The following is a 70975-nucleotide window of genomic DNA, read 5'->3' as shown; positions in this document are numbered from 1 at the left end:
CCTAATACTTTCAAGCTAACCTATACGAAGTTGACTCTAGTACATAATCAAGCGACTATTAACATGAGTTTTGATTCACTAATATATGACAACCAAACTTGACATACCAACGCTTGGTGGGTTCAACCGAGCAATGCTCTAACAATCTCCCCCTTTTTCAATTTTAGTGACAAAACTCTTACATCATAGGGATAAACAAATTACAAGAATTCATTACAATCCGCTTGATTTCCGATTCAACAACACAGTAAAACTGCTTACATTCAATCCTTGAAAATACCTCTGTTGACATTATAATAACAAAGCTAATACTCCCCCTAAGGAAGATAGGTAGATATTAAATCCGCACGTCTTTGTTATACCAATTTATATGACATGTTACTCCCCCTTAGTCTGTGCTTTAACTCTTTCGTTAGATGAAACATTCAAGTACCAATGTTCTTTTCCCTAGCGATGCCAATCAATATAAAATCAATGCCAGCATCACTTGTTTACTCCATATATTTCTCCCCCCTTTTGTCACAAAAATGACAAAGAAACGAAAAAAATAAAGGACAACACGAAAAGAATCTTAGAAATCTCATAATAGACTTGCAAACCTGTAGAGTTATGAACGAGGGTTCCACACATCACGTTCTGATAACCAATATCAAACCGAAACTACAAGTAGTCTTATTTTGATATGTTACCAAGGAAACAATTGTCCGAAACAATTTTTCCAATTTAGTTTAGCAAACCTAAAACAACTAAGCACATTAGTCCCTTTGCTAAACCGATTGTTCAAAAACAACCGCTTAATTCGATAAGACCAAAATAAAGATAAGCTCCATTTTTTCTCATCAGGTTCTAATTATCCATAAACTTAGACCTTTCAATTTTAAACAAGACAAGTACTAGGTTAGTTAACTAGCATTCCTTTTCTAGACATTCGATTAGACTTGAATAACCGAAACCTTACTTTGATAAGACAAACTAAGATCAGAATTAACTAAGTTTATTATCCGGAATTGAATTGGACTAAACAACTCATCCCGTACACAAATTATTTCGTTAAGCCATAAATAATTCATACAAACCAAAATAAATCAACTTGCATAATTATTCACCTTAACTGGAAGCAATTGAAACAACAATTGCACCGTTATTTTGTAAGCCTAAACAATTGATACCATACAAAAGCAAGATAACAATAGTTTTTCTTAAGAGGAACCAATTGAATTACACACACATCAATTGTACCAAAATTTTGTAAGCCTAAACAATTGATATCACACAATAAAGAAAGATGACAATAGTTTTTCTTAACCGAAACCAATTGAAACACACATCCACACACACATCATGGAATAAATATCAATTGAACCAAAATTTCGTTAAGAAAATGCAACAAATATATATAATATAAACTCAGGCTTTTCTTAAACAGGAAAACAATTAACTAATAAGATTGTTACCTCAAATTTCGCATCCACTTCTCCAATATGATAGCATCTTCGTCCAGGTTGATATCGAAATATCACCACGTTGTCATCCTTATGCATAAACAAAATAATAACAACACACCTCAACCTTTACCAGAGAAAGGTTGAAAACCGGTTTTAACAGTTGCAAGCAAAAGTTGAAAATCGTCGAAACACATATGCTTTTATGCTAAACCAAAACCGATTCAACATATTGTGACTTTTTCACATATTGTTTCTATGAGAACCCCTCATGATACTTTGATAAAGCCTACCTACTAGGGCTAGAACTTAATCTTGCTAAATCAAAAAGTCACCCAAACCATAAGGGTTCACAATATATGAAATCGAATATTAAGGTAGTAAAGCCGAAATCAAACATCCCATAAACATACATAGCAATAAGATAAAAGCAATTAAGCACAGGCTACGTAAACCGAAAACTATCACAAGAAAAATTATTAATCAAATAATTTTATTAATAATAGACCAATACAATCAATGAAAGAAATCAAAAATTGATGTCTATTATTCTAGATTAAGTATTACAACAAATCACTTAATCTCTAATAACCTTCTGACAGGAGTTTTTCAAACGTCATCCTCAATTTCCTCAAATTTTTCAGGATCTTCATCAACAATATCTCGGATTCTGCACACAGTACCTTGGTTATGTTCACAGGCTAAAGCATTAACCTTTCGATTAATATTCCTAGCATACTCCCTATTACCGATTCCAAGTTTAATCAGCTTCCTTTGGTTACGGATAACAGTTCTTAGTAATGCTGCCTGTCTATGATGATTTTCGATGGTACTGAGGAGGACTTGTCGAAGATTGATAATATCAACCTTACCATCCAAACTGTTTTGGACAAGAAGTTGAGTCATATCATCTTTTTCATTATCGATGTTTTCACAACCAGATTTTTTGAAGGCATTATCAAGATGTAAATTTTCCTTAGAAGTCATTCCACTCAAGGCTTTCAAAATATGTGCTTGAGATCTGGTTTGAGAGTACATCCTGTTGAATAAGTTCTCTGACACTTTGAGTACTAATACAAGGAATACCTTTAACACATTCCAAACATAGATATCATCCTTAAATAAATAATTCTGACAAGATTTGAAAAAATATTTTCGTATCTAATGTGTTACAGCAACACAATATTTTTCAAAGAGATTATCTCCAAAATCGGTATCAATAGATACTATCTTATCCTTTTTACACAAGTTGTTGTAAGACAACCTTTCTATATATAAAGATGAATAACAAATCCTTAAGGTAGATTGTGTAATCTCTCTATGTTGAATAAGAGATATTAGTTGGATACCAATTGCCCGGGTATGTGTGCTTCCTTACATCCGAGGATTGGGCAAGGTAAGGATGCATACTCCAATGCGGTTAAGCACTGGGATGAGGATAATCCTCATCATACACTTCAGGAGGAGATCTTTCTCTCTTTTGAACACAATCATGTTCTTCTTCGTGGGTTCTGAACCCATCCTTTTTGTTAAGGGAATTGCGAGATACAATATCCTTAATTACATCTTGTGCCCAGGATGGTATGTTCCTTGAACTTGAACCCGTTCTGTCTAGATCTGCCAGTTGACAGTTTGCTAACTCCCTTGTTCAAGACGTTCTATATGTCCTCTTAAGGTTTTCATACCTTGTTGGAAATGTTTTTCTAAACGCTTGTTCAGATAAACCTCTTGACATGTTTCATTAAGAAGTTTCTCAATAAGGACCTTATTCCTTATCTGCGAGTGTTCCAGCGAATGAGTAAGATTTTCACACTCTATAGTCTGTTGATGAACTACATTGCATAAAGCCAATTTTTGTTCCTCATAATCTATCATATTATTTTGAAGACTAAGTGTTACTCGATTTTCTTCACATATTCTTACATTCATTTGAACAATAAGTTCTAGGACATCATCTAGACTGTCAATGGATTTACCATTTTCTGAAATTTTTTCAATATGTTTGAAAAAGTTTTCCATCATTTTAGCAAATTCAGAACTCGGGCTAACAAGTGAATTGAATCTCTTTTCAGAAGATTTCTCACAATGAATTGGAGATGAGTCCAAACCATGTTTCTTAAGTTTCGAACTCACCTCTTTTTGATCAGGAACCTGATTCATAATCAAATTATTAGTCATAGACTTTTTTTTTGATTTTCGAAAAGACTTTCAAGACCAATTTCCATTAGTTTTCCTTGAGATCTTACTCTCATTATCTTGACTTAAGTTAACTGAATTATCCTTTGGATTCATTCTTATAGGTTGGATCGCACCAAACATAGATTGTTAGATCTTTTCGTGTTTGCCCGCTCTGATACCAATTGAAAAGGCGAGGGTACCCAAATATACCTCAAGCTAAAACTTTTCCTACCTATAAGTCTTTTATCCGAAAGTGATTGTCTATGGACTGAGTCGAGACAATACAACTAATCGGTTCACACTTCGTGTGATCGTCTATGGATACGAGATCGAGATAATACAACAACGAAGTATGTTTACTTGATACAAAGGTTCGGACTTAACCAAACACAATAGGATTGCTTATCAAGTAAATATGAATTAACGTTTATGTAATTTACTTTAATTATAATAAAACAATTATAATGCGGAATATAAAAGTAAATGACACTTCAAGATTTTGTTAACGAGGAAACCGCAAACACATAAAAATCCCGGGACCTAGTCCAGAATTGAATACTCTCAGGATTAAGCCGCTACACAAAATTACACTAACTTCGTATAGTTGAGACCAAGTAACTAACCCTATAGTTCACCTAGTTCCTTTTGTATTCCCATGCCTCCAACTTATAAATAAGTCACGTGCTTGGAACAATTCTTTTGGTTCGTATTCCAAACAGTAAAGGAACAACAAATCTGTTTGGTATCAACTCTGTTCAACCAAGTGATATGAGTCGGACAAAGGCTCTTCCGTTTATCTCAACATAAACTCCTTCGTCAGGTCCTTAGATCTATCTTATATTCAATCACCCAAAGGTAATCGTTTAAGATTAAGCCAACAACACCTTTAATATGAAGAATCGTTGATGCCGATCTACTCAATTAATCAATCCAATCTACCACAAGGATAAACCGATTATTAATTGGATCCTCTTTTGCCGAAACAAGTATTGTGCACACCAAAGATTATAAAACCCAAGTCAGATCTTCAATATCTTCTTTGTCTTCAAATCTTCTTAAATATTCAATAAAAACCTGCACACAATCACTTGAATCTCTTGTGATCAATCACGCACATAACGAAGTCTGTTAACAATGGATTATCACAAGATCGTCTTTAGAACTAACAACAGTCTAAAGATCCCTGTCGAAACTCTGAAATAGTTTGAGTGAATTTTATATCAGAAGAGAAGATTCTCAAGAATAAACAAACTAGGTGTATTCAGATTTCAACCACCGTTAGTCAATCAAATCAATCGAATACAAAAGATAAACCACAATTATCTAGTTTCCCACCAATGTTACACGCTAGATCTTCTCAATCCCAAAGACGACTTTAAACTGAGCGGCCGTAAGATATTTCGCCTAATTAGGTTACTCCCTTCTCCCAATAGGCGGCTACACACCAGTAACAACAACAAAAGAGTAAATTTGTCGTTACGAAGGATTAATTTGCTAGAAATTCAAACTTCAAGTATTTATAGACAAGGAAGTTTGGACACCAAGGAATTTCCAAAACCGAAATTATCTCAAGATATTCATTAAAGCACAAATTCGGTTTTCATAATTCCTGGAAATGCTCTGTCCAAAAATAACGATCGAAATCTCTCGAAAAATCTAATCAGTAAATGCACATTACTAATTCTGTAATTTTCCTACAAAATGAAATTAATAACCTTGACTAAAAGATTCTTAACTTACTTATGTTTCGATCTTGGGATTCTCTTCCCTCAGCAGTTAAGGAATATCTTTGAACAATTAAAGAAGTAAACATTCACAACACGTGTTCAAAGTTTGTCGACATCTTTACTTTGTAAGTTCTCTTTCACACTTACAACCTTGAAACCGATTTGCCACACTTCCAAAAAAGTATAGAATTGGTTCATCTGACTTTCAAGAACTATGTGATTGATCAAAACAACATTCAATCACAATCATGGGTTTACGGTTCTACCAAAACAAGTTTCGGTTCTACCTCCATGTGAGTATTGTGCATAGTCACACTAGCTTTCTAAAAATTCGGTTGACTAGGTACTAGGATCGGTTCCCCACATATATATGGTATATAACTTATATGTGTTGCACATGTCCATAGGATCGGTTCCTCTTTTTCTAAAAACGTGTTGCACATATCCATAGGATCGGTTCCCCTTTCTGCTATAAACCTTGTTGCACCCCATACAAGGATCGGTTCCCTTTGATGTACTGCACCCCTTATAAGGATCGGTTCCCTTTCCTTTTAATTGGTCAGACATATAAAATCCGATCATACCACAGGTGATTACTTAAGATCGGTTTTACTAATAAAAGTTATACCAATACATAAGTCAGGCCTTTGTGAATAGTTCTACCAAGAACACAACAAGTTGTGAGCGGTTATACTCTATCACACATATTGGTTGTTCATAAGATATGCAATGAGTAACAAAACCAATATCACCTGGAAATTTCCTTTTCGGTCCACAAACAAGTTTATGAACTTACTTCCTTAGAACACATGTAAACATTGTTCCCTATGATGAGATCCTCACCTCATACCCATACATAATCACAATAGCATTTAAATGATTATGAGGATGTCTTATCTGCAAAGTTTAATGGTTAAGCAATAAACCTCGTATTGTATTCCTTAATACTATGTCTATCCAGAGCTCAAATATGCTTCGCAGTTATGTTTTCAATATGCACGACTTGAAAGATACGTTAGGGAATGAAACAGTTCAAGTCAAATATCACTAACCTCAAGTGGAAGGATGATTGTTGTCGTTGTAGGTCCTTGCTTCTTCACATCTTCAAGACTTCGCAATACTTGTAATGTCTCATATCCTAATACTTTCAAGATAACCTATATGAAGTTGACTCTAGTACATAATCAAGCGACTCTTAACATGAGTTTTGATTCACTAAAATATGACAACCAAACTTGACATAACAACGCTTGGTGGGTTCAACCGAGCAATGCTATAACAATCTCCCCCTTTTTCAATTTTAGTGACAAAACTCTTACATCATATGGATAAAAAAATTACAAGAATTCATTATAATCCGCTTGATTCCAGATTCAACAACACAGTAAAACTGCTTACATTCAATCCTTGAAAATGTCGTTGTTGATATTATAATAACAAAGCCAATACTCCCCCTAAGGAAGATAGGTATATATTCAATCTGCACGTCTTTGTTATACTAATTTATATGACATGTTACTCTCCCTTAGTCTGTGCTTTCACTCTTTTGTTAGATAAAACATTCAAGTACCAATGTTCTTTCCCTAGCGCTGCCAATCAATATAAAATCAATGCCAGCATCACCTGTTTACTCCATATATTTCTCCCCCCTTTTGTCACAAAAATGACAAAGAAACGAAAAAATAAAGGACAACACGAAAAGAATCTTAGAAATCTCAGAATAGACTTGCAAACCTGTAGAGTTAGGCACGAGGGTTCCACACATCACGTTAATTCCTATTTACTTTATAAGCAATCCTATTGTGTTTGGTTAAGTACGAACCTTTGTATCAAGTAAACATACTTCATTGTTGTATTGTCTCGATCTCGTATCCATAGAAGATCACACGAAGTGTGAACCGATTAGTTGTATTGTATCGACTCAGTCCATAGACAATCACTTTCGGAGAAAGGAGTTATAGGTGGAAAAGTTTTAGATTTAGGTATATTTGGGTACCCTCGTCTTTTCAGTCTCAACTATACGAAGTTGGTTTAGATTTTATATAGCGGCTTAATTCTGAGAGTATTCAATTCTAGACAAGGTCCCGGGGGTTTTCTGCATTTGCGGTTACCTCGTTAATAAAATCTTGTTGTGTCTTTTACTTTTCTATTTCCGCAATTATAATTGTTTTTATTATAATTAGAAGTAAAATACACAAACTTTAATTCCTAATTACTTGATATAAATCCTATTGTGTTTGGTTAAGTCTGAACATATTATCAAGTAATCATACTTCATTGTTCTATTGTCTCGATCTCGTATCCACAGTCAATCACACAAGTTATCTTATTGTCGTATTGTCTCGATCTCGTATTCATAGACGATCACACAAAGTGTGAACCGATTAGTTGTATTGTATCGACTCAGTCCATAGACAATCACTTTCGGAGAAAGGACTTATAGGTGAAAAAGTTTTAGATTGAGGTATATTTGGGTACTCTCGTCTTTTCAGTATCAACTATACGAAGTTGGTTTAGATTTTATATAGCGGCTTAATTCTGAGAGTATTCAATTCTGGACAAGTTCCCGGGGGTTTTCTGCATTTGCGGTTTCCTCGTTAACAAAATCTTGATATGTCTTTTACTTTTCTATTTCCGCAATTAAAATTGTTTTTATTATAATTAGAAGTAAAATACACAAATGTTAGTTCCTAATTACTTGATAGCAATCCTATAGTGTTTGGTTAAGTCCGAACCTATTATCAAGTAATCATACTTCATTGTTGTATTGTCTCGATCTTGTATCCATAGTCAATCACACAAGTTATCTTGTTGTCATATTGTCTCGATCTCGTATCCATAGACGATCACACGAAGTGTGAATCAATTAGTTGTATTGTCTAGACTCAGTCCATAGACAATCACTTTCGGAGAAAGGAATTATAGGTAGAAAATTTTTAGATTAAGGTATATTTGGGTACCCTCGTCTTTTCATAAACGGTTAGCCGAAACTAGCCGATTGAACTATAAACTTAATCATTTTCATAAATACTTGAGACTTTAAGTTTGAGTCACAACCATAGGTTATAATGTGATCAATCATGTCTCTATAATGTTCTTAGAGATTTTTTCGAATGCTAATTATCTCACAGAAATAATTTTATGTGCATCCGAAAATATTCAACAGGGTAAGTACGTGTACCAGGTACGTATACTTCAACCTTGTTCGTGACTATATTTATAACCTTAAGACAAATATAAGTTCCAGAACATACCAAAAATTTCGGTTTGCGTACCCGGTATGGATACCACACCGGTTACAGAACCAACATTTCTTTTTCGGTATGCATACTAGGTATGTGTACCATTCCAGGTTCACGAGTTCACAGACTTTTTGTGGTATGGATACCGGGTATGCGCAAGTCGGTGCCGAACTATAGCTATGCCGGTACATGTACTGGGTACATGTACTATGGTTCCGCACCTATAACAGTTTTCCAATTTTTAAATGTCCTGTTTCCAGATTTTCAGTAGTTCTATATTTCTCTCTAGGTCAATTTGAAACACTCCCAAATAACATAAATGACACCTATCACTGTTCCATGCTATTTTCTAATGATAATCTTGAATCACAATTTAGATGAACAATAAACCGCCCTTAACCGAAATTCATCAAGTATGAACAAATGTTCATTAAGCTTAGTCATATATATTTCGAGAACTAATTACCAAGATAAACTTGACTCGAAATTCTTGATATGTTTATTACGGTCTAATCAGTTATGCGACCACATCTCATAGATAGAAAGATGAATATATCTTGATAAATAGGTGGTTCAGTCTTCACTTACCTTTTGTTGAAGAAGTTCTCCAAAAGATTCGGTTGATCTTCAACTTCAAATGGTAGAACGCAGTGATGTCCGATTCTCAAATACATCTTCTATCCTAATTCGAGACTTAACTAATCGTAGACTAGAAATCAAGATATAGTTTTGACAACTAAATTTGACAACAAGCTTGAGATAGCAAAATTTGTGAGTTCGACGGAGCAATGCTCTAACAATTAAGATATATGAGCAAATCATAAGGAATTTTTTGTGATCTGGTGACAGTAAGGTGAGGAAGTATAAAACTTTAGCATGGAAGAAATTTTATGGTCCATTTTGTGAAGGGGGTCTGGGTATCATAGGATTAGAAACTGTGAATAAGGCTTTGCTTAAGAATTTTTTTGAAATATAATAAATTGTAAAGAAGAATGGGCTATGTTTTTTTTAGCAAAGTTTACAGGTAAGAATGGTCAATAGAACACAAATTAGAAGCAATCTACTGTGTGATCTAGTCTCAAATAAGCTTGGAATTCATTACAGAATGATATTAGGTGGTGTATTGGAGATGTTTCAAAAATTTCAGTTTGGTTTGACATATAGATTGGGGAGTCTCCAATGAGAAGTAATATTGGACTCACTGATTTTGTTAAAGATAACATTAACATGAAAATTAAGGATTTATTGCAGGGGAATATTTGGTGCATTCCTGATGAGCTTCAAAATTATTTTGCTTCTACAACTTTGCCTGAAGTTAGTGGGGAAGAAGATATAATGGTGTGGAGTGGTGACTTAAAAGGTAAATTCTCAACTTCTGCAACATTTTAAAATATTAGGTTAAGGAACCAAAAATAACTTGGCCTTTTGTTATTTGGAAACCATTTCTTCATCATAGCATTGCAAGCAATATATGGAAAATTCAACATAAGTTGTATGTTGATGATGAAGTAATGAAAGAAAATGGTATCTACATGTTGTATATCTGTGGCAGGAGTCAGAACAAGACTGTATGGAACATATTGTGTGGGCAGTGTAATTTCATCTTAGAAATATGGTCTTGGCTATGTTGGATTTTGGGTTCTAAGATACCAACTTCCTTTGATGATGTGTGTAAAGTAGCTCGGCAGAAAAGTCAATTAATAAAAGAAATTTGATAACAGCTGCATGTGCAACAATGCAAGAAATATAGTTTCAAAAGAACAAACAAATCTTTGATGAAAAATTTCCTCATCTCAATGAATTCAAAAGCGGGATCTGTTAGATAGTGCATGAAGGGGGTTACAGAATGTAGGAAACAAAATGGGGACAAAACTATGATCATAGCATAATTTATTTTTTTCAAGTAGACATTAGACACACTAATATAGCTGTATCAAGGAATTAATGATCTTGGTCTCTTCCAGATTATGGATATGTACTATTCTGTTGTGATGACTCAATTGGTAACCCGGGTGCAACTTGTTTTGGTATAATTGTCAGAGACCATATATGTCAAGTAATTGGTATAATGTCAGGTGGAATTGGTATTGCGAAATTTCATTGCAGAATTGTTTGTTGTCATGTGTGCAATTGAATGGGATGTTGTATTGGGTGCAAAGAGCATAATAAACAGGTGATATTCTAAATCAGTCATTAATGATTTTTGCAGAGGTATAATTCCATGGTTCATAAAAATAGGGTGGCTAAAAACAAGACAAAAACTGGAATGTGCTAGATTTGAGCATTGTTTCAGGGAAATAAATTTTTTTGCAGATTCTTTAGCCAAGTAAGGTGCAGAATTAACAGCTGGAGAAAGAACAATGCACAATGGAAGGCAGGAATTTTTGAAGCGTATTGAAATGCAAGAAATTTCCTACTTTAGATGTTGTAGTTGATAGTTTTCAGTGTTTAGCTCTGTAATGTTTTTACTTTTATTCTTTTTGGGGTGTATCGTATAATAAATAATCATTAAGGACCGGACTATAATTTATATAAAATATAAGGGCAGAATTTTATGGGATTAATTAGGAGTTAGGACTTGAATAGTTTTCTACTTTCTTATCATACCCCATCCGCCCTAATTTGCTTGCACCTTTTGTTTGTATTCTTCCGTTTTTATTTACATACTGTAATTATCGTATTATCACTGAACCAAATTTTTTATATAACAGAAATCCTTGATTAATGTTAATTTTTAAATGGTTGATTGATTTTAAGGAATCAAAAATTTAATTATTAGACAATTTACTATTTCTTTGGTTTGTATACATGATATTTTGGTTGACTTTTTTAATTTAGGTAATAAATATATATTTTTTTCTCACAATTAGTTAGCCTTTTGTCCAGGATAAGATTACCAAATAGTATGCAATAGCCTGTTTGGATTGCACATCAGAAGTAGCTTTTCGACTTCTAGAAGTCGAAAAGTTCGAAGTCTGTTTGGTTGTCAAATTTCAAAACGAAGTCAAAAAATTAATTTTTTGTGAAGTAAAATAGTTTTGCTTCTGACTTCGACTTCTGGAAAAACAGAAGTCAGAAATAGATTTTTTGCATCCAAACGCGCAAAAAAATATAGTTTTGCTTATAACTAATACTTGACGTCAAATTAGGTACCAACCTTATATAGGTACCAACCTTATATACATAAATGTATTCCTAGTAAACTAAAGTACTAACTTCCTCCATTTAGAAAAATACTTATTCTGAATCTCTTAAAAAAATGTGATAATGACAATATGTCAGTGTATCAGAGTGGCAAATGATATAAATGCAATAAAGTTTATGCTTAATTGTTTTTAGCGGGACAAAAATAAAAAATTTATTTGTTTCGGGGTAAAAAGTTCTCGGGAACTACCCTGCCCTTCCGTTGGTTATAATATAACCATAATCAAAGAAAACAAGCATGTTTGACCATCTGAACCACATATGTTGTTCAGCTTGCAGTATGGTTGGTATTAGTCTTGTTACTTGTGTAGGTAAAGGTTACAAACTTATTACACCATTCTGGCCACTCAGTATGTTTGATATGACTCAACTGATTCAAAAGAATGTGAGTCAGTGGTTTGATCCCGTGAATCAGGCGTATTTTATTACCTGACTCAAACGGGTCCGAGTCAGGGGTTAGGTCTGAGTCAGAGGTCGAATCAAATCTGACTCAAAATTGAAAACAAACGATCTGACATCTGACTCGCGACGAGTCAGGAATTGACTCAGATTCAGATCGGGGGTTAGATGCAAACAAACATGGTCTTACTTGTCTTTATAGTTTATGTTACAGTGGGTTTTGAAAGAAAACTGAGGTACCTTGGTGCTGTACATCATTCTATTCCTGTGTCAGTGGGTGTTCTCTTCCTTGGGGTGTGCCTTGTTTGGGCGCTCGTTCCGTCTTGCTTCGGCAATCAGCGCCAGTACGCCATGACCATTTTCTTTCTATTTAGTTCCTAAAATATAATTCCTCAAGGCAACCAACAAATGTCTTCGGATCGCTTCGGCCATATCTCCATTTAAAGTTTAGCTCCCAAAATGGCTGTCGATTTTTCCATAATGCAGCATCTCCACGATTGATAATTTCCTAGTGCAGCAAACGATGTCCATGTCTGGAGCGTGAAATTTGAATCATGCAAAGCTAAAATTAGAAACAAGGACAAATCACACTTTCAAATTTGTGCTAGCTTTTCCAATATTCCCTTTTGACTCTTTGTGTTTTGTTTTTGCTGAATTCCTCTGAGTTCTGACTGGATACCTCATTGTGTGGCATTCTTAGTCGTCTTCTTAAATATATAATCACACCAATTAGTAACCACTTTGCTAATTATTTGATTAATTGTAATATATTTTAAGAAAGATTTTCACTGCTTACTCATCACAACATTCCAAAACAAAAAACAATTTGATGCAATACTAAAATTTAGGCCAAGTTTTAACTTCTAATTAGTGTGATTAACATGTACCACAACTTTTACCATGATCCATCACTTGGTATGCGGATGGATTGATTTAAATCCGTGTAGTCCGTTGATCATGATGTTTACAGCCTAAATATAACCACGTTTCTGAAAGAATTTGATGAAAATTTATGGAGTTTCCGACAAAATTTTTGTGCGTTTCGAAGAAACATACCATTCGGATCTTAACAACGACTTAGGTTGATCCGTAACGTAACGCTCCACGTGTACAAGAAATGCTGCACTAAGACAGTACAATTAAAGCAGTATTTGTGATTATAATAAGACTAATTAAAAAAAGTTAATGGAAGTTGTAATTGGATTAAGCATAGGTTAAATGGTTCAAACGGATACACTATACACTATTACACGTTGTCAAAAAGTTCAAATTATCTTGATACTTTAAATGTTTCCTAACGGCTTCTTTTAATTTAGTAGGAGACGAATCTGAATTCTGAATGAATCTCTGTCAATGCAAAGGGCTTTACACTTAATTAGATTATTATATTATGAGTCATCAATATTCCTGTCTCAAGTTTTACCACAATAAACATATGATATTCTTTGATGTGGACAGCTACAACACACAATAACCATGTCCAAACCATAACCTAGCTCTTAACCGTTAGATGTATTTGATAATCTGATTGATGCAACAAGTTATTGTTTTGACTGCAGGAATTAATGACTGGTGGATTTGCACGTAAAGTGTGGTTACACACAATATTCTTTTGAGGGTAGTCTAGTCTTTCTAGCATAAACCTTGAATTTACTTTGTGAACCCACTTTTAATGGGGGTTAGTAAACTGATTACAAGATTGGTGAGAAACTTGCCGTGGTAATGCACCATCATAGACTGCAAAAATGCACGTTGCCATGATGATTGAAAATTTTCAAAGTGGGGACCCTATAGAAACAGAAATTCTGTTTGAATGGAGAATTTGGACCATGGGAAAACCCACTCACAGCGGGTGGGTCCCAATATCAGCACCCGTGTTGTTTCCAGTTCAGGGACCTATCCACTGTGAGTGGTCCGTTTTTCCATGGTTTAATTTCTCGGTTCATTTAGAACTGCTACTATAGAAATCCAAAATTTGTTTGAACAATGGCATATGACATGAAAAATGCCAATATCTCTTTTTTAAAGCATAAAACTGTCGATATCTAACGTTCAAAACTTATCAACACATAATTTTTATTAAGCAATTAAAAAAATAATAATCAGATATAAACAGAATCGAATACATTTAAAGGCTCCAGCAACAAATGTTTGGTACTATTTATTATGAACACTAGCTTTATCTGTGTTCGAGTTGGCCGGCCAGCAACCTCCGGACACTTTAAACAGCTAGGTTACCACCAATGGGTCTTTTGTTGTCTCACGTTAATGTGAGCGTACGAAATCCAAAAGTTAAAAGAGAAAGGGACTCATGGGAAAGCAAGGAAGAAAGTAGCTGAGTGGTGAAGAGCGCACCCTAGTAGTAGTGGTATACAAAGAAAACAATGCCCTTAACTCAAAATTTGAAACAAGTAACCGTTAAGAAGCAAAAACCCAAAGCAACGCGACTTTTCATCGTTTTGAAAGATCTAACGGCTATAGTAAACTAGCCGTTGTATTGAAAAGAGAGAGTCATGTGTGTGCAGACATATACCCGTTATTTTCGTCTTAATTTTTCCGAAACTCATATATGTTTTTTATCCTCACCGAGTCTTTATTTTTTCTTGAATAAAACCAGTGAGAGAGAAAAACTCAAGAGAAGAAGAGACAGACACAGAGAGAGAAGCAAGAGATACAATTTTTCATTGCTACTTGCAATGAAATCATCATCTGCCTAATCTCTCTATTAAAAATCAATCATCTTCTTTTATGTTTGAAGATTTGGGTCTCTCGTCGTCGTCTGGATTGAAAAAAATTTGAAATCTTGAGATTTAAGAAAAAAAAATCTAGGTTAGAAATCATAATAACCCCTTTGTTTTGATTTGTGAACGATAAATAATCATCTGTTATTCTCGATATAACCTAATCTGGGTTATTTCTTAATTTTCTTTTTTCGATGATAAAATTTGAATTTTGAATCCAGTCTTGATGAATCTGATTTTTTTTTTCTTAGATAAGAAAAATGCCGAGATCGGATGAGAACAGTGTTCCTGGTGTCATTGGACCAATTAATAATAATGCCCAAGGTAAATCCAATAATTTCTTATCAAATATTTTTGAATTTTCTTTTGAGCGGCATTTATTTAAATCCCCAAATTTTAAAAAGTTTTGAATTTTAGGATTATAAGTGAAAATCCATTACTGATTTTGAACGATATTCTTATTTTTGTTGATGTTGGAATTAAAAAAAATTAGGACATCAAAGAGGCGTGGTTGGGAAGACGGTATCAGAGACAGGACATCAAAGGAAAGCGCTGAGCGCAGTTAACCGAAATATAATCGGAGGACCTCCTTATCCTCAAGCTAGCAAAAAACCAGCATTATCCGAGTAAGAAAATTTCTGTAGAACCCCAATCTTCATAATGCAGTTTTTTTCCTTCTGTTTTCATGTATTCTCTTATCTAAACCTCAAACCCTTTATTCAGAAACAATGGAATTTGTCACAATAAGCCCCCGCATCGACCCATTACAAGGTCAGAACAAAACCCTTTGTTTCAAATTGAATAAGACGAATTTTGATTTGGATTGTGTTTTGGTTTTCCCCAAATGTCAGACCTAGTTTTGTTTATTTGTTTTCCTTGTGTTTGTTTGTGATTTAGGAAATTTGCGGCACAGTTGAAGACCACCAACAACCAATTGCCACCAACCTACCCGCAAATTAAGCCTGAGGAAGCCAGGAAACAAGTTCCTTTGGTTGTTCTCGAAGAAGATCCAGATGATTGCACAATTATTGATGTCGATGAGGATAAATCATGTGATGAAAACTTTGTGCCGATGTATGTTAAGCATACTGAAGCTATGTTGGATGAGATCGATCAAATGGTATGTTTCTTAAACCTATACTGTCAAGTACATGATTAGTAATGAACTAATGCTGTTTATGAGAATGCGGATGAGTGTTTTATTGTGCCTAATGGAAGCATAACTTGATTTTATTAGGACGATGAAGAGGTCGAAATGGAAGATATAGCAGAAGAGGAAGTCATGGATATTGATAGCAGCGACAAAAAGAACCCCCTTGCTGTTGTTGAGTACATTGAAGATATATATGCGCACCACAGGAATACTGAGGTTTGCCCAATTTTCAACTTAAGGGTTTCTATGATGTTAGTAATTAATAATTCAGAATGATATGCTTCTACACTAGTATTGTGAACCTTTCTCATTACAGTTTGCCCAATTTTCAATTTAATAACTTCTATGGTGTTAGTGCTTTTGGAGAAATGCTAGTGACTCGGAATGATATGTCTTTAGTCTAGTTTGTGAACCTTCACAGTTAACAATGTGAGGTAAATTTTAACTCCAACTCAAAATCATTGCAGGGTTCTAGCTGTGTTTCACCAACTTATATGGCACAACAATTTGATATCAATGAAAAGATGAGAGGCATTCTTATTGACTGGCTAATTGAAGTCCACTACAAATTCGAGCTCATGGATGAGACTTTATACCTTACAGTCAATCTCATTGATCGATTCTTAGAGCGTCAAACTGTTTTAAGAAAGAAGCTTCAGTTGGTTGGAGTGACAGCTATGCTACTTGCTTGCAAATATGAAGAAGTTTCTGTACCAGTTGTAGAGGATCTAATTTTGATATCTGATAAGGCCTACACAAGGAAGGAAGTCCTTGACATGGTAATTTGCTTAGTTCTCATGTTCATCTGAATCATCTCCCTTGTACAAATTTCTTGTGTCAGCTTCAGTTTTTCAATGTAGGGTATAATTGGTCTAACTCTGCTATATTTACAGGAAAAATCCATGGTAAACACATTGCAGTTCAACATGTCAGTACCAACCCCATACACATTTATGAGGAGGTTTCTCAAGGCCGCCGAATCTGACAAGAAGGTTTGTTACAGCATTTTTGATTCTCAATTATATCTGTGTAAAATACCATATTGAGTAAATCTGATTCGGAGTTTGATTTGAATCCACAGCTGGAGCTTCTTTCCTTCTTCATGATTGAGCTGTGCTTAGTCGAGTACGAAATGCTCAAATACTCGCCCTCTCTATTAGCTGCATCTGCAATATACACAGCTCAGTGTACTATTAGTAGGTCTAAGCATTGGACCAAGACTAGTGAGTGGCACACCAAGTACTGCGAAGATGAACTCAAGTAAGTTGTAATTTTTAATCCCGCTTTCCATTATAGTTTTGTGGTCGATTCATCAGATTAGTTAGATAGCATTAATAAATTGTGTTTGATCTCTTGTTTTGTTGTACACAGGGAATGCTCAAGATTGATGGTTACTTTCCATCAAAAAGCAGGATCTGGAAAAGTCACAGGAGTCCACAGAAAATACAGTACCTTTAAATTTGGGTGTGCAGCGAAGTCAGAGCCAGCTCTATTTCTCTTAGAGACTGAACTCTAGCAGGATGCAAATGCTATACGTTTACTGAAGGAGTGGAGTGTTCAGTGTTGGGTGAGAGTTTGTGAGGAAGGGTGAGGGCGCTATTGTGCAACAGAAGTTGCCCCTGGGGGATGAAGTCTTTATCGGTCCTAAGAACCTATGATTCTCAGATAGGTTTCTTTTGTTGCTCTAGTTTTTCTTTTACTTGTCTCCTTTTGTCTTGTGGATTTTTGGACCCTGTTTGGTAGTCATAAAGAATTTGGATCCTGTTTATCGATAATAAAATTGGATCACTTCTGTTGTTGATATGTTCGTTCTGCTCTCCGGAATTCATTTGTTCCCTCTTTTTCTTATCAGTATATTTCCTAAAATGCTAATAATCTTTTATTCGTTTGGGACTGAAATTGTATAACCTACCATAGTTTTCTCTGAGCTTTCGTTCAATTGCGACTGACATCTGAAAATATGTAAGAGTTTGGTTTGCTTGCAGGTATTTGTAATATTACCATGGTTTCTGACAACATTTTCGCTCCAGGTGAACTCCAGATATTTGACACAACTGCATTCACTACCAGGTGAGGTCCAGATATTTGAACAGAAAAGAAACCTTAGTATCTATCTGGCTTTGCATATGCGGATGTCAGTCTGAAGAAATGGAACCTCTGGATCACCAAGTACGAAGAATAGAAACCTTGGAATAGTATGTATATGGCTTTTCATATGCACATGTCAGTCTGAAGAAATGAAACCTTTTGATAAGTGAGGCAAAGATTGTTAAGAGTAACTTGTAATGTCTATAGGCAAAATGTTAAGAACAATCTCTATGTGGAAAGATTGGATAAGCGGGTAACTGATTTGATTGGTAGGGAGTAATTCAGAAGGTTAAAAGGCAGTATAACAACCTATGAAGAACCAGCTGTATGGAAAATGTCATATCTCACTCATATCATGCTGTACAGTACCATCGATTCTTCATAAAAGGGTAGTCTTCCCGGTCCACAAGCCAAAAAAGAAAGAAATTCTGCTCGACCAAGGCCTCTAGCCCGGGCCTTAAAAGGAAAAATTCCTTCCTGGATCCATCCATTGTGCACGAAACATTGGGCATTAAGATTGAACTGAATTGTATCCGTTGAACTGGCTCATGGGGTTCAAGAGCATAGCTCAGTGGTATCCCATCAACTCCGGGTTAAAGGGTAGTCTTCCCGGTTCACAAGCCAAAAAGAAAAAAGTTCTGCTCGACCAAGGCCTCTAGCCCGGGCCTTAAAAGGAATTTATCCTTCCTGCATCCGTCCATTGTGCACGAAACATTAGGCATTAAGATTGAACTGAATTGTATCCGTTGAACTGGCTCATGGGGTCCAAGAGCATAGCTCAGTGTTATCCCATCAACTCCGGAGTTCAATCCCCGCCGCCGTAAAGGTTTGTAATAGATTAGTTGTACAATGGGTTTTAGTGGTGTTGGGTCTGGCTGTGGGGCCAGTCCAACTGACTGGTTCATGTAGGGGTCTGGATCCAGCTTTCGCGTAAATAAAAAAAAAAAAAAAAAAAAAAAACTGGCTCATGATCTAAGCTAAATAATTACATTTATAAGGATGAAATTGCAAATAGCCAAGGTCAGATTTACTCCTAAAAACCAACTAAAAATCCCAAGTAAAACTTTTATCGCACACTTGAGGACCAGTTGTTCCCTGTTCAGCTTAGACCAGAGTCACCAGACCACTGACTAGTGACCACAACGGCACAAACGATTTACTTTCTTGGTGTGGGTCCTACTATTTATCAGTTACCTAACTATTTAAGCAAGGTTATCATTTATCATTTTAATTGATGAAGAGAAAGGAGCTTAGAAGTTTGTTGACTGAGGAAATAAAAGACGTGATTACTGATTAGATATGGAAAATATAGCAAATTTGAGAGAATGGTTTGGAGTTGTGGATTCAAACCACACAGGAAACATCACTGCTCCTCAATTGCAGGTTCTTAACAAAAACCCCTACTTCCCTTATTCTTTTGGGTTTTTTTTTCTTTGTTTCCCTGATTTATGATTGGGTTTGTGCAAATTCAGAGAGCTTTTTCTATTGGGAATTTGGAATTCTCTATCTCAATTGTTCAGCAGATGATTAGGTTTTTATTTTCCTATTTTTTTCATTCCTTAGATTGCTTTTAATTAGGATTGGTATTGCTTGAGCTGAGATTTGATTGGTTTGGATGTTTTCAGAATGTATGATTTTGATAAGAATGGAACTATGAGCTTTGAAGGTAAGGAATACTTGATCATTTTCTGGAATTTAGCCGGATATTGCTGAAAGTATCTAACTTGGATTTCGGCCTTTTCATTTTCTCAGAATTCGTTGCCCTCAACAAATTTCTTCTTAAGGTAAGAGTTAACCTAGCTTTGATATAGAGATGTAAATTGGTTTATGGGAAGTTCTTTTTGATGCCCGAGATACCTTTGGCGTTCTTCACCGAAAGTTTTCTAAAAGAGTTGCTCCATAAAGCATAGTGTTTTCGCAAATATGTTTTTGATTTAGTGTATATGGTTGTGTAGGTACAACAAGCCTTCGCAGACCTAGAGAGGTAATTTATACTGCTTCTTAGTTGTTGCATGTGGTTGAATTTTTTGGGTTGTTGCAAAGTTTGTGTTACTATCTAAGTTGATTGTTGTTGCAGAGGTCGTGGATATCTTGGTACTGATGATGCTTATGAGGTACAGTATTTCTACGAGGCAATAAACAAAATACTGCTTTTAATTTGCTCCAATTAACTTCATACCATAAAAATAGTGGAAAAAATAGGGTGAAGTAACTACCATATCTCCTGGCTCTTTTGTCCACTTCAAATCAAATAGTACAAATCCATCGCAGTGCACATAACAGACAAGGCTTTTGGAGTATGTGGTTGGTAGGTTTCAAGACGTTTAATTATTCGAAGTAGGTCCCCTTTGTGTACTTTGTGAACTTAAGTGTTACTTCAATGATTGGAATGTTCCAGTTGATTTCTTGAAGTGTTGCTCACAGTTCTTTCTTCATACTGTACAATGTAATAGACATGCGTGAAGAACAAATCGAGTTTTCTCATCATTTCCCTTAAATATTTTCTGTTTGAAATGATGCCTTCAGAGGTGATCCTTGCGTTGTGATCTCTCTTGGCATGTAAATGGACAACCGACCAAGTATGTGATTGACCTTGTAAACAAGCATAACTTGGTGATGCATACTGTTCTGGTGTATAACTTCAATTGTATTTCCTTTGCTCTTATTCCCTGTCTACTGCTTCTAGTTTTTCTAGATATCACGAGGCTAATACCCAAGATATGTCAATTTTGTTTCCATTTTGTTATCTTACCGTAGGCATTGATTAAAGTTGGTTTCTCCCTGGACTCACCTGCTTTCTACACAGTCTGTGAGGTAAAGCTTTAATCTAGTGTCTACCCTCCATAGCAGCTTTTAACTTATCATTTCATCGGTCAGTCGGCCTAAGAAAAAATCTAAGGCATCTGTAGGTCTTCATGAACTGCTTAGGAGTGATTGTGTAACCCAGCATTAAATAGGATATGAACCACTGTTTTAATAACCTCTTGAAGTTGCTGCTTTTTGACCATTTCAGAGCTTTGATAAAAACAAAAGTGGGAAATTTCGTCTGGATGACTTCATATCACTTTCTATATTCTTGCAATCTGCTCGGTATGTTCTCTAAAACTCGGTAGATGGTACATATAGAACTGGGAATGTGTTCACTGCTTCATTGGAATATCGATGTTGTATGTGTTTCACAGATGCAGCCTAATTTGATCTAACCTACATTTTTGTTGGACATTATATTTTGAGTGTAACTAGATGGATACCTTGCTTGTAAGATATGAGAACTTTTATACTGCAATACTACATCTTACAAGAATCTAGAAATCATCTCAGTTTCTTGGTATATGACTTCCTTTTTATTTTACAGGAATCTTTTTAACTCTTTCGATACAGCTAAACAAGGCCGCGTTACGCTGGATCTCAACCAGTTTGTTTTCTGTGGTGAGTGATTTTTCTAAGCTGATGTCTGTATTATCAAAGCTCTTTCTTCCATGATGCATTATTCTTCAAACTCGTGTATTAACAAGTTAAAAATAACTATTATCTTGAACAGCTGCGAATTGTAGAATATGAAATCATAGAATCTGCGTTTCCAGAAACATCACAACTGCTGCCTCCTGGTTGTTGTACTTGCCTTCCTAGCAGAGAAAAACATTATAATTTTGGTGTGTGTGAATAATTGTCAAATTCTATAACAAAAGCATTTAGGAGTTTCAGAGAAACGCCAATGATCGAGATTTGAGCCGTCCCAGCATGTAAATTGGTAATACAGGGTGAACAAAGTCTTTGAAGGGTGTCCCATCCAAGCATTGCCTTGAAGATTGAAGGGTAGAACCGAAGTAAAGCACTTGTCGTTCTGTTGCAATATTGAATTCATTAATCAGGTTCCAGCCCAGTGCTAGATGGATTCAAGTTTGCTCTTAGTGTTGCTTGATTGTGTTATGGTTCACAGAATTAAACTTACTGAAATTTAAGGAAAATTTAAGATAGATGAGTTCTTGGAGGGACTCAAAACCTCCATCGAACACTTGTGTTTCAATATAAATTCATTATAGGATGCTTCATACATTCAACTCCACACTTACAAGGTAACAAAAAAACTCTGCACTTCCGGGTGCACCACCACTAACACGTTCCGAATTTATTTTTGTGCACACCACTGCTAATAAACAAGACTTGTTCAAACTACAACCAAGGAAAACACTATTCAAATTTAATGTGATCATATCATGACGGTAACAGATTGACCATGCAACTACTACGGCAATTTCCAGATTTCATGATAAATAGTTTCTGTACTATTTCCAGAATCCAAACACAAATTTTATTCTACTCCCAGTTGCACACATACTGTATATTGCAATTAAAAATAATAGAATACACATCTCCGCTGCTATCTCTGCCCAGCCCTGGCATTTGAAGCTTTAAGAAATTGGAGTTAAGGTAAGGCCAAACCAGATTATATTAGTCAAATATAAACCTTATCAGGAGATATGCGCTCAATTTCATTTTCTTTTAGAGTATTGACACGCAGCATTGCACACCCACGAAGCAATATTAACAATAAAATAAAAAAGAAAACGAATCATATTCTTGTCTCACTATCACCACACTTTATCAGGATAATGAAGGTCCTTTTTTCAGAAACCTTTTAGGTGGTAGGAAGTCTCAGTGGGACTTCCTCCTTGTTGGCCTTGATACAGTCTCTACTCTAGTCCCTACCGAACAAGTGGAACTAAAAAAAAGGGCAACCCGGTCATCTTACTGTATTGAAACAGTATAAATTGCAGAGAGTCATAGACAACCATAGGTTTGAACTTCCACACAGCCCTCTCCCTAAACAACCAATTATCTCTTCTTCTTCTGATAATGTTGTCAAAGGATAAGTAAATGAATTTCTAGGGTTTTGATTTTGATTTTTTCAATTCTATATCTTGTTGGGGTTTTGATTGATTTCCTGGAGTGAATGGCTTGTTTAAGAGAGGAAAGAAGTGGTTGTTTATCTGAGAGTGTTGTTGTTGTTGATAAAGAAGAGATAAAAGAAGAGAAAGAGAAGATGATGATAAAAACAAGGCCTATAGTTCATTCTGCTTCAAAATATAGGGAATATCGATTAGAGAAAGTTTTTCCTGTTTATGCTATGGGAAATTTGAAGTTAGATGATACTAATTTCTTGACTGAGAATATTACTGTAACTGATCCTATTTGGGATGCTGTCAAATCAGAGGCAAAGATTGAGGTAATTTTTTGCTAATTTAATTTATTTTTCATTTGGATTTTGCATGGAATATACGGAGAATGAATTATTGATGGAGTTGAAATTAGTATTTGGATTTTGCATGGAATATATGGAGAATGAATTATTGATGGAGTTGAAATTAGTGTTTTTTTATGTGTGCTGATTAAGTTAACAAAGGTTAGAAGTGAATTTTAATCATAACTAAAAGTTAACAAATGGTATCATAGTCGTAAACCTGGACCACATACATCAAGGGATCAATGGTAGGCCAATAGTACCCCCACGTTAAAGTTTTCATGTCTGATGCTCAAGGTAGCGCCGCACGTGAAGAGGACTTTTAAGAATGAGAATGTCTCGCGAATGGCGTAGTGTTCATGTAACTATTCAGTTCATTGCTATTTGGTTTTGAGCTGGATGACCACAAATTTTAACTGAAATGAAAATTACTTTTTCTTAGTAGTTGCTCTAGTTTGTTTGTTACTTTAATTTTCAACAGTATTATGAAATTTTAATGTCAGGATGGAGAAAATAGTGATATACTACTGTTGATAAATTTTCAGGCAGACAAGGAGCCAATTTTAAGTAGTTTTCTGTATGCAAGTGTTTTATCTCACGATTGTTTGGAGAAAGCTTTGGGGTTTGTTCTGGCTAATCGACTACAGGATAACATACTCTTAGCAACGCAATTGTTGGACATATTTTACGATGTTATGTTGCATGATAGAGGTATTCAACGCTCAATTCGCCAAGATGTGCAGGTGATTTCATTGCCATCCGAAAGGCATCTGATTTTCACCCGTGCTTTTTCCATGAAATTCTGGTTAATGCTCTTAAGGTTGTTTGTTTTAGTGTTTCTTTTTTTATTCATAAGGAGATTTGTTGTTTCAGGCTTTCAAAGATAGGGATCCGTCGTGTATGTCGTATTGCTGGGTCTTGTTATATCTAAAAGTAAGTCTTTCATTCTTTCAACAGCAGGGAAAGCATATACTTTACAGCAGTTACTTGCATGCATTTTGTCCCGTGCTTACCTGCAAAAGGATCATCTTTTGTCCTTTTTCATTTTTTTCAGGGTTACCATTCTTTACAGTCATACCGAGTAGCTCATGCTTTATGGAACAAGGGACGTAAAATTTTGGCCTTAGCTTTACAAAGCCGAATAAGTGAGGTATTCTTTGGCCTAAATTCCCTGGATGACCAAATACCAATTGTGTTAATTGCACGCAATTGTATCTTCTTGCTTTTAATTTATCGTGTTTTCATTTGTTTGGTGTGTAGGTTTTTGGAGTTGACATACACCCAGGTATAATTTATCTCTCTCTCTCTTTTTCTCCTGGACCCATGTACAGAATTTGCGTGCCTAGAGTCATACAGTTAGTTTGTCAATCTTTTCAAAAGCATCAGGTTTTGATGACCGGATCAGAATTATGTGACTTCTCTTTATTCAGTGGTCTATGGAGATTTGGAATTTCTCCATTACTAGCTTTCAGTTTCTGACGTTATCTGATGTGATTTTATCAGCTGCAAAAATAGGGAATGGCGTATTATTGGATCATGCGACTGGTGTAGTTATTGGTGAAACAGCTGTTGTAGGAAATAGAGTTTCATTGATGCAGGCAAGTAGAAACCTTTTTGCCCATCATCGTTCTATGAAATTGCAGTAAAATTCTCTACTTGCAGTGTGACCGGTATTGCACGTTGACTTTTTGAAAGTTTTAATCAGATTCTTAATCACGACAACTTTTTGAAAGTTTTAATCAGATTCTTAATTACGACATGAAACAGAATGTGATGGTGTGTTTTAGTTCACACTGTTGGTTTGGGAAATATTTTGATGGTCATGACTTCTGTGCAGGGTGTAACATTAGGTGGAACAGGGAAAGAAATTGGGGATCGTCATCCAAAAATAGGCCAAGGTGCACTAATTGGAGCTAGTGCAACTATACTTGGTAATATTAAAATAGGTGAAGGTGCTATGATAGCTGCTGGTTCGCTTGTGCTAAAGGATATTCCAGCACATAGGTATGAAGAATAACATATTCCGTATTTATTAACTATCATGTTTGTTAGCGAACTCTGTTTTAAGTTACAATTACTGTTGAATATCATTGAGGATCACTTGTTTGCGTTGGTAAGCATAGAAAATGGTTCATGGTTGTAAAGTGCGTCTATCGGAATCAATCTGACTTCTTTGATCTGTTTTGGGCTCTTAGCATGGTTGCAGGAATACCTGCACAGGTGGTTGGATATGTAGAAGAACAAGACCCATCTTTGACTATGAAGCACGGTATATTTATGATATTTGAGTGTTATTGCAGTATTAGCATATGTAGCATTGGCCAAAACTTGACTTGATTGATTGTTCATGTGACAACACAGATGCTACGAAAGAATTTTTCCAGCATGTAGCTGCTGCAAATTCAGTTGATGGAAGGTCTAGTTGTGGTGGTTAGTTCTCTGTAATACTTCATTCCTCTCTATTTGAACTTGAAGTTCAAAATCCCCATACATGATACACTGTTTTTATTTTTGCGGTATTTGTTGTTTGGATCATATCGCACACATTACACATCTGGACTCTCACAAAGACCAACTTCTCTGCTTGCAGGCAATTCGAAATGGGGAGAAAGAACAGTATGACGAGGCCAGATCGAAGATAACTAGTATATTATACGTGTCTCCCTTCAAAAGTGAGATCATTGCGCGGTGTATTTGAAGCTAGAACTCAACAATAAGTTAGCAAACAGATTGCATGTTGTCTGTGATCCTTTTTCTATGTGACTAGATGTAAAACCATGATCCAGTTATAATAATCCAATCCGAAGTTTCTTTCAGTTTCTCTGTTTCCTCTTTTGTCTTGGGTCAGATGACTCAATAAATTAAACCAAAACCGGGACTTGAACCCGACCTCAAATGACTCGTTAAATTAAACCAAAAAAATAAATTCCGGTGCCGGGACTTGAACCCGACCTCAAATGACTCGTTAAATTAAACAAAAAAATAAATTCCGTTGCCGGGACTTGAACCCGACCTCAAATGACTCGTTAAATTAAACAAAAAAAATAAATTCCGTTGCCGGGTCTCTCGTGTGAGAGCCGAGTATCCTGACCACCTAGACTACAACGGAGTGATATCTAGTTAGCACTTCTACTTTATTTTGGAAGGGTGCTAAGGTGCTATAGTACCTATCATAACTCTTATGGACTCACAAATCTATCGATAGCTGATCCTGTTCCCACTCCGGTGGCCTATGCTAGCCTGAAGGGTCAATGGTAACTCCATGGAATGTGAAACCATCGTCTCTTTTGTTTGTGGCAATAGCAAGAAACCTGAGAGAATCAAACTAGATCACCTAGTTGTAGTTTACACGATTTTTAAGGTAAGGAAGAGAGAGGAGAATTTTTTAGTATTTTTTACAATTATAACCTTAAGGATAATTACGTAAAATTTAGAAATGATTTATCTCTCAAACTATACAACGGATATTCGTAAACTTTGTACCATTGGAAAGCATTTTAAAACACATATTTAATGAATATAAACACGGCTATCAAATTATACATATTTCTTACTAATAATAATCAACTAAAAGAGTAATTTTAAAAATATCTCATTATTTGATCATATATGTCATCTATTTTGGGACAAAAAATTAAAACTAACTAGGTCATCTAATTTGGGACGGAGAGAGTATTACACTAGCTAGCGCTGAAAACTTGAAAGAACACATTCTACAATTATTAAAACACAAGGCTTAATATACTTAGATTTCACTGGACCATTCTTCACTTGGTCAAACAAGCAAAAGTGGAGATTTTGATTAAAGTCCATATTAGACAGAGCTTTAGCAAATAAAGAGTATACTGCTATTCACCCTAATTCCATTGTCTCTCATCTCACAGCTATAGGGTATGATCATAATCCTATCAATCTAAACACTTTCCTGGTGATTTTAAACAACGTATTCCCAATAGGTTTTTTAGTTTCTAGCTTGAAGTATCTGATGCGGTCCAAATTGTTAAGAAATTGTTGGGATCCACCAACTTTTGAATCTCCTCCGTTTAGAATTGCCTTGCCTTCAAGCTCAAACTATTTAAGAGCCACTTTTCCGAATGGAATAAAGAGTTATTGAACATAATGTAAAATATAAGATGGAAGCTATACATCACATCCATGAAAATAATCCTCCTGAAGATCTGTATTTATTAATTATATATTCATCCTGTCACGTGATCCCATTGAAGACTTTAAACGAAAGGTAACGCTAGATGTTTTACCCAACTAAATTACTCCTATCTCTTTCAATTTAGCTTTCTCAAACGACAAAGGTGTGTTCAAGTGATGAATTTGAAAGGATACAAGCTACTTTATAGAGTTATGACCAAAGATTTTCTGGAAACATGATATACCAATTTCGAAAATCCTTAAGATATGCAATAAACGTACTGCAGATTTCTGAAATTAACTAATACTAATTGTATTCCAACTCGTAACTGATTTTACTTATAAAGATTAGCTAATACACATCTGTGTACTTGAAAAATATAACAACTAGAGTTATGCAAACCTATGGGATTTGGTAAACATATAATTCGATACCAAAATTAGTATTGATAAACCGGTTTCGAGGATCTTGTCTTGAGTGTCAAAGAAATATACTTGAACAAGAAAATATTAGAGTTTTAGCACTTGTTCAAACACTATCTCAATACTTATGAACATTCGAAGTTTAACTCATTTTTGCCTTGATGAATGCATAAACCCGAAGATATCAGACCAATCGTAAGTATATAAATGAAATCAGACATAATCAAGATCGATCCTGACTTAGGATAGGTACAGTATTGATCCTTGTCACAAGAGATCAATTAGTCTTGGGGATCGGTCTTACTACTCGGATCAGTCTTGGACAATAGTAACAATACTTAACTCTAGTATTCTTTTACGTGAGGAGTCAAATACATCACATGGGGGATATTCATTAGGGTGTTAGTCTAGCGTTTTGTTTATATTTTTATATCAATTTTAACCATATGTATTTGTTAACTTCAGGCCTTGAGTTAGTATTACGCATACATGGTCTGATAAGTGAACTCTATTAACAATTTTATTTTGTGAGTATATTTATCTAGCAAAAATGGTTAATACTGGATGCAAGTGTGGATTATGTGGTTGGGGTATATATACTTTATACCAAGGGGGAATCGTGAGATTAAGAAGAAATAATTGAAGCCCTCATATCTTGGCTAAAACAAGAGAGATCGTGCGAAAAAATTAGCTAGGTTCGTTTTGAGGCGGAAAACATAGGATGAAATTATAACAGCTAAGATCTCAACTGAATCCTTAAGAGCTTGATATAGTGTTTTCTTTTTTGTCTCAATGGAAACTAGTCAACAACCGAAATTAGTTGTTTTAGGCAGCAATATGAGAGAGAGTTTACATCTATTATAAGCGAATATTCCTCGAATCAACAACACATTCTATCGAGAATGAATTATGGGTTTCCTGTGTACCAAATAGAGAGATGGATAAGGGTTGATTCATATCTTAGGCATGGAAATAGGGCTGATTTATCACATCATTTGTGTATAAAGGAGGAATAAAAGGAACGCCAAGGACGATAGAATACCACACTCTCTATTTCTTTTCTTTGGATTGTTAGGTTTTTCTATTAGTTTCTCTGTATTTTTTTTCTTCTTTCCTTCTATTCAGAATCATGATGGGTTTGAATATCACCATGAGAAGCTAAACCTCTCACCGCCAAGGAAGAGGGAAAGCTTAGTGGTTTCGATGTTTGATCTCCTATCATAAAATGAACTTTCATTTCCTTGTCTTTGTTTGATTGTAATTTTATGTTGAGTGTGTCTGCTAACTTCGTAGATTCAGTGTGCTTTCCGGATACATTGAATGCTAAGAAATCCATATGACATTTCTCGATTGAACTTTATCTTAGAAACATAATAGATCGTTATAAAATGGTATTCAATTTAGTTACATCGGGATTTTAGTTTGGTATATTATGTGGGTATAATTTCTGTTTGATTTATAATTTGATCGTATAAGTACTGGAATTCATCAGTGGAACCAAAAGCCCTGGCAGATTCCTTCAAACTGCTACATTCTCTTTTTGCTCAAACAACCTATTTGTTTATCAAATTGCTTCGAATATTCTAAATTACACTATCAAATTTTGTAGATTGAACTCGGTTTTACAGACTTTATTACATTTCCATAATAAGTGTACATTGATACTATAATTTTACAAAAGAGTTCAAATATGTCACATGGGGATATTCACTAGGGTTTTGGACTGGCGATCAACAAAAAATACGGTGTAGCAATACGAGATAACTCAATCAAAATGAAGGGCCATATGTATAACAATATGGAGGAATTACGCATCTTAAACTATTTCAAGGTGCAACATAGATCGTGCAAAATTTCCACTCCAATTGAGGTTGGTCTCCTCCTAATCAGGGTGAAATCATGATTTGTTGTGATGGCGCTTCACTTGGAAATCCAGGCCAGGCCGGTGGTGGTGTTACTTTTCGTGATGCCAATGCAGCAGTGCTTGGAATTTTTCGTGGTGGCCTTGGTTGGTAAACTAATTATTATGCGGAAGTGTGTGTCGTAATTTATGGTGTGATGCTCGCCAAAAAGTGGAACGTGAAAAATATTTGTGTTCAATAAGACTCGATGAGTTGCATTCAAGCTTTTCAAAGGGGTGAGTTACCATGGAAACTAGAGCAGAAGTGGAGACTTGCGAAGAACTTTTACAACAACACACGCTATATTCATAGCTATATAGAGGCTAATTTTTCAGCTGATGCTTTGACCAAGCAAGCATGTTTGCTGGCTGAAGATATTTTTGATTTTTATGAGGGTAGGCCAGGTTTCGTTCTGTATGTAGAATGGCCTGGTGAAGTTTATTATCGTTTCAAATAGGTTAGACTAGTAGATGGCCTCACGGCTAGCTTACAGTCTGGCCTAGCCCCTGTACAGTTTCTGTTTTTTTACTTAATTTTATTGCCGAGTAAAAAAACGAAAACTAAGTCTCATAAGCATTAAGAGAGTGCATGGAGTAATGGGTATGTAACTGTCAGTCTTCCCTAACATTGCGTATAAGACTTAATCACGTTATCCATAATATCCGCTTTTCCATAACTTCCACGACTTAAAAGATGGGTGTATATTACGACTACTTTATGTATAGGTTCCTAAACTTATTCACAAATCATCTCATACATATACAAACAAGTATACTATTGAGTTTACATAAGATTTCTTTTATAGTTTTATACAGAGAACTATTTTTACACAATAGTTCAACAACACCAAACTGTAACACACATCACACTCTAATCTCAATACTTTCTCTGATTTCTTCTGTAAGATCAAACCTTCTTATCCTTTGTAACTGAAACAATACAAGAACATTCATTTCTTGATTTATGCGAGTTTTATTCTATTTTGATCTCTCATAATCACAAAAATCTTAAATTATCCCTCACTTTTTATTTTATTTGTTTTTACTTTAAAACACGAACCTTGCTTGTAGGGTTGTACATGGTTCTAGTTAAACCGTACCAAACAAAAAAAAAAATGAAAGAGCAAACCAAAAATTTTTTCAATGATTTTGGTTTTGGTTCTAGAATGCTATAAACGGATGTTATTGATTTAGTTCTGGTGAAAACCTGGAACTAGATCGAAAACCGTTAGTTAAACCGATTAATAACAATCGTTAGATGTAATCAATATCAACCACTACATCTAATCTTATATATATGTGCATTAAAACTATAGAATCCCAAACATAAACATAATCCTAAAAACCATCCTTTGTTCTTTCTCCTCCTTCCCTTTATTGTGCCTGCTACTCACTACCTCTACCTTTCTTCTTTCTTTTATAAGCTGCAAAGAATCAACATGCCGTTAATCCCATGAAACTATCATTGATATCAAAAGACTTACTGGAAATAAGTAAATTATAATGTACTTTATGTAATAATTTGATTATGTAGTGAAGAATGGATTTGTGATTCGTGAGCGTTTTTTTATAGTATGTATAGTGATAAATAAGAAGTACATAAAATTATATATGAAACTCTTACTGTTAGAGCATTGCTCGGTCGAGCTAGCAAGCATTGCTATCTCAAGCTTTTTTGTCAAGTTTAGTTGATCAAAGCTATATACTTTATTTCTAGTCTATTTATAGTTATGTCTCGGATTATGATAGACTATGTAGTTGAGCTTTAGACTTCACACATTTGGTATATCTATATAGACTTTTATATTACACATATTTGGTATTTAGAGCCGAGTTTAACTCGCTTATCTATTTCTCGAAATGTGTGTAGGAAGCTTTTTTGCTTTAGCTATGTTCATCATATTCATGACGAGTTTAGTTGGAAATAGTTTGTTTGTTGGAAACTAAATATAATGTCAAAAGATGATCATGTGAAAATTACCTTGAAAATTACAAAAGATGATTTGTGTGACACAGTCATTTGATGTTAACTTGGGAAGTTTTGTATCGATCATTCGATCACTTGAAAATTACTTGAAGCTAATGGTTTGTGTGAGACAACCATTGTCGTCTTCCAAGGATGTTTCAATGATTGAAATGAGAGTTTAGAACGATTACCCATGTATGGATATAACACGGTATGCGTACGTAGTATACGAACTGTATTGTGATGATTCAGGTCCGTAACTATTGTTTGCGTACCTAGTATGCGAACGGATTTACCTGAGAAGGTCCTGAACTCTTGTTTGCATACCTATTATGCAAACGGATTTACATGAGAAGGTCCGGAAATCTTGTTTGCGTACCTAGTATGCAAACGGGTTTACCTGAGTTGGGTCCGGAACAGTTATTCGCGAACCGGGTTTGCGAATGGCTTTACTAGGCCAAGGTCCGGAGCTGTTGTTCACGTACCTGGTTGGCGAACACAGTTGTAAAGTTCTGGAGTCGGTCATGTATGATTCTCATACTCATGAACTAAAACATTTATGATTTAAGAAATGCAATCTTGCAAACCATGGCTTAATGTTCATGAATTGATTCTTGTATAAGTACTTTGTACGATTATGAATCAAACCGATTTCGATTCAATTTGTTCATATATATTTCTATGAGATAGTGAAAAATTGAACAACTCTACTTGAAACAGAATTAGATTCATTTGATTATCTTTCATGATTGATTGATATTCATGTTTGATCTAGAAGTGTTAGATGAATATGGTTAAGACAAAAGTGTTCATATGGCTAACTTCGGTAATTGTTATTGAGCCAACTCAATATACACGTTTAGGTACGGTAACCCATATCTAAATGAAAGTATATTTCATGTGTGTGTAACAATCTAAGACCATCTAACAATGGAGATTTATTGCTTTATTTTTAAGCTGACTTAACTTGAATCTTAAATCAGGATTTCATCTAACGGTGAATATTGAATGCTTTGTCACTAAGCTATCTTAGCTTTGATTGAAAACGAACCTGATTTGGGAGACTATAAAGGAGAACTCTAGCAACTGGAAAACATAATCCCCACACTTGTATGTGTTACTAGTTGCGTACTAGAGTCGATTATCCTTTAACCTAGTTTTTTCCAAAACCGTTATAGGCTAACGACTTGAAGACTTCATTGGGATTCGTGAAGCCAGATCCAACTATTTTCTCTATCGTTGTGTATTCTGATCTCACTTGTTCAATCATATTGAGTTTTATCTTCTCTAAGATTTACTCGAGATTTATCTATGATAGGTAAGATATAAAAATTAGTTACAACAGTTTTTCGTCTCAGACTCTTGTGATTCCGCAATAATTTTTCCTGTTAATCAGTTGGGTTATTATGAGGTAACTAATATTTCTAGGCTGGTCTCCATGAGTATAAAACTGGATTATAAGTTTTTTCATGTTCACCTTGATTTATCAAAAGACGGAACAAAAACCGAATAAAGAATAGACATATCTGTGGGAGACAGATTTATTTATAAGTCTTCGACTTTGGGTCGTAGCAACTCTTAGTTGTGTGTGAAATCAGCTAAGGGAATCAAGTACGCAGAATTCGGCGTGGTTCTATAGGTGTAAGGAACGCGACTGTACCTTAATCGGTGTGGGACTTGGTTAGGGCTCAACTACATTCCAGTCCGAAGTTAACTTGTAGTAGGCTAGAGTCTGTATCGGCTTAATACACTATGGTGTTCAAATTTGGACTAGCTCCCGGGGTTTTTCTGCATTTTCGGTTTCCTCGTTAACAAAATTTCTGGTGTCTGTGTTATTTCTTTTCCACATTATATTTGTTTATGTAATTGAAATATCACAGGTTGTGTAATGAGAAGGAGATAAAAAATCTTTGATATAATTGATTGAGTCTCGCTTTTAAGTTGGTGCTCTCGGAATTACATTAGAGTTTAGTCCATACATATTTCCGAACAAATTATTGAGTGTGGTTGTTATACCCCCGCTTTTTCAATTGGTATCAGAGCAGGCAAACACGCTAAGACCTCATAAGTATGTGTTTGTAGCAATCCGACTCTATAGACAATAAGTAGTGTTTTCTCAAACGTCACATCACCAGTTCAGAAACATTCTGACTTGGTTCAAATCTTGGATTCTCTCACATCTTTTTCATTTCCTGAAACTGTGTATAACTGGGAAACTCGCCTGGACAAACAGTTGGATGAAATTTCAGATGAAAGTGATTCAGATGTTGAAAACGATGTTTATGAGGAAGTCTCACAATATATCAAGCCTATTGACCATCTCACTAAATAAAAAAAGTCAACGTCTTGCTTGACTGATTTTCTGACTCCTCTCTGTAAAAAAAACAAGAAAATGAGAAAACTATTTAAGGGTTATGATTGTGGATATAATCTATTACAGTCTCTTCTTAAAGATCATGAAGAAGATGTGCGTTCAAAAAGTTCTGAATGTGAAAATCTTCGTCGTAATCTCTTTGTGTTGAAAGAAAAACTTGCAGAATCTGAAGCAAGGTGTGACTCTCGACAAAGTTGTTTCAGTGAAAGATAAAAAAAAATTCATTCTCGAGAAAAACAATTAGAGGCTGACCTACTTGCTGCTCACGATAAGGTCAAAATGTTGGAAGAAAACTTGAAAAAAGTTTATCTCTAGCTTAACCAAATTATCCATTATGCTGGAAACATGTAAAAAACATCGTGATACACGAGGTTTGGGCTATAAAGGAATAGACGCTCCAAGTATTAGTAAGATTGGTGTTGTTCATGATAATAACGTTTTCCAACAGAAGAATCTCACTGATAACAAAAGTGATGATTTACCTCCAGCAGCTGAAGTACCAGAGAAGGTTCGTCAACCTCCAAAGACAGCTCACATGAGATCAGGTAGTAGCATTCCATTCAGCTTCCATTACTGCGGAAACAAAGGTCACCTTGAAAGGAGATGTCATTTTCATTTACGGAATGAGAAACTTCGTAACATTCTTGTTTGGATGTTTACAGAAGTGACCAAACCTGTATCTCATATTACTAGTTTTAATTGTCCAACCTTTAGACAAATAAAGTGATGTGATGAGCCAACTTTTGTTTGTAAAGTTAGTAAAAAACCTTTTCACAATTGTAACAGTTGTCAAAGGGTTAATGTTATAAGTACAAATAACGATCTTCGTGTTCCAATAAGAAGAAAGATGGTACTGCAAAAGGAAAATCTTTCAAACTATTCATCTATGGGTGAAGAATGTTTTGGATCGGAAGGCTTAATGGTTCCAAGATACATTCACATCAATAATCATGTATCAAAACTCAAGACCAGTATCAATAGACTCAGGCGCAGTATTAGAAAGGCAAAGAAGGCAGCAACATCAGGTAATTCTTATTCTTTGTCTGTTGATTCTCTTGAGACTAACTTGATTTTCTCATGAAAGGAAGGGTAAGAGAGTCAACACATTTTTTCTCATCATGTTACAACTTGACTACTTTTTTTTGGTGCCTCCTCCATCGAGACCATGTGAGGAGGGCACAAGATTCTCAAGAAGACATCTACTTCTTGACAAAGTGGTCTTTATTGTATATTGGTTATTTTTTTTTTGGTATGTATAAAAGGAAAACGATCATCTTACTGTCGAGCCTTGCTCCATTTAATATTTGCTTTTGATATTTTGTATGATCAACATCTTTGTTGCAAATAATTAAAAGCTTCGTAATCCTCAAACACGCAGTTTATTTGTTGTTCTTCAATGAATCTCTTGCGCTCTAAATTTATTTATTGAGATAATATGTTTTGCCTGAAGTTTTAAACTTGTCCTTGGTGATCGGTTCAAAACTTGTTTCTGGTTTAGGATCCACTGGTTCATTGGTTCTGAATATCCTTATTCATGTCCACGAACGACTCGTGATCTTGGTTCATGATCGGGCGTATGGTTCCAACACTAGCGTGTTTGGAAAGATCTATATGTGACCCTAGGGTTTATTCCTAGAAAAACATATATATATCTAAGATAGATTTCCTGATCTCTTAGATATATGTACGCTCCAAAACCCTCTTGAATTTCACGAACTGCACGATGAATGGAAGCAAAAAGGAAAACAAAATTGAAGATGGAAAGGTTATTGAATTTCATGAGAATCCTCTCACCATAACCTGTTACTTTGCATGCGATCATGAAGACAAAAGACTCGTTCAGATGTCATCTGATTTGGTTGGAAATCTTCTCCGAGATTTTGAGGTTGTACATGAACAACTTGCAATTTCAACAAAGAATCTTGTTTTTCTGAAGACCGAACTGAAGAAAGCGACTGATGATCTAGCTATTGTTCGATCTCTAATTGCTGACTATGCTTAAGTCTTTCAGTATGGTTTTAGGTTTTTATTATGTCTAGGAAACTTCTTATGAGAATTTATTCTTATGTTTAAGAAGGATAATTAGGGTTTGGAATAACATTATTTGTGATTACACATAGCTATTTCAACGATTTTCGTCTTGCAATGTTTTTAGATTTATTTATTTAAATTCTAAAGTTATTTGGAAGATGATTTTTGCAGTATTTAATCCTTTTGATTTCATATATTGCAAATTCCTTATGAGATATATGTGTTTACGTTCGTGAACTGTGTTTATCTCATATATGCTCAAAAGTTAAGTGTATTGTGTCATTATGCAAATATTGATGAAACATAGAATGAACTTTTGAAAATATTTCGTAGTATTGATCTTTCTCTGATCCACTTTTATGCGAAAGCACTGTATGGCTTCGTAAGTTTTCTTATGTTGAGCGTTTCCGATTAAATTAATCAATAAGGTCTTCTTGTGATTAATTTATTCGAGTTTATTAGTATACAAATCCATGTGATTTTTTAATGTCCAAAGAAATCCTTCTTTTCTTGTAAAAGTAAGGTCGCTCATGTTGTTCTCTTTGGAATGACATCAAATGGGGGAGATTTCTTAATTGAACTTGTGCTTAATCACCATATCTTTGTAGGGAGTGCGGTTGTGGATATTGTACGAGTTATCTTGTATCTTTATAAACTCCTTAATGAATACGCTAAGTTTCGACTATGTGAAATCATCGAAACAAAGTTGATATGTTCTCTTTTAGTCATGGAGTATCTTTTTGAAAATTTCATTATGATCCTGTAGTTTTCGTACCTTTGCCAATTTATATTGACAAAAAGGGGGAATTATTTGGTAGTTCACACTACATACATATGGTTTACGGATCATCATGTAAGGGGGAGTGGTTTTCATTGTAAGATGAAGTATTGACTAAGGCGGACTGATACATATCACCATAGTATTATTTCAAAGTTGTGATACAAGTGAACTTTAATTATCTGTATTAATAATATGACACTGTGTAACAATGATTAAGAACATATGTTTTCTTATTGTTATATCTACGGATCTTCGACAACAATGATATTGAGTTGAACACGTTCAGAATCGCTGAAGTACTTGGAGTAACGAAGAATTCAAGGGATGTTGAAGAGCCAAGGAAATCAAGCATGATGGATGAGAAAATACAAAGTTTATTTATTTTGTAATCCATATGTATTTATAGTTTTGTCACTAAAATTGATAAAAGGGGAGATTGTTAGAGCATTGCAAGGCCGAAATCGCAAGCGTTGCTATCTCCAGCTTGTTTGTCAAGTTTAGTTGATCAAAACTATATACTTGATTTCTAGTCTACTTATAGCTATGTTTCGGATTAGGATAAAATGTGTAGTTGAGCTTTAGACTTCTCGGTGTTCACCAATCGAAGACGAAGATCTACTAAGGAGATTGGAAGAACTTCATCAACAAAAGGTATGTGGAGACTAAAACTTATCTATTACTCGGAATTCTATTCTATTCTATCTTCTAATGAGATTAAGTCGTATAGTTATCTAGACTTTTACATTGTACACATTTGATATTTCGAGCCGAGTTTAACTCGCTTATCTATTTCTAGAACTATGTATTGGAAGCTTTTTTCTTTAGCTATGTTCATCATATTATTGACGAGTTTAGTTGAAAACAATTTATTTGTTTGAAACTAAATATAATGTCAAAAGATGATCATGTGAAAATTACCTTGAACATCTTATATGATTTGTGTGAGATAGTCATTTGATGTTAACTTGGGAAGTTTCGTATTGATCATTCGATCATTTGAAAATTATTTGAATCTAATGATTTGTGTGAGACAACCATTGTCGTCTTCCAAGGATGTTTCAATGATTGAAATGATAGTTTAGAACGATTACCCATGTCTGTATACAACACGATATTCATACCTCGTATGCGAACTATATTGTGATGATTTAGGTTCGGAACTCTTGTTTGCGTACCTAGTATGCGAACGGATTTACCTGAGAAAGTCCAAAACTCTTGTTTGCGTACCTATTATACGAACGTATTTACCTGAGAAGGTCTGGAACTCTTGTTTGCGTACCTAGTATGTGAACGGGTTTACTTGAGTTGGGTCCGGAACGGTTGTTCTCGAACCTGGTTTGCGAACGTCTTGACTAGGCCAAGGTCCGGAGCTACTGTTCGCGTACCTGGTTGGCGAACACAATGGTAAAGTTATAGAATCGGTCATGTATGATTCTCATACTCATGAACTAAAACATTTATGATTTAAGGAATGCAATCTTGCAAACCGTGGCTTAATGTTCATGAATTGATTCTTGTGTAAGTAACTGTGTACGATTACGAATCAAACCGATTTCGATTCATTTTGTTCATATATATTTCTATGAGATAGTGAACAATTGAACAACTCTATTTGAAACACAGTTAGATTCATTTGATTATCTTTCATGATTGATTGATCTTCATATTTAATCTAGAAGTGTTAGATGAATATGGTTAAGACAAAAGTGTTCATATGGCTAACTTCGGTTAACTGTTACTGAGCCAACTCACTATACACGTTTAGGTACGGTAGCCCATATCTAAATGAAAGTATATTTCATTTGTTTGTAACAAGATAAGACCATCTAACGGTGGAGATTGATTGCTTTATTTTTAAGAAGACTTAGCTTGAATCTTAAATCAAGATTTCATCTAACGGTGAATATTGAATGCTTTGTTACTAATCTATCTTAGCTTTGATTGAAGCAACCCTGATTTGAAAGACTATATAAGAGAGAACTCTAGCAACTGGAAAACTTAATCCCAACACTTCTCTGTGTTCCTAGTTGATTGTTTATAAGTCTTCGCTTTGGGTCGTAACACTCTTAGTTGTGGGTGAAATCAGCTAAGAGAATGAAGTGCGCAAAATCCGGCGTGCTTCTAGAGGAGTAAGGAACGCGACTGTACCTTAATCGGTTTGAGACTTGGTTATGACTCAACTACATTCCAGTCCGAAGTTAACTTGTAATAGACTAGTGTCTATAGTGGCTTAATACAGTGTGGTGTTCAATTTGGACTAGGTCCCGGGTTTTTCTTCATTTGCGGTTTCCTCGTTGACAAAATTTCTGGTGTCCGTGTTATTTCTTTTCCGCATTATATTTGTTTATATAATTGAAATATCACAGGTTGTGCGTAGTTCAATCAGTTGATAAATCCGACCTTGTTTGTTGGATAGAACTTGATTGACACTTGGGCATTGGTATTTAGTACCGTCCAAGTTATTTCTCATATCAATCAGGCTCGCAGACTTCTGTCTGTTTGATTTGCTGATTGTATTGAGGATGAGATAAGAACTCTTTTATATAATTCTTGATTGAGTCTCGCTTTTAAGTTGGTGCTCTCGGAATTGCATTGGAGTATACGCCATACAGATTTCCGAGCGAATTATTGGGTGTGGTTGTTATATCCCCTCTTTTACAATTACCATATAAGATTATGAATAAGGAAGGATGGAATTGTCGTCATTACTGTACTCGGAAACAAGACATTATTGCATGGATTATCTTTTTACAGGAAAAAAAAAAGTGAATAATATTATATACTCCCTCAGTTCCTAAAAAATGAGATACTTTTTTTATTTACACAATTTTTAAGACAACCATGTGAGAGAGCAGTTTTTTTAAATTTATTTCTAAAACTACCCTCAATAAAATGTTTAACTACTATAATTGTCACTAATTAACATTAGTTTTGGGAAGAATATCTTTGAAAATTCATCATATCATAAATTAAAGTACCTCTTTTCTAGATACAAAAATTAAAAGGAAAAGTACCTCTTGTTGTAGGAACGGAAGGAGTACAAATAATGGAGGCTAAATATGGTAAATTGTCTCCTAGCATATCCTTAGTTTATGACGCTACTCATGGTTATATCACTGAAGACATCTTGATTCAAGTCTATGGAAGATTAGTGAAAAATACTGACTAGAAAATAAAATTGATTTTTCACTATGATACATATGCTTGAAAGTGAAAGACGAAGAATTCAATTCATACTATGTAATGACATGATATATACTTTGATTTTATTTTCCTTCTTATTCGATTGTAATGATTTAGCGTGATTTCTTTTTTCTGCTTTGCAACTTATATTTTTGTAAGCTCATCACTGAACTGTTGTCTAAATGGTGTTAGACGGTTTTATAAACATGGCCAAATATCATAATTTTCATGGACGACGGTGCTTCTCAAATCAGAAATTTAAAATATATGCTCCCGTGGTTTCAAATGATTTCCGGTTTGAAGACTATTTTTTCTAAGAGTAGCCTTTTTGGTGTTGGAGAGGTACAAGATTTGGAGGGATTGACTGAGATTATGGAATGTTCTTGTAGTTATTTTTCTAATTCTTATCTAGGTATGCGGTATGCCTTTGGGGGAAAAGACTAATTCGGCTTCTAATGGGACAAAGTGATAGAAATCTGCAAAAGAAGGCTTGCTTCTTGGAAAAGGAAGTCGCTCTCTGAAAGAGGTAAGTTAACCCTTATCAGAATTGTGCTGCAAAGTATTCCTGTTTACTATTTCTATTTATTCATGGCACCTGAACATATTACAAAAGAGATAGAGAAAATTATTAGAAACTTCTTACGGGATGAGTCTAATGATGTTAAGAAGTGTTATTGGGTTGGTTGGAAAAATGTTTCTAAACCTGTGAAAACGGGAGGTCTGGGTATTAAAAATCTAAGAGTTATGAATACTTCTCCACTTCAGAAGTGATGGTGGAGATTCGGCAGGGAACCTGATGCTCCTTGGGTGAAAGTTATGACAGACAAATATGGTGTTGCTGATCTTGGCAAAGGAAAAGCATCGGGTCAGCTTGTGGAGGAATATTTATTCGGTCTCGGAAGATTTCTTTAATTTCCATGTTCAATACTGGTAAGGGGGACAAGATAAGATTGTGGGAGGATAAACGATGCCTTAAAGGTCTGTTGTGTTCTCTTTGTCCTAGATTGTATCATTTGTCTTCTAACAAGAATTGTTCTTTATCGGCTGCTCACAACGTAGGTGACGAAGGTTATGGATGAGACTTAGGTTTGAACCATAATAAAAGGAGATTGTATGATGCTGAAATTGAAGAGTTGACTGTTCTCATGAAACACCTGGATGCAGTTAGCCTTTCTACTTGTGAGGATGACCAACTCATATGACTGGGGGATAAAAAGGGATCTTTTCTGTTAAGAAAGCTTATGAAGCTGCGATGGTTTTGGATACTCCTACCATTCCCTTTTCAAAGTCTAAAATTTGATCTAAAGCTTGGCCACAAAAGGCTGGACTTTTTCTTTGGCAAGCTTGTTTGGGTAAGCTTCCAACCATGGATAACCTGCATCGTCTCAATATGGCTCTCGACTCTTCTAGTGTTTATCAGTTGTGTTCTAACGACGTTGAGTCAGTTGATCATCTCCTTATTCATTGCCCAGTTGTATATGGTGTTCGGTTTTACTTCTTGCGGTTTGCCGGTAGGTTAAGTGCTATGCTGCAGTCTGTTGAAAGAGTGGTTGTCAGTCGGAAATGCTACAACATAATGGACCAAGACAAACAACTTTGGAGGAGACTCCTGACAACAATCATGTGGGTCGTATGGCTTGCTAGAAATGCTAAAATCTTTAGTTCAAAAGAGATCAAAGTCCCAGATATCATTAAGGATATTAAAATTCAAGCTTTCAATCGGGCTAAAAGGGCCACTTGCTTCGCTGGTATAAACACTTCTCTAGTCATTGCGGGATGGGAGCAATTCTTCATCAGACCTCCTTAGTTGGTTTTTAGGATTCTTTTTTATTTTTCCTTGTTTATTGTAGGGATTTTCTTGTCGTTGGGTTTCGGCATTTTTCCGGGGTTTTGAGTGCAGTATTTTGCACCTTCTTCTTCTTGTATTCTTGGGTTGGATTTCTTAATAAATTCTTCTTCGCCGATACAAAAAAATAAATCCAAAACGGAACCGCACCACATACACCGCTACCTGCTTAGATTGGACGAGCTAGGAATAAGCGGAAGAAGACACGAACTCTAGTCGAGCTAAACGAGTCAAAGATAAAAACAGTCGTTATAACGGCCACGTTTACCGTCATAACGGCCTGCCTGGATTCAAAATTTGTATTGTTGTTAATTAACACACGTTAAATTTGAAGCGCACCTTTTTTGTTCTAGTTGGCGTGGGATATCCAACAGAAAGTAGAACCAGAGAGAAACAAAGAAAGACAGAACTAGGGTTGCCATCATTCTCAGGTCAAACTCTTCAATCAGGTTATCATCATCATCAAATCATCTCTCTTTAATATAATTATTACTCTTGAAATTTCCAACTTACCGATTTATATTAATATGTGATCTTTCTTTTTATAGAGCTATTAATTTGTTTATGGAATTCTCGTTTATTTGTTTTGAATCAAGGTTTAAGCTCGATTGATGGTAGAACTTCATCATCGAATTTAAAAAAAACGCCTTGATTGATCGTAGAGATCGAATTGATTTCCATAAAATAGTAAAAAACTTTGGACCTTATCTGGCAAAGGCTATTCATGTGGTTGAATTTTGAATTACTAGAGCTTCTAAAATTCACACTCAATTAGGGCTTCTGAGCTAAACTTCTTTGACAGACACTTCGGAATAACCTAGATTTCTGTAGGCACACGTGATACTTGCTAGAGAAATAGTTTGGCTCGTTTTGAGCTGCATCTGCTTAGATTTTCGGCTGTGAGCTTCACTATCTTATGTCTCTTGGGAAATCTGTCTGGAGACAGGTGAATTTGGTACCAACACCATTTTTATTATTTAATGAAATTTTGAATTCTCCTGTTTGTGGACTTGTTTGCCATATGTGGTTAATACTAAATTTGTGATTCTAAAGCACCGGGCCATATTTTGTGTGCATATACAGGTTAGTACACTGATACAACTAAACCTTAGCTTCTGCTATCACAACTGGAATTTCAAGTTCTCAAACTCGGTGGTAAATCAATTATGAATTATGCTGGTTATGTTTAAGAATCTAGACCTGTCGCCTGTGAATAAAGCTGATGGAGATAATCGAGTACCTTCACCAGACTTCCCTGTCTTATAATCCACCACCATGGGCATCGGTTACTGCTGGAACCCTTGTAGTTATCACTCTTATTCTCTCCATGTACCTTGTTTTCGATCACCTCACATCGTACAAGAACCCTGAGGTTTTCTTCATTCTATTCCTCACTTGTGCAGTAGATTTGTCATTTTATTTTAGCATTCAGAGTATAATATGTTTATTGATTGTTTCTCACAGGAGCAGAAGTTTTTAATTGGTGTAATCTTGATGGTCCCTTGCTATTCCATTGAATCGGTAAAGTCTTTGATCTAAAGCATATCATGTGAAATCTGTACATGTATCATGTAGAGAAACATAACATAACTACTGTCCACATATTATTTTTCTCAATCTGTTGTTTAAAATGTCACGTAAGTCTATAATGGCTGTTAACATGCACTTCAACTGTATGTCGAAGCATTTGATTATACAATTTAAAATCACCACTAGTTTCTGGATGGTGATGCAAAAATACATATTCTTGTATTTGTTTTCTTTTCTTTTCCTTGACAAGCCTATTGCAAAAAATTTAAGAGCTTAGAAGAGTATATACGTGTCACTTCGTGAAGTTATTGGCGATGCATGTTTTACTTCAATTTGCATTACTTTTGTTTTGTTGAAATACCATATTAACCTATGTTTTCTAATGAAAAGATTCATTTTACAGTTTATATCTTTGGTGGAACCATCACTTAGTGTTGACTTTGAGATCCTGCGTGATTGTTACGAGGCTTTTGCCATGTATTGCTTCGGACGGTACCTTGTTGCCTGCTTGGGTATGCCTCTGGAAGCTTTATGAATTGGTATTATAGTTTAACAGAAAGAAATGCACTCAACAATTTATTAAATAGCAAGACTTCAGTGAAATGATTAATAGTGTGGATGAGCACACTGAAGAATATTTTTCATTTAATTTTTTTACATATATGTGATTCGTTGCGTAGTCTTACTCTCTTACATGTTTCCAGAGTAATCAAGTTTTTGTATTAGCCTTTTCGAGTCCTAACTCTTTCTATATCCTCTTTACAGGCGGAGAAGAAAGGACAATTGAGTTCATGCGGAGAGAAGGAAGGGGGGCGGGTTCAAAAATCCCCCTTATACAACACAGTCTTAGTCATGAAAAGGGAATTGTCAAGCATCCGTATCCTTTCAAGTTATTCTTGAAGCCGTGGAAACTAGGTCAATGGTTCTACCAAGTGGTGAAGTTTGGTATTGTTCAATATGTATGTTCACCTTTGGCCAAAGAACTCCAGTCCTTTTCTTTACCGAGCATAATATACTTCTGTCTCTGTTAACAAGTATGTCACGAAGACTTGTTTTTTGCTGTTTGTTTTGTTTGCAGATGTTAATAAAGACTTTTACTGCTATTTTAGCAGTTATTTTAGAAGGCTTTGGGGTCTATTGTGAAGGAGAGTTTAAGTTAAACTGCGGGTAAGATTGGGTTAATAATTTGCTGTGTGTTAAATAGTGTTTTTCTTTATTCTTCTCAGCATATTTTCAGTTATAATTGGGTGCCATTTTCTTTTGTTAGCTGGGAGTCTTTATTTCTGAAAGTCTGATTGGTTTTTTTCCTCAACGTTTTAGGTATCCTTACATTGCAGTGGTCCTCAACTTTAGTCAATCATGGGCCTTGTACTGTTTAGTACAATTTTATACTGTGACTAAGGACGAATTGGCACACATAAAACCACTGGCCAAGTTCCTGATGTTTAAATCAATTGTCTTTTTGACGTGGTGGCAAGGTATAGCAATTGCCCTCCTGTATCAGCTAGGTTTATTCAAGAGCCCCATAGCTCAAGGTTTGCAATTCAAATCAAGCGTTCAAGATTTCATCATTTGTATAGAGGTAATTTGTGTTACTGATTCTCTCCTTTTTGCCAGTATATTTTATGCACCACTGAGTCAAAATGTCAAATAGGAAAAAGTACTCTTCCTTTATGGTAAAATATTTATGCTATATGTGTATGGTGATTTCTAACAATTGCTTGCTGATAATATCATTCAGTCATTTATATTTACTGATACTTCTCTCATACATTATGTCCCATAATCTTGTTCCACATATTTTGTATCTACCACTACTATAAAATTGTCAAAGTCACATGGATAAATAACCTCTGTATTAGAACATCTCTCCATATGATTGACTTAGACTCAAGAAATTGGAGTTTTAACAAGTTTTTATATCTTCTTCCAGCACAGATGGCCGTTGCTTCTGTAGTTCATCTCTATGTATTTCCTGCCAAGCCATACGAGCTATTAGTTCCTTATGTTCCTGGGAACATATCAGTACTTGGAGACTACGTATCTGCAGATTGTCCTTTAGATCCAGAAGAGGTTAGGGACAGTGAGCGCCCCACAAAGTTACGGCTGCCACAACCTGATGTAGATTCAAAGAGAATAGCCATCAGAGAAAGTGTTAAGGATATTGTTTTCGGTGGAGGTGGATATGTAAGTTCTCTTAAATCCTTTGTTTATTCTTTAATGAGCTACAGTGATGAAAATACTCCTGGTATATACAGTATCTAATTTCTAACAGGGGATAGTCCACGAGTGAGTTTGGGGGAGTTTAATGTATTTTGAATCTTGGGGATTTTGAGGGAGTGTAAGAAAGTGTGGGGAGTTTGAGAGAGTTTGGTGTTTTGAGTGTGGGGAGTTTGAGAGACTCTCCAGAAATCTCTACTTTTTTGAGAGATTTGGAGTGAGGAAAAAATACACTATAAACTACCTAGAACTCCCCAGAACTCCCCCAAAAACACCAACTCCCTATCATTCTAATTTTAACGACTAACAGGGAGTTTGAGAGTTTCTTTCAAACTCCCCCACGACTAACAGGGTTTTCTAGGGAGTTCGGGAGACTCTTGTAAACTCTCCCACGACTAACAGAGATTTCGAGAGACTCCTTTGAACTCCCCCACGACTAACAGGAAAAAACCAAACTACACCCAACTCCCCCAACTCCCTTGAGGACTAACACCCTGTAAGTCTATATGGGACTCTTGATTAGGCAAATGAATTTGCATTTCGTATAAATCCATGATTTTATGTTTAAGATTAATTGGATGTTAATGTCGGGTTTCTGCTGTTTACAGATTGTGAACGATGTAAAGTTCACTGTAACTCATGCTGTGGAGCCTATGGAGAAGGGTTTCACAAGGTTTAATGAGAAAATACATAAGATCTCTCAGAACATTAAGAAGCATGATAAGGAAAAGAGAAGAGCCAAGGACGATAGTTGCGTCAGCACTTCTTCACCGACACGAAGAGTGATCCGTGGAATTGATGATCCACTCTTAAATGGTAGCTTTAGCGACAGCGGGGTTGTAAGGACAAAGAAACACCATCGCCATAGAAGATCAGGGTACACCAGTGCAGAGAGTGGGGGTGAAAGCAGTGATCAAAGCTACAGTGGGTATCTTATTCGTGGGAATAGATGGGAAACCAAAGATTAAACAATTTGGGAACACTGAAGGGTCTGAATTATAAGAAAACAACATGATGGGGAATTGGGTAGCCGTAAACAGGGATTCTATCACGTTTCAGATTCCAATACCTAAACGAGATGTGAAAATCAACTCGCATCGAGTCTAATTGATCACAAAAGATTTGCTTGAAAGGAGATGTGAATTGAGTCTTGTTTGGTTCTAGGAGGCTCCTTTTCTCCATCAAGATGTGGGTTCTGGTATAGGCAACGCAGATTTAGGATTCATTATTATTGTCCATAGTTCTTTCTCATATATTCTCTGTATGTAATTGTGCTATTAAATGGTTTCCTTTTTTTCTCCGTTCATTTTTCAAATTATATAACAACTGAATATCACTTCATTGCCTATTTATGGGTGGATGTCCAATGAAAGAGGAAATTGAGTTATCTTTTCGTCACTCTTCAAATCTACGGGGTTTTATTACCAGATTTTCGAGATAGAAAAGTAACAGACAGAACAGTTATGAAGTTGTATCCGAGAACACAAATGTCAGACATGGCTACTAATTCTATCCATTCGTGTGTATCGCCGTTTGTGCTTAACCGGAAGATGAGCAGAGCGGCCGAAGTAGTATTTAGCGTCCGCACCTGCCTGACCTAGTGGCTACCGGTACGACCGAGTGATTCATGCTCGCAGAGGCCTCACCCTGGTATACACTGTAGTTCGCTGAAGCAACTCAATGAGAAAGGTTTTAACCAGTCTGGTGTACTTGCCTAATAGTATAACCTTCTGGAACTGGTGGAATGAGCACGTGGAGAGCGGTAAAATTGAGAAAGACCCAACAAGCGCACCAGTGGTCTAGTGGTAGAATAGTACCCTGCCACGGTACAGACCCGGGTTCGATTCCCGGCTGGTGCATTCGTTTTTCTTTCTTTTTCATATTGCTCAGCTGAGCGACAGTAGTTGGCTTATATAACCACCTAGCTAACTCGAAGTGAATTGGGATATGAAGCAGACACTATTGTGGATTTTCGAGTCCAAGGCTCATTATACATCACATTCTCAACCATATGAACAAGGCTAGACAACGGCGATACGAGAATAAATCCAAGAAGAAAATTTTCAGAAGCCCAAAAGGCCCCTCCGAGTATTGTTATTAGGAGGGAGAGAATGGATATGAGGAGGGAAAGATTGGGAGGAGGGAAAAAAATCCGTGAGGAGGGATTGACTTATTAAAAGAACGGTAAGAAGTCTGTTATATCCTTGATATTCATTATAGTTAGATATCTTTTGCATGATCCCATAGATTTGCTAAGAGCAACGGCTATGGAGTGAGGGTTCTCATTCGATATGAATGAGTTTCACTTTATTTGATCAAATTAGGTGTTGCTATGGAGTGAGAACACACACTCATTCTTCAAAAATCACCCACACACTCATTGAAACGAATGAGTAGTCGAAAGTCTTCACTAAGCGGCTGAAGTTCAGCCGTTTGGGGAAAAAAGATCTTGAGCGGCTAAAGATTTGGAGCAGTGATATCCCACACGACCTTGCGGGAAACCATCCCGCTCAAGCGGCTTCTTTACCGTTAGATCATGCTAAAACCCAGATCTAACAGCCTTGAACCCTTTAGGAAAAATGGTGAGTCCTTTCCTGAAAGTAGTGTGTCCTTCCTGAAAGTGATAGGTCCTTTCCTGGATGTGAATCTAACCATTGATTTGATATCCAACGGTAAAGAAGTCGCTTTTGCGGGAAGCCATCCCGCAAAGTCGTGTGGGATAGCATTTGTCAAAGATTTGCCTCCCAAGCACTTTTTTAGTTTTCTTATTTACTTAAAACTCAAAAAAAACGGGTCCCACATGAATTTTATTAATAAAAAACTCTAAATATTGCCCAAAACGGCTGAAGATATGCCGCCTGGGTAATTTTTTTCTTCTTGAGCGGCTAATGATTAGCCTCTTAGCCTATTTTCTACTCATTCCATAGTGCAAAAACCACTCTTTCACCCAGTCTCTCACTGGATTCGGCAGTGAATGAGTGCAAAACACACTCATTCCATAGCCCTTGCTCTAAGAACAACAATGATATGGACTAAACCAATTCTTATATCATTATAGTTGAATTTTTTTTCTTTTCGCATGATCATCGATATCTTTGAAAAATCTCAGCAGTTAATCCTAATGAAAGACATTATAAGTACATCACGTTCTTTCAACCCACATCAACAATGGTTGCTTATGAGTTGTCTGTTGGCTGGCAGTTGCGTTGGTTGCAACCACTGATTTATTTGCAGGTAATACTGTACCTGTTTATTATCATCTGCTCATTTGCAAAACACACTCATTCCATACTGTACTTGGAGATAAAAATCCTCAAAACCTACTCCTATGATCTTATCTAGCAAACTGCCATAGAACAGCTTTGTGTTCGCAATTAGACTTGCTGATTCTGAAAGACGTCAATAAACATAGGTAATCACGGTAACGAATACCCCGTAATTTTTGTGTTTTAATCGGTTTTTATAAAAGATTAGGGATTGAGATTTAAGAACCCTAAAATGCTATCAAGGGTGGCGTGGGTATTTTAAAAATAATTACTTCTATGGTATTCGACTTTGACCCCGTATTGATTCGAGTTTAGCCAAAATCTTTCCCTCCTCGTATCCATTCTTTCCCTCCTGGACTCGACCCCTCCTTCCCTTGTGTATCAACTAACTTACACCAATCATGATCAAACCCCTTCTGAGCACAGATTTTACAGGTCATATTTTTCAGGGCCTGCCTGTATGAGCTTTCCATATCAGAGCCGAAAACATGCAAACATTGACAATTTAGACAACCCATGTAATACTTCAACGGGGAAGCATTTGATAAAAAGTAAGAGTAAATGTGCTGATCTATTCGGATAAACAGTAAATACATAAAAACTGTTTTTGACAAGAGAAAGATAACATTCAGAAAGCCAATACAAGCCACAAGGTCTAAGAATGCGAGCATAAAAATTGCATCAGTCTGAGTTACATCCTAAGATCTGTTTGGTGGGTTCTGTATCATACTACAGCTGCTGAAGTTTTTACTTACACCACCTTCTCACCCGCTCACTCTGAAGAAAGAAGTCTGTTATGAACCCCTTTGGAGGACTCACCTACCTCCGTACAGGTGGCACACCTCTACCAGCACCAGGTGGAGCACCACGCCCTGTAGATGCAGCCTACAAAAGGAGAAAACATAAATACTGAATTCCTACACCATTCTATTCTATTGACATAATTCTAACTTCCTGGTTGAGACTTATCCAATCAAATTTCGACAGGAATGACGTCATATAAAAAACAAGATCAATCTCCTTCACTGCAAATTACAGCTAGTAGGGTAGAGCACTTACTCTGGCTCGCATTCCAACAGCACGACCACGTCCAACTCCAAGTGATGAACCCTTACCCTTCAGAAATTCAAAGACACAAAGAAAATCAGAAGATAAGATTATCATTCAATGAACCAAACTAAGAAGCACATGTTACGAACCCATACCTTGATTCTAGCATCCAAGCGCTTGAACATGGGTGCATTTTTCAGCATATCCGGAATGACAATAAATCTGAAGATCATGATTAAAATTAGTACAGTAATTAGTTGTTGATGAATTTCTTTAAAGTACATGCTGCTTTCACAAATAAGATAGTGAAGAACTCACCTGACTTTGCTGCCACGAATGAAGACATGCTCGAGTTGTGATATCTTCCCATCCTACAGAGACAAGTAATAACAAATTTAGGCTCTAACTATGCAGCAAGTAACTGGTTCAGATTCATAAAGTGTAGCAGAAGTAATGAGTCACATATTGAGTGGTAACATACTCCAACATCACATGAGAGCAATACCAAGTTATAACACACGGACGAATTCAGTCAACAAAATACAGGAATGACTTTCTATCTCGTACCCTAACATTCCAGCTAAAGTGAATACACTTAGAAGCAGAAATTATTTAAGTAATCACTCCCATGTTTCAAAAAGTTAAGAGATTCACACAGCAGCCACTACAATATGTAAGAGATCAAATTCTAATGTTTGTCATCAAGCAGTTACTTAAAAGGCGAAGCACACATCTAAATTCAAACGAGGGCGACTGGTAAAGTTAAGCAGATAGAAAACAAGTGATGGTTAAGAAAATTAATCAGAACTTTCCAGTGACCATAAAGTTGCAATGAAGTTTTGCCATTATGCCTAGTAATCATGGTTCCTTAAAAGTCGTGATTGTTCAACAACCATTGTCACGGCCAAGGGATTTAGTCTTTTAGATACTTTGAGTTTACCAGTTTGCCCGTTCTTAGCTTCAACTATTTAGAGGTTTACAGAATCAGGCATGCTTTACACACACATACACAATCTCCATGTTCGAAAATCGTTACAGGACTAATGAGCCCACATCACTTGTGGGATCACTCACAACAAAGGCTTCCATGTAGAAAAATCTGTGTCAACTTTTACCTCTCTACTGTTTAAGCACATACATCCAAAACCCTACCCTGAGAAATACATCAAGACACACAACATCTCAACCATCTAACCAGGATTTGAAAGATCATTCAATATTCAAGCAAAAGGAAATAAAATCATCAAAAATATAAGAACTAGGGTTAAGTTAATATTTCTAGGGTTTTAAGATCTGGGTTTATGAAATAAAACTCAAAACCTAAAAACAAATTTTTAAATCAAAGAAAAAATAACAATAATTCACAAAGTGATTGAAGAATAATTACCTTGGCAGTGTATGTAATGTTTTCAAGCTGACAATTCCAATTATCTTCACATTCAATCATACTTCCTCGGTAAAGCTCTCCGCTCTTTAGTTCTACAGTTACAATATGACCTGCTGCTTCATGTAATAGTTTCACTGGTATTCCCAAGCTTCTACTCATGGCTGCTATTACTCTGTTTCACAACCTGCGCAGGTTCTTTCCTCTCGTTTTTTTTCTTCTTCTGCGTCTTCAAACTGAATTCGATGCGTAGCCCTAATAATAAGATTTCTTATTTAACCTACCAGCAAAACTCTCGGAGTAAGAAAAATAGAAGATTCGGGCCAAACTTTTGCGGACCTCGTAGCGTAGCCCATTTAACATCTCATGGGCTTTGCAGAGACTTCGATCGGGGACCAGCCAATTTTTGGAAACCTTCTTTTGAGGCTGAAAAAGCATAGGTTATCAGGGGAACCTTCGGTAAGCCTCAAAATATGTTTCAATTTTTGAGGGACATTTCTGAATTTGAAACTAGGTCATTATATAGTACTCTCTCCGTCTCTATTATAGAGGTGAAGTTGTAAAAATTTGTAGTCTCATTAGATAGGCAGACTTTCAATTCCAAGATGAGTTTTTTTGTATATTGCCCTTATTTGTTATAGGTAGTTATCACCACAATTAAGTTAATGTTTCTAGTATTAGAAATTGTACAAAAGATAAAACAGGAAAGAGGATGAAAATGTAGGAAAAAAATAAAAAATCTTATTCTAAGAGAAACTCATTTCTCCGCCTATATAATGGGGACGGAGGGAGTAAATATTAGTGAAAACTACTACCACACCCATTTTTCAAATTTTGGTCACTGTAAAACCCACCGACAAAAAAGTTCAGGCGCGCACTCATTTTTTGGGTCAATATTATTGCCAAACCCAAAATTCTTAGAATTTTTTTTTCGTTTTTTAACAGTTCAATCTCCTCTTATCTGTACCTCTCTTTGGTTTTGATTTTCATTACAAAACCTTGGTTCAAAACGAGTTTTGATTTGTAGATTGGCTTTCAATGAATAATACTTTACAAACCCATTCCAATGGATTTCAAAAATACAGAGTATCGTTTGTAACTGAGATTGATTATCCTTGATGATTTGAAGAATGGGTTGAACAGATTTTTAAAGATTTGAAGAGCATTGGAGTATGGATTGAAGCCACGACAGATGGGTTCGTTCAACTCAGATTGAGGGGTTGTTGATTATTATGAAGAATCAGAAGTTAGGGTTTCTGAGGTGAAATCTATAACCTTTTCTTAAATTTGGTGCCTTCGAGAGACGAATCGCGATTCTTTTTCTTTGCATTCTCAATATTTATCAATATATATCTCTCCAAAAAATCTCATTTTGTTTGAACGGAGATAATTCTTGAACTCAATCCCAAAATTCTACTCCTTATTTGTTCACAGTTTTCGGTAATACCAGTTCCTGCTTTCGTGGTTTTTTTCTTGGTTATTCATTTCTAATTCTTGATATGGGAAGTGGTAGAGAGTAGTACTGGACAGTGAACGCCATCGTTCTGTATCTCTACGGGCAATCCGGAATTATGTTATAATCATTAATATAGTTTCAACCAGTTTATGTTTTTGTATCTCCATCTTTCTCAAATGAGTTAAATTCTTTTTTGATGGAATGGAATGCAAATGTTGAAAGTGACCTATTTTCACCATTAGTGAGGACACCACAAGATTACCCGTCCAAAATTGTTTGGAAGAAGGGTTTTATTCGATTAGTTCTTGTTGAAGGTATCTTATAGATGTTAATCATTCTTACTGCCTTAATGTTTCATGTCTGGTCATGCCAAACTTCTATTACTTTCCTTCCAGGTATTTTCATCATTCTGCCCATCCTATTTTTTATGTTTGATTGATTCCTGCATTTTTATTTTATTTTGTTTTGATCAGAAGAAAGGTCTTTGTCCGTATGGGGACTAATGCAGATTTGCTCATGGAGTTGGTGAGTTACGTCCAATGATTCGTGACCCGTGATATAATTGATCGATTCCTGTATGTTTCCATTTAATTGTAGTATGTGCCCAAGGAGACCCAGACTGTGAATGGGTACCAACACTAGTTCTTATTGTTAAAGATTAAATTTTTGAATCACTGAAGTGAGTTAGGAATGGTGGTGTTGATGTTGGTTTCAATGGGTTATTCATTTAAAAGAAAATGAATCTAAAAGGATGCTTCAATAGCAAGGCAAAGGAGATGGAAGTGCAAATGGGTTTGGTGTGCATGTGACGTGCATATAAAAGAAAATGGAGGTGTGAATAGTGATGCATAACAGGTTATGCATTTACAAAATTGGTTGCATAACTTGTTATGCATTCTAGAAATTGGTTGCATAACACGTTCTGCAGCTTTTTTCTTTTGCATAACTTGTTATGCAGTCCTGAAAACGGTTGCATAACACGTTATGCAACTACTTTTTTCTTAGTATTGAAACCAACAAAAAATAAGGCTGCATAACTTGTTATGTACCTATAATAATATCTACATAACATGTTATGCAGTCGTGAAAATGGATACATAACCTGTTATGCATCCGAAAATATGCTGCATAATGCATTATGCATCGAGAAAATTGTTGCACAATCTTTTATGGATCGAGAAAATAGATGCATAACCTGATATGCATCCGTAAATATGGATGCATACTGCATTATGCATCAATTTTTTTATGTACGCGCTAAAATCAACCAAAACAATGGTTACATAAGTTGTTATAGATGCATAACTTTGTTATCCAAATGCATAATTTGTTATGCAGTGGAGAAAATGGTTGCATAATTCGTTATGCGTCTGCAGAATGTGTTATGCATTTTTTTTGGTGGTTCCATAATGGTTATGTATCAAGTTTTCGAAAAAATTTCCTAAAATGATAATCACCTCCGATTTTTTCGTGAAAAACAAAAATTCGATATTCTTGTTTGTACTCGTTGCATAGTGATAGAAACATTTTTGTGTCTGATATAATCTCAATTGTATTTATGGTTAGTGCTCGATTTTGTATTTATTTTGGCTTTTTGTGTCTTTGTAGGTGTTTTTGAAAAAATAAGATTTTGCGGCGAAATTGGCTCGAAAAGTGTTCTTTGCGTTCATGGGAGGACATTTGCTATTCGGACCCTCACTTTGGATAAGGGGTAACCTAATTACTAAGGGGAATCCCATTTCCAGGCAGCTGCTAATCGCACCCCTACTCTGGATAGGGGGCGACCATCTTCTACATTTGAATTATAAGTTTTGGCGGGAAATATCTTGACAGTTTCTGGCACATTTAGGGTTCTTGATTTGAAGGAGTTTGAGGTCGATTAAACCTTGATTTTCATAGGATAGACTCCTTATGGGTTTAGGAATCTGATATGGGTGTTGAAATCGATTAGACTGGGCTCAATTGACGGATTTTTATCACAATAGAAAATATGGAAAGTCACGTGTGTGACATGTTTTAGGGAATTTTAGAGAGATTAAAGTGTTGTAAACCTTCCCAAAGATTTGTATCTATCTAAGGAAGAGTTTAGAATAAAAAGGAAAGCTCAGAAACGCGTAGAAATTCTAAAACAAGAAATTGCCGCAACTTTGTCGTGAAGAGAAGGAAAGAGATTTTGGAAGATTTGGGAGAGATTTAATCGGTAATTTCGATATAAATAGATTGTTTGGGTCATATAGTGATGAGTGCTAAAAAGTGCATATTTCTATATATTTTTCTTGGCATTTAACTAGTCTTTTGTGCATTAATTCTACATTTTATCACATATTCTGTATTTTCATTGTTTTCAAGAATAAATATTTTTATTAATTAATTTTGCATTTTTAGGTTGTAAATAAAGTTTGGATGAATTGCGGAGCGAAAAGAGCAGAAAAGTAGTGAAAAGTCGGGAGGAATTACGCAAGGAAGCCGCGAGGAATGTTGTGCACAAGACCAAAAGGCTAGAAATGGGGTTAACAAGGAAGAATTGTTCTTAAAGAAGATATGGGCTTGTCATACCCAAGGTCCAAAACCCTTACCCAAACCCATTTCCAATATCCATACCCGCCTCCATCTTCAGCCGTCAGATTGGATCATCTCAGCATCCTACGGTCGCTTCCTCATAGTGCATCAAAATATGAAGCTCCTGTCAAACACTATAGCACCTAACTCCATCTTGAGCCGTCAGTTTCGTTGTGTCACGCAACCAACTGTCGCTCAAGACCTGCTTCCATCTTGCCGTTAGAATCAATCTAGAATTGATAATCCAATGCTTTCGCTTCGATGTGCATCAGATTTTGATGTTCCGCTCAACACTACAACGCCTGACACCTATACCCTTCATCCAAACGCACCTTACCCAAATTCTCATCTTCCTCCTTCGAGCAGTCGAGCTCTGCTCCTGCCATCTCCACCCTCTCCGTCGCCTCAACCACCACCACTCCCCTCCACGAGCCGTCAAATACCCAAACACTCGAACCCATCACTACCACCTAATCCCCCATCATTCTAGCATACTATTCTATCACTTTCTCCTCTTCACAGTTCCTGAAACCCTAGGAGAGAAAATGATGGAATAGCTCGAGCTAGGGCAATTGTACCAGAAGAGTGAGCAGGAGAGGAAGAGGAAGCGTGGGTCAAGCTAATTGAGTGGATATCCGAAGTAGTTGGTAAGAATTTTTGATTTAATTTGTAAACCCTAATTTTAGAAATTAGGTATTTTGGGGGAATTGAAATTGGGTATAAATAGAAGGCTTGTGTGTTGTGTTGGGGCATGCTTGGGCTAGCCAGAGCTTCACCCAAGAGGACTGGACTAGCTAGTTTCTCAACTGTGTTATTTTCAATTGTTTTGCACAATGTTTGTTATGTTCTGATTTCATGTCTAGGGTTTAGATGAAACCCCAATTCTGATGTTAAGTTGTTCATATTCTAGACAATGTTCTTGTTGTGATATAATGTTGTGGATAAATATGATCTAAACATGTCAGCATTTTACTTTCACAATGTATGCCTTGTATCCATTGTAGTCAGGTTATTTCTATGTTGAATGTGTTGCAACTCATGCTTAATAGATTGTTGTTCATAACTTTGACTAATTGTACTTTAATCAGACAGTTAGTACTTGGTAGGAACACCTTAGTTGCGATTAGAATATCCTTCAGGATTGTTTAGCTATCTAAGAGGTTAATCCATAGTTAGTTGCATTGTGAGAAGGCAGCTAGAACTAGGATTAGGATCATCTTAGAGACACTGAACCATTCTCCTAAGACCATCCTTTGATGAGCAGCAGGCATAAAACCTCAACTTCCATCTTGATAGTTAGATGAGGCTAGAACTTCACTAATATCTATACAAGGAACAAGACTCTATTAGAACTAGGAGGACTTAGCTTAGGAAAAGGGTGGATTCAATATCCTAGTCCCTCCCATATCACTGCCATTTAGAATTCTTTAGGAAATCACTTAGAAAACAACATATCACCCTCCTTGTCCATGTGGACTTTCCCCTACTTGCACACTAGCTTCATCAAGACCCTGTATACTTGTAGGTAAAACATAGGTTGTAGTTTTAGGTACTCTTTGCCCAGCTACCATATAGAAGGGGTGTCGAGAGTTTGGGGACCTGAGGAGAGCCAGAGAAGAAGAAATCAGAGTTTTATCAAACTCAGTTTCTGCTTCTGCTGCTGCTGCTGCTGAAGAGGAAGAACACGAAGAACATTGACGCACAAGCAAATGTCGCAGAAAACTGTCGTTGTTCAACAGCAGAAGATAAGTAACGTTTATATACAACAGTAATCATTGTTCCTCTTTGTACCAGAGATCTGTAACACTTTTACACTGTTGCAAATCAGCCGCTTTTCACCTTTCACTCTTTTAATCAACTTTTGAGCAACAAACATGTATTTTGAGCAAGTGATTAATATGAGGAGCTAAACCCCATTGCTGAGGCGATAGAGGAAGCTATTTTTCCAACAAAAAGTGGTATATTCTTATTTATTTATTTATCGTAATTATTTTTATGATTGTTTTGCCTTGAGTGAAAATTGTTTGAATGATTCTTGTTAAGCAATTGTTATTTCTTTTGATGGATCATGCTTGGACCTAGGTTTTTGATGTTCTATGCTTCGGATTTACACTTGTTATTTTGAGAATCTACTTGTTGCAATAGTTTAGCATAAAATTGAACGAAAAAATTGCATGAATATAAATATTAGATTAAATCACTTTTTGAATTTGGAAAATAGTGGAATCTTAGCCTTAGTGTTATTTTAATATTGATATCAACTTTGATTGAGTTTGCTATAATTTTTAGTGAGTTTTCTATTTTAATATTAGAATTTAAGTCTAATTAATATCATTCACAAGTCTGAGAATCGAACCACTTTTACCACTATCTACAAATCACATCAATTTTTGGCGCCGCCAACGCAGACTTGTTTTTAGGGTTTTAGATTTTATTTTATTTATTTTGTCCTTTTTTATGTTTTTGGGTATTTATCTTGTGTCTACAGGTTCTGGATCATAAAGAAAATTGAGCCAAAGAGTTTGGTGATTTGATAAAGACTTGGAGCTAAAGATTAAAGCAAAAGGAACAGAAAAGAAGACAATTTTATTTTAGACAATTTTAGTTTAGGGTTTGTTTATTTTCTTTTAGAAAAAAAAAACTGTATTAGGGTTTATTATTTTTGTAATTTTTCTTTATTTTTTTTGGACTTTTGGACTTTTGCACTTTGGGACATTATTTTTTTTTATTACCCTAAGGAAGGGTACTTTAAATATAAACTGTTTGCAGAGAAGGAGGACAATTACGATATTGTCTCTGCACTTTGGGTTCGTACACTAGACATCGAAGTCCGTGGCCCGAGTCGACTACAACCGATTCATCCCCCGTCATGGAACGGGAGGTAAGATTCTAAACACTCGCGAATCCCCTGTCAGCGAGTTACTGGACTCCTTCGTATGCATATACGTTGAGGACTGAATACAGACATTTATTTTTCTAGTAAAGGGCAAGGCCTGGCCATACAAGATAAGGGTTCGGATTTCATCACCGTTCTCTTCTTGCCCGCTTTAGGAACACGTTACCTACGCGAACCTAAGCCTAAAATTTTGACTAGAACGAGACCGATAGGGTAACGAGCTTAAATAGGAAAGTCAGTCGAAAATATTGGTTACTCTTTTAAGCATACTTCGAAGTTCTTGACGGTTTCTGTAAGTTGAATGCGTGACTGCACCGCCTTGTAATACCGGTGAGTACTTGGGTATCAAAGCTCCACCGAGCTTCCCTCGCCTCTATTCAACTTACGTTAACTCGGATTGATTCCAGAGGGGTTTTCTTAAATTGTAACGAATTCCCGTTCGAAGGATTAAAAGCTGGTCTAGAAACAATCTAAGTGGAGCCATCATGCTTTTTGTTTGCTATAAATCAATAGGTTTGATTTGGTTGAGTCGGCCTTGATCTGTGTTTGCTTACCCTTCTAATTTTAAAAATTCTATTGTATGCCTGAACGTAAAAGAGACGCACTAGGTAGATTTGTTAAAGACAAACCTAATAGTTCGAAGCGTCTCGATTACCTTAATCTAGAAAGTCCGACTTTTGAAGAGTCTGTTTTTGAACGTCCTTTGACTGAGGAGAGAATCCCTGTTGCTCCGATAGTGCCAGAAATGGCAACTTTGAAAGCTTTGTTGAATCCAACTAGGACTACTCGTCCTTCATGTATTAAGTTAGCTGAAACGGAGGAACCCTATGAACTGAAACCTGGGACCTTACATATGCTCCCAATCTTTTTAGGGAAAGAAAATGAAAACCCTTATTACCATGTTAGGGATTTTGAGGAAATTTGTAGTACTCTAAGAATTAGAGGCTTAGATGATGAGGCTTTGAAAATTAGGTTATTCCCATTTTCCCTGAAAGATAAGGCTAAATCGTGGTTGTATAGTTTGGACTCCGAGTCAATTGAGACATCTGAACAACTTACATCTGCCTTTTTCAATAAGTTTTTCCCTAGGCACAAAACATCGTTTATTAGGACGCAAATATGCACATTTTCACAACAAGAGGGAGAATCTTTATATAGGTATTTGGAAAGGTTCAATGATTTATTATCCCACTGTCCTCATCATGGTTTAGAAAAGTTTAGGCTAGTTCAGATCCTTTATGAGTGTTTAGATTATTCCATAACGACCATGGTTGAGTCTTTATGCATTGGTGGATTTGAAAACCAAACTGTTGATGTAGCGACGGATTTTTTTAATGAAATCACCGAAAAAACCCAGCAATGGGAAAATAGTAGGGAACCCCAGAAAACAATTCTTTTAAGTAGAGGAAACGTTAATAGGGTAGAAGGAGGCTATGAATCAGATGCCAAAATTGTTGCTATAGCAAAAAGGTTAGAAGCCTTAGAAGTGGGCCAGACTAGTGGTAGAGTGGAGCCTTTTTGGGAAGGCCAGAATATTGAAGAGCAAGCCAATGCTCTTTATTAGTAGATTTGATAACCGTCAAAAGATTGACCCATATTCAGAAACCTATAATCCTGGTTGGAGAAACCATCCGAACCTTTCGTGGTATAAGGGCCAAAGTCAAGGTCAATTTAGTAATTCTAATGCTCCCCCAGGTTTTGGCTATACTAAGAATCCTTCAGGACTAACTCAGTTTCAGAATCAGTCAGATAAGAAAATCCTAAGTTTATAGGAATCTCTCGCCTTGTTAACTCAGCAAACTGCAAAATTTCAGTTATCCGTTGAACAGAGTCTGCAAGCTAGTAACTGGATAGGACAAGAAAATAGTCAGGCTATTTCCGAGTTAAAAACCCAGGTTGGTCTGATAAGTGATTCTTTGAGAGAAATAGGTAAGTTTCCTAGTCAAACACAACCAAACCCTAGAGGAGTTCATGAATTAGGTGCTAAACTATCGAATCAATTGAATGATGTTAGAACCCTTAGGAGTGGTAGAGTTGTAGACAATAAGGTAACCATGCCCGATAGTGAACATACTGTAGTTCACCCCTCAGAATCTCACCTCTCAGGAACAGTAGCTGAAGAGACTGATAAAGTTTCTGATGATGTGAATTCGGTTCCTGAAAGGTCTGATTTTATGCCTAGAGCCCCATTTCCTCAGTTATTGGTACCAACAAAGAAGGAATCGAACTTTAATGACATAGTGGAGGTTTTTAAGCAAGTTACCATAAACCTTCCTTTATTAGATGCAATTAGGCAAATTCCTGCTTATGTCAAGTTCCTTAAGGATATGTGTACGCGAAAGCGAAAACTTAGCGTCCATAAGAAAGCCTTTTTAGCTAGTCACGTAAGTTCAATCATTCAGAACACCACAACTCCAAAGTACAAAGACCCAGGTTCTCCTACCATTGCTTGCACAAACCGGGTAGAAAAAGCTTTACTTGACTTAGGAGCCAGTGTGAACTTACTGCCATTCCATGTATACTTACATCTAGGACTTGGTGAAATGAAACCTACTCAGATGACACTGCAGTTAGCTGATAGGTCTGTTAAAATCCCTCGAGGTGTTATCGAGGATGTTCTTATTGAGGTCGACAAGTTTATTTATCCAGTGGATTTCGTGGTCCTAGATACCCAACCTGTCCCTGACCCAGAGAACCAGATACCTGTGATTTTAGGTCGCCCATTTTTAGCTACGTCTAATGCGATCATTAACTGTCGAAATGGTGTGATGAGTTTATCTTTTGGTAATATGACTATGGAGATGAACATTTTTAATGTCAGTAAGCAACCTCGTGAGCTAGATTACACATGTGTTGAAGAGGTGAACATGATAGAAGACTTAGTTCAGGAGTCATTACCAAACATTTTGTCTGAAGACCCATTAGAAAGTTGTCTATCCCATTTTGGTTTAGATTCTACCCCTGTGTTAGACACTGATAGATGGAAATCTAGGTTCGAACCATTACCAGTTTCTGAGACTACCTTAATTCCTTCTTTAGAAGAGCCCCCAAAGTTGGACCTTAAACCACTACCTGATACTCTAAAGTATGTGTTTTTAGGCCCATCTGAGACTTTACCTGTGATTGTAGCTTCCGATTTGGATAGTGATCAGGAAAGTAGGATAGTAAATGTACTTCAAGACAATAAGGAAGCTTTAGGGTGGACTATAGCAGACATTAAGGGTATAAGTCCTACTGTGTGTATGTATCAGATTGATTTAGAGGAGGACTCCAAACCTTCTAGGGAGATGCAACGTCGACTGAACCCTAACATGAAAGAGGTAGTTCGAAAAGAGGTGCTTAAGTTGTTAGATGCGGGTATTATTTACCCAATTTCAGACAAGTAGTGGGTCAGCCCTGTTCAGGTTGTCCCTAAGAAATCAGGTATCACTGTAGTCCAGAATGATAATAATGAATTAATCCCAACCCGAGTGACCACGAGATGGCGTGTGTGTATTGACTATAGGAAATTGAACAAGGTCACAAGGAAGGATCAGTTTCCCCTTCCTTTTATCGACCAAATGCTAGAGCGATTAGCTGGACATAGTCACTATTGCTTCTTAGATGGCTACTCCGGTTATAATCAGATCGTTATTGCCCCAAAAGACCAAGAGAAAACCACTTTTACCTGTCCCTTTGGTACCTTTGCGTATAGAGGCATGCCTTTCGGGATTTGTAATGCCCCTGCGAATTTTCAGCGTTGCATGATGAGCATATTTTCTGACATGGTAGAACGGTTTTTAGAGGTCTTTATGGATGATTTTTCAGTGTTTGGTTCATCTTTCGATGAGTTCTTGCATCATTTGACATTAGTGTTGACTAGGTGTAAGGAAAAAAATTTAGTGCTTAATTGGGAAAAATGCCATTTCATGGTTAAATCAGGAATTGTGTTAGGGCACATCGTTTCTTCAAAGGGTATAGAGGTAGACAAAGCCAAAGTTGACCTTATTAAGACTTACAGGTCCCAAAAACCGTAAAATATATTAGGTCATTCCTAGGGCATGCAGGTTTTTACCGTCGATTCATTAAGGATTTTAGCTTGATTTCTAGACCTCTTTGCAATTTGCTTGCAAAAGATGTAAGTTTGTCTTTGATGATGCTTGTTTAGAGGCTTTTGAGAAGCTTAAAACTTTACTCACTACTGCCCCGATAGTCCAGGCACCTAACTGGAACCTACCCTTTGAAATTAGTGTGATGCTTCAGATTATGCTATAGGCGTTGTGCTAGGTCAGCGAGAAAACAAATTACTCCATGTGATTTACTATGCTAGCAAAACTCTGAATGATGCAAATGAACTATACAACTACCGAGAAGGAATTGCTAGCCATCGTGTTTGCCTTGGATAAGTTAGATCCTATTTATTAGGTTCTAAGATCGTAATCTATACTGATCATGCTGCTTTGAAATACCTTTTGTCTAAGAAGGATACCAAACCTAGATTGATTATATGGATCCTTTTGTTACAAGAATTTTGTCCAGACATTAGAGACAAAAGGGGTGCATAAAATGTAGTAGCAGACCACTTGTCTAGGCTAGTTTTTAGTTCCCCTAGTGATTCCCTTTCTATAAGGGATAGCTTTCCTGATGAACAATTGTTCTCTGTTTCCCAATCACCTTGGTATGCAAAGATAGTGAATTATCTTGTTACTGGTCGAACCCCTCAACATTGGGGTAAGCAAGATCGTTCTAGGTTTTTAGCCGAGGTTAAGCATTTCTTTTGGGACGATCCTTATCTGTTTAAGTATTGTCCGGACCAGATTATTAGGAGATGTGTATCTGAGAGTGACCAGTCTAGTATTATCTCCTTTTGTCATGAACATGCATGTGGGGGTCATTTTAGTGCTAAGAAGACTGCTGCTAAGATTTTGCAGTGTGGATTTTACTGGCCTTCGTTGTTTAAAGATTCCCATAGTCATTGTGTTTCTTGTGAGCGTTGCCAGAAGTTAGGAACCATTTCCCGTAGAAATATGATGCCTTTGAACCCTATTTTAGTGATTGAGGTCTTTGATGTGTGGGGCATTGATTTTATGGGTCCATTTCCTATTTCGTTTGGTTATCTTTACATACTTGTCGCTGTAGACTATGTGTCTAAGTGGGTTGAGGCGGTTCCGTGTAAAACGAATGACCACAGGGTCGTAGTCCAGTTTTTGAAAGAGAATATACTTACACGTTTTGGTACGCCGCGAGCTATAATTAGTGATGGAGGTTCACACTTTTGTAATAGACCGTTTGCTCTTTTAATGAAACAATACGGTATTACCCATAAAGTAGCAACCCCATATCACCCTCAGACTAGTGGTCAGGTAGAGGTTTCCAATAGGGAAATTAAACGTATTCTAGAGAAAACAGTTAATCCAAAAGGAAAGACTGGTCGTCGAGGCTTACTGATGCCTTATGGGCTTACCGTACTGCGTTTAAGACACCCATTGGAATGTCACCTTATCGTTTAGTGTTTGGCAAGGCATGTCACCTGCCTGTTGAGTTAGAGCATCGAGCCTATTGGGCTATTAAGAACTTAAACTTTTCACTTGACAAGGCAGGAGCTCAAAGAAAGCTCCAGCTCAATGAGTTGGACGAGATTCGTAGAGATGCATACGATAGTGCTAAGGAGTATAAGAACAAAATGAAACTTGTGCATGATAGGAATATTTTACGAAAGTCATTTTCTCCAGGTCAAAAAGTTCTTCTGTATGACACTCGTTTGCATCTATTCCCCGGGAAGTTGCGCTCTCGGTGGACCGGTCCTTTTGTGGTCCGTACTGTTTTTCCTCATGGCGCTGTTGAGATTGAGACACCAGATGGTAGTAGTTCTTCGAAGGTTAACGGTCAGCGATTGAAGCCCTTTTTAGAGCCTTTTCCTACAGGTGATGTTGAGGAGGTCCCTCTGGAGGACCCTGTTTACCTTGATTGACCATCGAGGCGATTTTGTATGTTGTATAATATTTTTGTAGGTTTTTGGTTACACTTCACCCAGGTACTATCTTTCCGACTTCTCTCTTTACTATTTCCTCATGTTACTTATATTTTTGGTACTATTCTTTAATTAAAAACATTGAGGACAATGTTAGATTTAAGTTTGGGGGTGGGGTAGAACTTTTTCTTACCTTTTCGTTGCAATAAATAAACTCCAGAGCCTAGAAATTTATCCCTATTAAGTATGACACTAACCAATCTAAGTGGATGGAAACATTTTGGTTGTAGGAGTTGAGGAACCAATCTGACTAGATGGCAACATCTAAAGAGTCTATTCATAAAAGCACAGAGCTCAGGTGTTAGAAATAACATGATAGTTTCACCATATCTCGTTGAGTCCTTTTCACTTCTGTTTTTATTTTGTTTTGTTTTTAAACTATGTTTCTCTAAGTGATTAGGTGGGGCTCACGATTCAAGTTGTTACCAATGCTAGGGTGAATTAGAGTGATTGAGATACAAAAAAAAAAGAAAAAAAAAAGAAGAAAAAGAAAAAAAAAAGAAAAAAGAGAGAAATTGAGACCAGACCAACTGGAATAAATTCAATAAAGTCGACCACTGGAACCCTTGTATATGCCAGTGTGTTGACCTAGAGTTAGGATTATCAATCACTGGTACCCTTGTATATGCCAGTGTGTTGATATTAGTCAGACTAGTATCTCAGTGCATTAGGATAGGTTCATTTTGGCGGAGGCCTTCAGACAGATATGAGAAACACCGTTCACCTAGTAAACATCAAAACCATCTATGTTTTTCTATATCCATCTTCTTGATCTATCCATGTGATTACTTTTGACTCCGAATATTGATGTCCATAGTACGACTATCTGAGTAGAGCTCTGTCACTTCATATGAATTTTAGTATGCTTGAGTGCGAACTCGTATACAACAATTGGAATTTCGCATCAGGGTACTTCCTCTTGTAGTCAATAAGTATGCCAACCAAGAAGATTCTTTAGTTCCTTCCAAGGTTCTGTGTAGATAGCTAGGGTCTGGAGTATAAAGGTTTTGTGGGTATACCTATGGTAATCCCTCCGGAGACAACACTGTGACACTAGAGACACCTAGGGGTTTGAAGGCTTATTGCATACGCTAAATGCAATCGACGATGCCTGCGACAGTGAGTTAGGATTTTATTTCTATTTTATTTTTGCTCGAGGACTAGCAAATAATAGGTTTGGGGGTATTTGATAGACACATTTTTGTGTCTGATATAATCTCAATTGTATATATGGTTAGTGCTCGATTTTGTATTTATTTTGGCTTTTTATGTCTTTGTAGGTGTTTTTGGAAAAATAAGATTTTGCGGCGAAATTGGCTCGAAAAGTGTTTTTTGCGTTCATGGGAGGACATTTGCTATTCGGACCCTCACTTTGGATAAGGGGTAACCTAATTACTAAGGGGAATCCCATTTCCAGGCAGCTGCTAATCGCACCCCTACTCTGGATAGGGGGCGACCATCTTTTACATTTGAATTATAAGTTTTGGCGGGAAATATCTTGACAGTTTCTGGCAGATTTAGGGTTCTTGATTTGAAGGAGTTTGAGGTCAATTAAACCTCTGATTTTCATAGGATAGACTCCTTATGGGTCTATGAATCTGATATGGGTGTTGAAATCGATTAGACTGGGCTCAATCGACGGATTTTTATCACAACAGAAAATATGGAAAGTCACGTGTGTGACCTGTTTTTAGGGAATTTTAGAGAGATTAAAGTGTTGTAAACCTTCCCAAAGATTTGTATCTATCTAAGGAAGAGTTTAGAATAAAAAGGAAAGCTCAGAAACGCGTAGAAATTCTAAAACAAGAAATTGCCGCAACTTTGCCGTGAAGAGAAGGAAAGAGATTTTGGAAGATTTGGGAGAGATTTAATCGGTATTTTTGATATAAAAAGATTGTTTAGGTCATATAGAAGGGGTGTCGAGAGTTTGGGGACCTGAGGAGAGCCAGAGAAGAAGAAATCAGAGTTTTATCAAACTCAGTTTCTGCTGCTGCTACTGCTGAAGAGGAAGAACACGAAGAACATTGACGCACAAGCAAATGTCGCAGAAAACTGTCGTTGTTCAACAACAGAAGATAAGTAACGTTTATATACAACAATAATCATTGTTCCTCTTTGTACCAGAGATCTGTAACACTTTTACCCTGTTGCAAATCAGCTGCTTTTCACCTTTCACTCTTTTAATCAACTTTTGAGCAACAAACATGTATTTTGAGCAAGTGATTAATATGAGGAGCTAAACCCCATTGCTGAGGCGATAGAGGAAGCTATTTTTCCAACCAAAAATGGTATATTCTTATTTATTTATTTATCACAATTATTTTTATGATTGTTTTGCCTTGAGTAAAAATTGTTTGAATGATTCTTGTTAAGCAATTGTTATTTCTTTTGATAGAGCATGCTTGGACCTAGGTTTTTGATATTCTATGCTTCGGATTTACACTTGTTATTTTGAGAATCTACTTGTTGCAATAGTTTAAAATTAAATTGAACGAAAAAATTGCATGAATATAAATATTGGATTAAATCACTTTGAATTTGGAAAATAGTGGAATCTTAGCCTTAGTGTTCTTTTAATATTGATATCAACTTTGATTGAGTTTGCTATAATTTTTAGTGAGTTTTCTATTTTAATATTAGAATTTAAGTCTAATTAATATCATTCACAAGTCTGAGAATCAAACCACTTTTACCACTATCTACAAATCACATCACATAGCTCTCTTAAAAAGATTTCCAAGGATATAAAAATTGTAAAATTCCAAGGCGTGGATTTTTAGATATGTTATATCCAAGTTGCGTTGCCAATTATACCCCTGATGCATAACCCGTCATGCATATGCATAATCCGTCATGCAGACATTTTTAATAATTTCATATAATTATGGGTGTCACAGATCTAAAAATTAATTGTGGGCCTGACAATTAGAATATTTTTTTTTGGTCATGCGCCTAATTTTCCCAAAATTAGGGGTGAGCAAAAAGTCTGGAACCGCGGATTTCACCCGTATCCTTCCACAAAATTGCTGGTGAAACCCAATCCGTAAGATTTATAGGCCGGACACGGTTGGATTTTTCAAATCCGAACTTTTAGCGGTTTGGTTGCGGTTGGACTTTGAAATTCGCGGATTCACCCGCACCGTAAGGAAGTGTGTTTATTATTGGATATTGGTTTTGAACATTAACCCAAAGCAATTGTTACATGTAACTCAAGCAGAATTTGCTTTCCTTAAAATCTCGTACCTGGTTCCTTTGTAACGTTCTACACCACACATGTTTGGTAGTATTATTCAAACTCCTCAATGATGGTCAGTTGAAATTGAAGATTAACTTTGAAAATGGATAAAATAATCAATGAACATCTAAGGCTAAATGCATGTCATCATTGTTGGGACCAAATACGACCCAAGAAACTCACCGAACCAGGGAGTACAATGGAAGATCTGAGCTGTTGTTCGGCATATCATTGGACGGATCAACCAAATATTCTGATGGTGGGAGTGGAGAAAACATATCTTGAAAGGAATTGCTTTCTTCTCCTCTACTGCCTTCAAAATCTCCCTTGCCCCATTCCTCTATCACCTCTATACATTTTTCATCATCTTCCTTGGTAACTTTCTACAACACACAGATTTGGTAGTGTTATTCAAAGTCCTGAGTGATGGTCGTTTGAAATTGAAGATTAAATTACATACACCAATTGCCAATGACAAAAGAGAGGCATGAGGATATGATATGACTGAAGTAGACACGAGGTAATTCACAGCACCCGCAGTTAATCCGCATCCGACCCGTATCACCCGCTGATCTGCGAATGATTGGACAGGACACGGTTGGATTTTTCAAATCCTCAACTTTAACAGATCGGACGTGGGTGACCCCTAATCCGCATTCGTCCGTCCGTTGCACACCCCTAGTAAATATGTAAAGTTCCTTATGTAAGAATTTCCATATGGGATCAACACTAAACATGTATTGCTAAAACCTGGATTATGAGTCACTTTGGTACGGTAAAGAGATAAAGAATAATGTGGGATAACCCAATACCTGTCATGTTAACACGGTGGCATAAACATTCAGATAGGTGGTTGTAAGATAGATTTTGCTAAATCCTCGTAATGGGTGAGGACTAGTTTAAAGTATAAAGAGGGGGAGTCCCTCTTCTCATCTAACTTTTCATATATATCACATATACGACATAACAAGAAAGAGAAGAGAAGACTTCATTCTCAACTTTCCTTCCTGATTTCATTGGTGTCTGTTGATCTCTCTGCTGGTGCTAATGATCAGGTATGTAACAACACTCATAGTTTATTTTATCATGATCTTAGTCTTTGGCAAGGTCCTCTATTGTTGTGTTACTTTTAAAATATGTTGTAGATATAAAATTTCCTACATTGGTATCTAGAGCTAGGTTGTGCCCTAGATTAAGAATCTGATTTGTTTTACATGTATGGATGAATTCGTCTGCAATTGAGGTTTTGATTTCTTAAGTATGTTTTGATTATAATTTTATGCTTATAAACTGATTGAAAAAAATTCATGATTGAATAGACTCTAATCAGTTACATGTTTATGTCCTGATGATATACTTCACATGTTCTACGCATGAAAACTGTATGACTTTTTGAAAATTATGACGCATGATTTTATTTTGAGCCGTGACTATGATGATTTTCATCGAGTTTTTCTGGTCTCTGAATTGCTTGGATTTTGCCATGAAAATGGGTTTTTGAATTGATTTGGAAATATCAAACTCAATGATTTATTTAACTAAGAAAAGGGTTTTGTTTTCTATTACATGATTTATCTCGATTCACATGTACTACTACTATTGTGGTGATACTAGGTTTCTACAAGCAATGATAACTATTGACTGGTTAAATTCTCAAAGAGTATAATGTTTGGTGTTGAAAGGAACTTGCAATTGATTATAATTAGGAATGTAGGATATCTAGTTACGATTGTGTACCTTGATTAGCTATTTGGAGTTTAGCTTATGTACCAGTAACGCGTGGATCATTTAATATGTTAACACAATGAGTTTAAAGTTTCAAGATACAAATTTTATGGCTAATAAGTTCTTGGGTACAACCTTAATTTGGTTAACAATAGATTGTAATGAGACACAAATAATTATTTTATGTATCGTGTGATGTCGTGAATTGCGTGTAATGACATATATATATATATATATCCAGTAGCTTTTATGATGGTTAAAGCATGTTTTAAACCTAATGGTAACGAAAGGTCTATCCTATATTGGGTTATGGGTGACCACTAAAATGATTATTCAAGAGTGCATAAGTTGTACAAGTTAAGTCTTGCCCAAAGGTGCGTGTCTGACTTGGATAAGGTTATGTTTCTTGAATTTGGTTTCTAAAATTCAGATAATAAGTTTGTGCCTATATGAAATAAATTGTTGGTACTGCCCAAAGGTGTATAGTAGTTTTATGTGTGGACTAGGTAGAACATAATGATTTATAATATTCGGCAAGAGACAGCTAACCCTTTACCCAAAGGCAAGGAAGTGTTTGTGTCAAACCGAATCCTAATAGATTAGTTTTGTAGGCAATTTTTTATCGCATATAGGGAGGTGATTATATGTCATTTTTACTGCCCAAAGGTATATTTCGATGATGCGTCACTGTCTCGCAGAGTGGAAAGGTTGTGAATGTTTATAAAACACTCTGAGTATTTGATAGGATTCTGGGAGAACCATTATATGTGATAACCGCAATCGCACGGTGTCTAACTAGTAGACAGAGGCAAGTACGGGTCGTTCCCATAGGGAGCGATGGAAACACCGTAATCAATATCTCTAATAAGATTAACCAACAATGATGTTTTTGGATTTTAGAATTAAGGATTTAAAAAGAACGAAACAAAAGAAACGAAGATTTACAAAACACAATGATAAGGAGTCTGTAACTAGGGTCTATGAATTCCACTACTATTTATAATTGTCCATCGAAAAGAACTCTAGTTCCAAATATGTGTTTATAGCTTTGTTCTATTGTTACACCTATTATTGATATAATTTCCGATCATAAACTCGCATCTCTAAGTATAGCCCATCAAATTTCTAAGCATGACCTATCAAATTATAATGACGAGCGAATTATCGAAAACATAATTTATAGATTCACAATTATTATTTGCTTCGTCTAAGCATAACCCATCAAAAGAATCAATCTAAGCATGGATTATCAAATACTAACACATAAAATTGTAAACTACATGAATTAATGAACTTAGGCTATTGTGTCGTACAAAGCCGGTGAGACAACATGTATTCTTTGTAAAATCAATAAACCATAATTATTGGATTTCGAAGTTCAATTTATACAGCCTAACACCAAATTGTTCAGAATCAATTCAAATTGTCTTAATGCTAGGAGTAGTTTTCTTCATAAAACCCTAGCTACGAAATATCTAGCAAGACATGGCTTTCTCAAAAGCCATAAATATATTATAGAGAATCGAATCAATCGCTAGCTAATCAAATGGAAATGGAAATGGAAATGAGATCAAATAC

General features: G+C 36.0%; 5 protein-coding genes, 1 non-coding gene and 1 pseudogene across 11 annotated transcripts; 5 read left to right on the top strand and 2 right to left on the bottom strand.

Annotated features, from left to right (window-relative positions):
- Positions 1 to 14822: 14822 nt before the first annotated feature.
- Positions 14823 to 17889, top strand: LOC113289589 (G2/mitotic-specific cyclin-2-like). Its single transcript, XM_026538891.1, has 10 exons — positions 14823 to 15021; positions 15185 to 15257; positions 15427 to 15559; positions 15657 to 15704; positions 15831 to 16053; positions 16171 to 16302; positions 16554 to 16865; positions 16980 to 17078; positions 17168 to 17346; positions 17458 to 17889. The coding sequence occupies exons 2-10, from the start codon at positions 15194 to 15196 to the stop codon at positions 17600 to 17602; spliced, it is 1335 nt and encodes a 444-aa protein (XP_026394676.1). The 5' UTR covers positions 14823 to 15021; positions 15185 to 15193; the 3' UTR covers positions 17603 to 17889.
- A 1524-nt stretch (positions 17890 to 19413) lies between these two features.
- LOC113289587 (penta-EF hand domain-containing protein 2-like) lies at positions 19414 to 22228 on the top strand. Of its 2 annotated transcripts, XM_026538889.1 has the most exons (10): positions 19414 to 19557; positions 19647 to 19705; positions 19800 to 19840; positions 19927 to 19958; positions 20130 to 20158; positions 20252 to 20288; positions 20932 to 20988; positions 21188 to 21264; positions 21530 to 21603; positions 21716 to 22228. In XM_026538889.1, the coding sequence occupies exons 1-10, from the start codon at positions 19474 to 19476 to the stop codon at positions 21733 to 21735; spliced, it is 510 nt and encodes a 169-aa protein (XP_026394674.1). In that variant the 5' UTR covers positions 19414 to 19473; the 3' UTR covers positions 21736 to 22228. The 2 variants fall into 2 exon arrangements, with proteins under 2 accessions (XP_026394674.1, XP_026394675.1); XM_026538890.1 differs by lacking the exon at positions 20932 to 20988.
- Positions 22229 to 22911: 683 nt separating this feature from the next.
- LOC113289586 (serine acetyltransferase 2-like) lies at positions 22912 to 26243 on the top strand. 2 transcript variants are annotated; one of them, XM_026538888.1, is made up of 10 exons: positions 22912 to 23401; positions 23962 to 24159; positions 24290 to 24349; positions 24471 to 24566; positions 24677 to 24701; positions 24920 to 25014; positions 25254 to 25420; positions 25612 to 25685; positions 25778 to 25857; positions 26007 to 26243. In XM_026538888.1, exons 1-9 carry the CDS (start codon positions 23129 to 23131, stop codon positions 25849 to 25851), a joined length of 1062 nt encoding a protein of 353 aa, XP_026394673.1. In that variant the 5' UTR covers positions 22912 to 23128; the 3' UTR covers positions 25852 to 25857; positions 26007 to 26243. The 2 variants fall into 2 exon arrangements, with proteins under 2 accessions (XP_026394673.1, XP_026394672.1); XM_026538887.1 differs by having other exon boundaries at positions 22916 to 23401; positions 25778 to 25846.
- Positions 26244 to 42400: 16157 nt separating this feature from the next.
- On the top strand, positions 42401 to 47214 carry LOC113289585 (protein LAZ1-like). 4 transcript variants are annotated; one of them, XM_026538883.1, is made up of 9 exons: positions 42401 to 42515; positions 43150 to 43438; positions 43531 to 43587; positions 44000 to 44108; positions 44362 to 44555; positions 44675 to 44763; positions 44917 to 45178; positions 45535 to 45783; positions 46425 to 47214. In XM_026538883.1, exons 2-9 carry the CDS (start codon positions 43289 to 43291, stop codon positions 46782 to 46784), a joined length of 1470 nt encoding a protein of 489 aa, XP_026394668.1. In that variant the 5' UTR covers positions 42401 to 42515; positions 43150 to 43288; the 3' UTR covers positions 46785 to 47214. The 4 variants fall into 4 exon arrangements, with proteins under 4 accessions (XP_026394668.1, XP_026394671.1, XP_026394670.1 ...); XM_026538885.1 differs by having other exon boundaries at positions 42438 to 42497; XM_026538884.1 differs by lacking the exon at positions 42401 to 42515 and adding an exon at positions 42613 to 43012.
- A 390-nt stretch (positions 47215 to 47604) lies between these two features.
- On the top strand, positions 47605 to 47675 carry TRNAG-GCC. Its single transcript has one exon. It is a non-coding gene; the product is annotated as a tRNA-Gly (tRNA).
- Positions 47676 to 49596: 1921 nt separating this feature from the next.
- LOC113286257 (small nuclear ribonucleoprotein SmD3b-like) lies at positions 49597 to 51777 on the bottom strand. The gene is made up of 5 exons (XM_026534920.1): positions 51520 to 51777; positions 50451 to 50503; positions 50288 to 50354; positions 50142 to 50198; positions 49597 to 49967 (listed from the first exon to the last, which is right to left on the bottom strand). Exons 1-5 carry the CDS (start codon positions 51676 to 51678, stop codon positions 49902 to 49904), a joined length of 402 nt encoding a protein of 133 aa, XP_026390705.1. The 5' UTR covers positions 51679 to 51777; the 3' UTR covers positions 49597 to 49901.
- A 7759-nt stretch (positions 51778 to 59536) lies between these two features.
- On the bottom strand, positions 59537 to 59636 carry LOC113292061 (annotated as a pseudogene).
- Positions 59637 to 70975: the final 11339 nt, after the last annotated feature.

Source organism: Papaver somniferum, chromosome 6 (assembly GCF_003573695.1).
Source record: "Papaver somniferum cultivar HN1 chromosome 6, ASM357369v1, whole genome shotgun sequence".
Taxonomy (NCBI): domain Eukaryota; kingdom Viridiplantae; phylum Streptophyta; class Magnoliopsida; order Ranunculales; family Papaveraceae; genus Papaver; species Papaver somniferum.
This window is presented reverse-complemented; position numbering and strand designations above follow the sequence as displayed.

What these genes read in the sequence shown, in the direction of transcription:
- LOC113289589 (XM_026538891.1), top strand. Translation starts at nt 15,194, where the DNA reads ATGCCGAGATCGGATGAGAACAGTGTTCCTGGTGTCATTGGACCAATT. An exon ending in AATTAATAATAATGCCCAAG is followed by an intron (nt 15,258 to 15,426) that starts GTAAATCCAATA and finishes AAAAAAAATTAG; the next exon opens with GACATCAAAGAGGCGTGGTT. An exon ending in CCGCCGAATCTGACAAGAAG is followed by an intron (nt 17,079 to 17,167) that starts GTTTGTTACAGC and finishes TTGAATCCACAG; the next exon opens with CTGGAGCTTCTTTCCTTCTT.
- LOC113289587 (XM_026538889.1), top strand. Translation starts at nt 19,474, where the DNA reads ATGGAAAATATAGCAAATTTGAGAGAATGGTTTGGAGTTGTGGATTCA. An exon ending in ATTGTTCAGCAGATGATTAG is followed by an intron (nt 19,706 to 19,799) that starts GTTTTTATTTTC and finishes GGATGTTTTCAG; the next exon opens with AATGTATGATTTTGATAAGA. An exon ending in ATATTCTTGCAATCTGCTCG is followed by an intron (nt 21,265 to 21,529) that starts GTATGTTCTCTA and finishes TTTATTTTACAG; the next exon opens with GAATCTTTTTAACTCTTTCG.
- LOC113289586 (XM_026538887.1), top strand. Translation starts at nt 23,129, where the DNA reads ATGGCTTGTTTAAGAGAGGAAAGAAGTGGTTGTTTATCTGAGAGTGTT. An exon ending in ATCTTTGACTATGAAGCACG is followed by an intron (nt 25,686 to 25,777) that starts GTATATTTATGA and finishes GTGACAACACAG; the next exon opens with ATGCTACGAAAGAATTTTTC. An exon ending in TGGAAGGTCTAGTTGTGGTG is followed by an intron (nt 25,847 to 26,006) that starts GTTAGTTCTCTG and finishes CTCTGCTTGCAG; the next exon opens with GCAATTCGAAATGGGGAGAA.
- LOC113289585 (XM_026538883.1), top strand. Translation starts at nt 43,289, where the DNA reads ATGGAGATAATCGAGTACCTTCACCAGACTTCCCTGTCTTATAATCCA. An exon ending in GAGTTTAAGTTAAACTGCGG is followed by an intron (nt 44,764 to 44,916) that starts GTAAGATTGGGT and finishes TCAACGTTTTAG; the next exon opens with GTATCCTTACATTGCAGTGG. An exon ending in TTTTCGGTGGAGGTGGATAT is followed by an intron (nt 45,784 to 46,424) that starts GTAAGTTCTCTT and finishes TGCTGTTTACAG; the next exon opens with ATTGTGAACGATGTAAAGTT.
- LOC113286257 (XM_026534920.1), bottom strand. Translation starts at nt 51,678, where the DNA reads ATGAGTAGAAGCTTGGGAATACCAGTGAAACTATTACATGAAGCAGCA. An exon ending in ATTCGTGGCAGCAAAGTCAG is followed by an intron (nt 50,355 to 50,450) that starts GTGAGTTCTTCA and finishes CATGATCTTCAG; the next exon opens with ATTTATTGTCATTCCGGATA. An exon ending in GCTTGGATGCTAGAATCAAG is followed by an intron (nt 50,199 to 50,287) that starts GTATGGGTTCGT and finishes GAATTTCTGAAG; the next exon opens with GGTAAGGGTTCATCACTTGG.